General features: G+C 58.5%; 1 protein-coding gene across 3 annotated transcripts; it reads right to left on the reverse strand.

Annotated features, from left to right (window-relative positions):
• Positions 1 to 5,008: 5,008 nt before the first annotated feature.
• Positions 5,009 to 49,720, reverse strand: TMEM237 (transmembrane protein 237). 3 transcript variants are annotated; one of them, XM_078608316.1, is made up of 13 exons: positions 49,640 to 49,720; positions 48,503 to 48,534; positions 47,103 to 47,116; positions 46,505 to 46,567; positions 46,310 to 46,408; positions 45,498 to 45,591; positions 30,147 to 30,313; positions 9,790 to 9,922; positions 8,656 to 8,832; positions 8,193 to 8,266; positions 6,415 to 6,487; positions 5,586 to 5,695; positions 5,009 to 5,353 (listed from the first exon to the last, which is right to left on the reverse strand). In XM_078608316.1, the coding sequence occupies exons 1-13, from the start codon at positions 49,700 to 49,702 to the stop codon at positions 5,286 to 5,288; spliced, it is 1,167 nt and encodes a 388-aa protein (XP_078464442.1). In that variant the 5' UTR covers positions 49,703 to 49,720; the 3' UTR covers positions 5,009 to 5,285. The 3 variants fall into 3 exon arrangements, with proteins under 3 accessions (XP_078464442.1, XP_078464443.1, XP_078464444.1); XM_078608317.1 differs by having other exon boundaries at positions 47,017 to 47,116; positions 49,640 to 49,700; XM_078608318.1 differs by lacking the exon at positions 48,503 to 48,534 and having other exon boundaries at positions 47,017 to 47,116; positions 49,640 to 49,690.
• Positions 49,721 to 70,661: the final 20,941 nt, after the last annotated feature.

The following is a 70,661-nucleotide window of genomic DNA, read 5'->3' on the forward strand; positions in this document are numbered from 1 at the left end:
TGATGAGAGGAGTGTTATGGCTTTGCTGTTTTCCTCAATGGATGGTAGAACCGCCAGGGACTGGTTTATTTCAACTTGAGGCAGTCTCGCAATTGCCTCCTCATTTATGCCTCCTCATTTATGCATGCCGGTTGAGGACCACGCTGTAGTGTTCGACCCACCTTGCAAGTATTTTGTCCTTCTCCGTGAGGAGTGTTGTTCCATCTGAATTCAGGAGAGGTGAAGTTCATGAGTGTTGCGGACCATAGACCTGCTTGAGTGCATAATAGAGGCACTTGGTGTTGTTACTGTCAGCGTAGGATTGAATCTCCTCAGCTTTTGCGCACAGCCAGGCGTCTTGCATGACTCTGAGTCTCTGCTGGACAATCCTGCGAATGTTGAGGAAGGCAGTTTTCTTTAAACTTGAGCTGCTGTCATTCAGATATGCTTTATGCAGGCGGTGTTTTTCGTCAAGGAGTGCTCGGATTTCTGCATCGTTCTCATCAAACCAATCTTGATGTGTACGTAATGGAACACCAAGGGATTCAAGGGCTGTAGAATGCACCACGGTCTTGAGAGCAGTCCAGTCCGCCTCAGCGTCTGTACTGTAAGTAGCTCAGCTTATTGGAGAGTATATTTAGTATACTGATGATACTATGTAGTTTATACTTTAGTTTTTTACGTGGTGGTTTAGTTACTGCAGCTACAAACTATTAACATTCTTTCCCTTTATTAATGCTACCCCTATCCCCTCTCTTTGATGCTGCTAATCCTGCATAATGCACGGGCATAATATGACTTTGAAACCCCCCGCTCACCTCTTACGCATTTCACAAGTAGTACTAATCCCATATCTGCATTTCCCATAAATATGCTAAATTCCCCTTCATATGCAAATTATTTTGTCAAGGCGCTCTTCCCCCTCCAACCCAGCTTAAATATACGCTCCAAGCCTGGGGTGTTTCATTCAGACGCTGTCTTCCCGACAGACCTGTTCTTCACCTGAGGACGGCTGCTTGCGTTGTGGCCGAAACGTCGTGAGAATGATTTTATTATGTTTTATTTCTATTATTTTATTATTTCCCTTCTACGTGACTTTACCGAAAGAACCAAGAAGATGAATCCCTGCAGTCACGAAAGCTTTAAATCGAAATATAGTGACATCCAGCGATGTCACTACACAATCATTCAGGACCTACATGATGGGCAGGCCTGGGTAAAGCTGCGTGGCCGTTAGTCAGAGCCATTTCCCGTTCACTTTGGGATGCGACATGGATGTCCTCTGGCTCCTACGTAATTCAAGACGCTTTCCATGACTGTACTGGAGAAATCTCCATCTGGTACCAATACAATGTGAGGCTGATCAATGTCTGGGTGTGGTCAAGAGATGGCTCCCTATTCAACCACTAGCTTATTTGCCCATCCAAGGACGGGTGTATATTGCAGTAAATCTGAAATATTCAATAGAAAAATTGTCCAGCTCATGATTATTAATCGGGGGGGGGGGGGGGGTGTTTGCCCCATGTGGAGTGACGTCACCCGCTAATGGTTATTGGGGAGGGGTGCGGCATGTGGAGTGCACGACCTTCTTGTGTGTTAGTGTAAATTTCCACGCGAGCAGATTAATGAAGGGGGGGGCTCTTTTGCACGCATGGATGTAGCACTGTGCTGCGCAGATTTATTTTTTACCTTCACTTTCTGTAAAGAAACGTTATATTTGAAGCGACTTTGCATGATAAATGATTTAATTCAGCTCGACCTTCCTCTGCGTTCGTGTAAAAATCCACCCACTCATGAATATTAATGAGGGGGGTGGGCCTCATGTGGAGTGACGTCACGCGGGGGGTGGGCCTTATTTGGAATGATGTCACGCGCGGGACGGACAGACATTTCTAGGTGATTATAGTAGGTAATGTTATGTATGCTGATGATCTGGTAATTGCTGTTCAGAAGATGGAGACTACTGCTGAACCTGGAATGGTGCTATTCAGATATGGGGGCTTACTATCAGCCTTACAAAACCAAAGCATTTGCCTGGGAATTTTATTCCATAAAACACTCCACCCCCTCAACTCCCCATGAGTGATGGAGCATTTGCGGAGAGAGTGGAGAAGTTTCCATACATGGGCAGTGTGCTTATGACCAGCTCTGGGGTTTGGCAGTGGAGATCTCACGCCTTATCAGTCAAGTGGTATTATCTTTTCATCAGCTGCGCAACGCCGTGTGAAAACTACCTGGCCTGTTGCTCCACGCGAAGCTCCAGGTCTTCTTAGCCAGAGTTGTGTCCATTTCTTTGCTTGTGAAATGTCGAGCCCTTTAAACGAACGTCTGTGCCAATTTGAAACATTCTGACTGGCCTGCCTATGACCCATCCTGCATTTAACCAGACTGGTTTATGAGCTCACCGATCCTTTAAAGATCTGGATACTGTCCCATCAGTGAGCTCCTCTGTCAGGCGAGGCTTCGCTGGCTGGGTTGTTGCCCGCATGCATGACCGATGCGGTACAGAACGCTGTGGAGCTGATTGGATTTGCTGATGACTGGTACCAACGATGTCAATATCGGCATCTGTGGAGGAGGCTCTTGAAGGAAGCGACCGGGCAGTGGGAGGCAGGCACCCTCCAACGACAACAAAGGATGGAGTGGGGATGCTTGCAATGAGCAGAGAGCACGGGCAGCTAAAACGAAGTAAGTTGTTAAAGTAGGCAGCACGAATGGTGGTGAATCTGCTCGTCATCCCAGTCAGTCAACTTATAACACCTGGGTCTGTCCCATGACTGCAAGCGAGGCTTTCTAATTTCACGTGGCCGCAAGGTGCACCTAACCTGGCACAAGCAGTGTTGGCGACATCATCGCCGCATAATGGCGAACGGGGGTCATTGTGTGGTGGGTGCAATGTGCGGTGTGGTGTGGGTGTAGTTGGTGGGGCATCTTGGGGTATGTGTAAATACACGCATGTTACATGTGTAGTGGTCATGTTGACACACGCGCGCCACAACCAGGGGGCTTACTGGTGTAATAAAAGACTCCGTCAGGCACTGCTGGTCTCCGCTTGTCTTTTATTCAAGTTCTTCTCCGCACCCCACTGGTCTCCTCCACGGACCAGCGTCGTCTCGCGCGCGCCCCGCACACGCGCTTCCTCCTCAGCTTCTCCACTCGTCCTCACACCCCACTGGTCCTGACAAGGGACCAGCGTCTCCTCTCGCGTGCTACGCACCCTCCTCTCGCGTGCCCCGCACGTTCCTCTCGCGTGCCCCGCACGCTCCTCTCGCGTGCCACGCACGCTCCTCTCGCGTGCCCCGCACGCTCCTCTCGCGTGCCACGCACGCTCCTCTCGCGTGCCCCGCACGCTCCTCTCGCGTGCCACGCACGCTCCTCTCGCGTGCCCCGCACGCTCCTCTGTCAGCTCCTTCTCCCGCTCCGCACACCGCTGGCCGACGGTGTGCCGAAGCCCCATCAGCCATGTGGCTGATGGCGCGGCGGCCACCCAACGTGGTCCCGCTTTTTCACTCCATCAACTGGCCTCGATCTCTTCCGGGCTCCCCTCTATATCATCTCTCCCACGTGACCCTGACTCCTCCCTTCCGGATCGTCAGATCCGGCTTCCCATACTGCCCTGCTGGCTCCACCTCCATTCACCTCGTTTTCCATTGGAGCCGAGGTGAACGGCGGCCCCGCTCACATGCCCCCCATACCGGGCTCCGCCCCCAATACCCCGGGTCGTGTGATTGGGCCAGAGTCCAGCAGCAACCCCATTTACGCTCGCATTACACCGGTATATGATGGTTGTGTACTCCTGGCCGGGACCCGCCGGGGGGAGGAGGCTGTGGCCAGTGTCTACGATCCCACAGAATCCCCCGCCCCTCGGTGGGGAGCGGTACAAACCGGTCCGGACTGGTCTCTGAGGGGAGGGGGCTGGGGGAAACTACGATCCCCCAGAACCCTGCCCCTCAGGGAGAAAGAGTATATAAAGCGGGTCCCTGAGAGCACGAGGCAGTTCGCCTCAAGCCGAAGCCAGAAGACGCCTGGAGAAGAAGACCCTGGACCCCAAGCCACCGCAGTCCTTCTAAGGGCCGGGGCTCAGTACGGTGCCAGTGGTCGAGAGGTTAGGACCCTGAGGTTCCCTCGGCCTGATGTCCTTCGAAGGGCCAGGTCCGGACGAGCCAGTGGTCAGGGATCCACCGGGCTAGCGGTGGGTCAGCCTCCCCTAGGTCTAGCCAGCCGGAGGGCTAGAGGAGTCAGAGTGCTAGGTATGATTGCCCGGAGGCTGTACCTCCCCAGGTTGTGGGTGGAAGGGGCCATTACCCCTTTGTGTTAAGGCTTAAGTGTAATCTGTTTATAGTATAATAAACCGTGTTGCCTCTACGACGACTCCGTCTCCCTACAAGAACATTACACATGTAGTATGTTTCAGGTGAGGTGGCTCAGCAGTAGAAAGCGAGCAGTTTGCAATCGGCAGGTTGCCAGTTCACATTCTGGTGGCGGTTGGTTTGGCCCATCTGAGTACCGCTTGGTGGGGAAGTCAACAGTGGCTGTCCTATATTTGGGTTTTTCGGTAAGACCCAAGAATAGTGGCTGTCCTGTGGCAGCTGTGAACAAGAGATGAGCATTGCCTCAATGCCCACTTGAGCAGATAACCACTTTAAACTATTTGCATTTTTTCGTGCGGAATGTGTGCGTGTGTGAGCTTCATGTGTGTTTCTTGTGTGTTTACAAATGATGCACATCGTGCACTATCATCGGAATATAGTTTGGGAAAAATTGGGACAGGGTTGGGAGAATTTTGTTTTTACATTATTCGGATTTTAAGAAACTATGTCAGAGGCACTCCACAACTGGTGCCCACAAGCTGGTCACACTGCAGTATGCACAACCTCCTGTTGCTTTAAAATACAAGGGGGAAGTGTACAAAACTTCATGAAATACGGTAAAAGATGAAGTGATGTATCATTGCATGCTGAATGCTGTATTTTTCAATAGGCTTTTACAAATCTCAACTATGACCATAAGGAATGAGGCACCACATATGTTTGGAGAATATAAAAGCAACAACAAAGTTTACTGGATCACATGGATGGTTGCGATTGCTTTCATCACACAATGAAAAAGAAACAAGGATATTTTAAAATCGTTAAAATATTACACAGACTCTTTATAAATGTACTGTATTGGCACAAGGCAGGAGAAGATTTACTGCCTTACAAGAAAAACATTTATCAACCAATGTTATATCTTAAACGTTTCACTTAATGTGATTTTTCAATTACGCAAATTCCTTAAAATCTGCCGCGCTCCTCCAGGTCTGCTCACGCCTCCCCTGTGGGATGCCGATGGGTAAAGTCTTCCAAACCCAGTTCCATTCCAAACATGTTCTCTGTGAGCACGCAGATCGTATGCAGGTGCATGACATAGATAAAGTATGTATATATAAAGTTCAACATTCAGTATGTAGCACTAAAGAATGCAAATATCTGTAAGGTAAAAGTGTGGTTGAGGGGTGGGAAGCCCGTATATGCAATTGTGTGGTGAGGAATAAGTAGGTTACATGGTTGAAGTAAAAATGTATAAGCTTATTAAAAATGGAAAGTGTCACGCTAATTGTATACCTGTGCTGTGATCGCTTGTTGGAGAGAGGGATAGGATTAGCCATCCAAAGACAACCATTACGCTAACGATCATGTTCAAAATGATCCACGGAGACTCATCCTGAAAGCTCCTGTGGAAAAAATCATCAACAATCACAACAATCACACACTTTATTTCCTCCATGTTCTCTCGTTTCCTAAAAAACCCACTCATTACTGGAACTTGCCAAACATCTAAATGCAGGACCCTCTTAAAACAAAGTGTCATGACACCCAGAGCCTTTCCTCGACAATCAAAAAGCACTCTTAGTACACTAAGGCCTCCTTCCCATACCTGTCGCTTACAAAATAAGAATTATTTTTACACGACCCATCAGCCACACTGCCTTCTGGGACTGCATGTTATAAGCAACATTGGTACAATCCAAGAAAACTCTGGAGCGGTCATGACTTTCCTTGCCTCTAAACATCTGGCAGTTCACCAGCATTGGTTCAAGTAAGCCTGACTCTCCTGATGAAACAATGGATGTCGAAACTGGTCCACCATGAAGTTGTGAAATTAGCTCATGTGCAGGAGTGATGGATTGTGGAACTGTGAGACAATGGGATAACGATGATGTGGGAAGGCCGCAGGCAAGCAGAGGATTATTAATTGCCCGTGTTAATTACATTTACCTCGTCCCGTAACACAAATATCACGTTAAACATGCACAAACTCCAATATCCACAGATATTTAAATAACAATGTCAGCTGTTCAGAATTACGGGCAGTGACATCAACATGGATAAAGGAACCTCAGCAAGTGAAGCTACATGTGGATGCTGGTGTGGGCAGTGGGTTTGTTTTTACCAATCGGATTGAGACGCAAGCTTGTGACTGGACTTAGTCATGCTCAGAGACAACACCAGCGCACTGAAATACACTGTGAACACGTATATCGTTTACTGTGATGCACGTAACAAAACACCCATACAATTTTCACTGGCATGAAATATGGTAGCCTAAATTGTAGGAGATTAAATAGAGAGCATTGCCATTTATACATATTAGAAGTTTGTTTTGAAGACAGTAGCTTTAGTGGCTTCATCAAACTTGGCAATGTGCCGATTCACAGTCTCTATGAGGGTCATGCCAAAAGTGCTGTCCCAACCTTCCTGTGTAACAAACTTGATTGCACATTATAATCATCATCATGATCGCCGCAAAAAAACACTGAAGGACGTATCTTAATTTTAGAACTTTCGTGACTGCAGGAATTATTATTTGGTTCTTTCGGTTAAGTCACGTCTAAAGATAAAATAATAAATTAAATTAAATAATAGAATACGACGTTTCGATTGCAACACAAGCAATCATCATCAGGTATAATGAAATAGCGACATAATATCTAACCAGAAAACTATAGACAGACATATTAGCAGACAGATATCACCAAGATAAATACATAGCGAGAGCAACACAGGTAACAGAGAGGGGTGATCGTCTCTGTGCGGTGGCCTTAAATAGACAGAGGGGGGGGGGCGGAGGCAGAGAGAGGGAGGGGGGTTAGAGAAAAAATTAGCATATCAATGAGTGGTCCACAAAACGTGGTGCTGCAAGTACGATGGCACGGTAAGCAAGCCTGAAAATCAGGAGAAAGACACACTAAAATTAAATAACCTAGTAAAATATCGAAATGTAATGTAATACAACACAGAGGGTCGGTCAACACACAATTAACGCATAGCCTGGTTGATTACGTATTTCAAAGATTGCTAAGTTAGAATTTAAGTGGGAACATTCTAAAGAGGACACAGGCAGAGAAAACAAGTCGCCAGAGAGAGAGAAAAAAGATAAGCTTAAAACTTCCCGTAGAAGTGGTTCAATCTTAATTTTAGAACTTTCGTGACTGCAGGAATTATTATTTGGTTCTTTCGGTTAAGTCACGTCTATTTTATCTTTAGACGTGACTTAACCGAAAGAACCAAATAATAATTCCTGCAGTCACGAAAGTTCTAAAATTAAGATTGAACCACTTCTACGGGGAAGTTTTAAGCTTATCTTTTTTCTCTCTCTCTGGCGACTTGTTTTCTCTGCCTGTGTCCTCTTTAGAATGTTCACACTTAAATTCTAACTTAGCAATCTTTGAAATACGTAATCAACCAGGCTATGCGTTAATTGTGTGTTGACCGACCCTCTGTGTTGTATTACATTACATTTCGATATTTTACTAGGTTATTTAATTTTAGTGTGTCTTTCTCCTGATTTTCAGGCTTGCTTACCGTGCCATCGTACTTGCAGCACCACGTTTTGTGGACCACTCATTGATATGCTATTTTTTTCTCTAACCCCCCTCCCTCTCTCTGCCTCCGCCCCCCCCTCTGTCTATTTAAGGCCACCCCACAGAGACGATCACCCCTCTCTGTTACCTGTGTTGCTCTCGCTATGTATTTATCTTGGTGATATCTGTCTGCTAATATGTCTGTCTATAGTTTTCTGGTTAGATATTATGTCGCTATTTCATTATACCTGATGATGATTGCTTGTGTTGCAATAGAAACGTCGTATTCTATTATTTAATTTCATTTATTATTTTATCTTTAGACGTGACTTAACCGAAAGAACCAAATAATAACTGAAGGACGTACCAACAGAAGCCCATGCCGCTGAGTCCAGCGTTATCAAGCCTCGAAGAAAAACTTGGGGTCTTGCAAGGTCAACTCTGTCAAAGATAAAACAATAAGCGTGTTATAGCACAACCTGCATTCGCGTATCATCAACAGTGCTGGATATGCTGGAACATAAGGTAGATAATGTAATGAAAGAGGGTGAGTGAGTGCTAGAGAATATGAGGGCAGTGGGGGTCTTGGTTAAGAACAAAAGGGGTTAGGGGCAGTGTGGGCACAATTGCAAGTGTAGAGTCTGAGGAAGGAGAGTCATGTCTGATCAGGAGGAACCCAGAAATTTCACAAAGTCCCTGAATTGAGCAAGATTATAGTAAGAGCTTGGGATAAGAGATGAGAGGGAATCCCAAGTGTTTCGACATTAAAATACGTGAGCAAGAAAATGATTTTGCCTGCTTGTTCGTCCACAGATTGACTCAATACAGACCTATCAAATGCGGAGATGGTGCTTAGAACGAGTAGGAGATACGCGAGCTCCTGGGCAGGAATGGCCAGTGGCTCATACTGCCCTGGCAGTGAGTTTTTCTGCCACAGGACATAGACCAGCACCGTGTTCCACAGAGCAAACCCCGCCAGCACTCCGTGGGCAAACAATGACACCACCCTTGACAAAAACAGTCAGACAGACATTGAAACATTAAAAACAGTATTCCATTATTTTGTTTCGAATTTCTATGAACAATAACTAAACACGATGGCTTAATTTATTAGAGGCATTTCATAAAAAGGCATGGTAATCTTTAGGCTGTCTACAATGATACAAGCCATATTTTTTTAAATTGTATTTGACCAGGCAAGGCCCACTGAGCTATATAACTCATTTTCAGAAGCTCAACGAAGCAGCTTATTACGTGAACATTTATAGCAGCCAGTTACTCTAAGCGAATGTTTCTAAATGTGGAGGGAAAAACCGGAGTACCTAGATAAAAATCCACACGACCACGGGGAGAAAATGCAAACTCCAAATATATACAGGTGTCAGGGTCGGGATTGAACCCACGACCTCCTATATATCAGACGAGATAGTTAACATCTCGCCACCGTGGCGTAATTGAAAAAGCCTAGATAGCAGTTTGAACTGCGACTGAAATGTTGCTGACATGCTGCGTACAGACTCAGGCCGGTTTTCTTTGTTGTGGTTTCGCTCTGGATCAAGTGAGCCCAAATCCTGCGCATGGTCTCAGCCTTGCTCAGGAATTCCCATGAGCCGAGCCTGAACCGAACCATGACTGAGCTGCTCATACATCTTTGGAAGCGACTGAACGGCTCAAGTCTGAGCTGAGCCACCTCAGAGGCCGAGCCAGAACACAGCTCCAACGTTGTATTTAAGCCAAAACGCTTGAGTGACATTCTGCAGTGTTCAACAGACATTCAAAACACATCCAACCCAAGATGCTGCAAACACCTGAGCCTCACTCTCAAATCTGGAATGATTTGGAACCCCTCTAAAAGTGTACACAAACTCCCATAGACCTAGGTCTGAAAGCTCTAATTGAAGTGAGTTGTTGGCTCGCTTGTTCGCGACTGGCTGTGCAATGGACGTTGCAGCTCCGTCACACACCTGAATCCCTTCTGCACCCGCAGAGCGACGTCCCGGGGGGAAGGTAGAGGCTTCGGAGCGAGGAATTCATTCGTGGGACTCAATGCAGCCTGCCGGACTCCCAGCTGCTGTCGTTCCGCAGCCTGAAACCCGCCTGTACTCAGAGCCACAATAAACGCCATGCATCCCTTTACTCCGCTCATCAAAGACGTAATTAAAACTATAATACATGTGAAATTATTGAAATCAAAGTGATTTCCTGCTCAAATTAGCATAAAGTTGGGGCTCATCTCCAGCTTTAAGGTGTAGGTGAGTCTATCCATAGGACAACCACTGTTGATGCGCCCGCATAGGTGTGTGTAACAAATAAAAAATATACCCTGTATAGCCTTAACATACCGTAGGGACAAATGTTGTTAGAGAGCACCTATGAAGGCCAGCATGGTACACGAGTGGGTCGGTGGCTAAGCACGTCGCCCGGCCACCTTTGTCTCCCAAGTGCCAATGTTTACACACCCCACCAGGTACTAATTTTAGGCTGAGTCGACCTAGAGGAGACCCAGGACCAGTTCAGATAATTTTCACTGGTGGTGGCCATGAGCGGGAATTCAACTCGGGTCGCCGGGTTTGTAGTGCAGTGTGCTAACCACTGTACTACTGCTCGCGGTTACACACCCCCACACCGACGTGTGTAGTGTAGTAGCGCCAGCTGGCGACCAGAAACAGCAACTACGATGTACAAACAGTACACACGCCAGTGAGCAACAGTATACACGGCTGTGTCGGCAGAATAGAGGAACTGGGGCAAGGGTCATGGAGGGGTCCATCGGGAAGCCCCTGAAATCTGCTAGTGGGTTCGAGAAGGGGGGCGTGGCCAGGGCGGAGCAAGGCCACGCAGTGTAGATAAAAAGAGCTGAGAACTGTAGCTCTCCTCTGTTCGTAGGAATCGGATCATCTCATCATCGTCGCTGCCATCGCTGTCATCGGTCTCGTCGCCGTCGTCGCTGCCGTCGCTGCCATCTTTGTCATCGCTCGACATCATGCAGCTATCTAAGAGTTAGCGCCGTCAATGCTAGACGGCTAGTGTTGTGTAAAGGCTAGTGAGTGACGAGTGTGTATAGTCGAGATCATGTGTGTTAATAAAAGGTGCCTCCACAATTATCGTCTCCGAAGTCACTGCACTACAACTGGTGTTAGAAGTGTTAAAACGTCATGTCGGAGTCGACAAAGAAAAGGAACCCACCCGTAGTGTCGTCGGAAGATGACGAGAAGATCGTTCCCCCAACAGCCCCGGGACCCCGGCTCAAAGTCCCACAGGTGCGGGAGCAATGACGGCGGAGCTTTGGGAGAGGGGCCACATGCCGAGGATGCGTGGCAGAAGGTGGCCAGCTGCCTCGACCTGCTCCTCCTGACCATCGTTCAGCTGGTCGCACAGCTCTCCGTGGCCATGCCTGCCGAAGGAGAGCCGGCACGGGAGCCGCGGGGTCCACTGGAGCAGCCGCCTGTGGCAGCGGTTCCTATCACAGGGACCGGGCGGTCGTCGGCCGCCATTTCATCTGTTGAGGCTGTGGCGCGGCCGACGGCCACCATTTTGTGTGCGCTGCGGGACGACGAAAAAGGTGTGCCGCCTCCGACAGTGTACGAAGGAGCTGCGTGCTGACCCCGGCGACTGCCTCCCGTCCGTGAATTTGTAGCAGCGGGGGGTGAATAGACCACGTTTCGACGCCGCTTCGAGGCAGCCTATTTGTCCGTCGGTTGAACAAAAGAGGAGGCTCTGTGGGCCCAACCAATGGCCCTCGACGATGATGCATTGGCGGCATTCTGGGCCATCCCGAGATTGATCGGGCTACCCTCTCTCGGGCATATGCCCAGATGGCTGCTGTCTTGGAACCACCGTCCATCGCCAGCAAGAAGTTCTTGCAGTGGAGGCGAGGGGAGGCCGAGACGCCTCTCACTTTCCGCAGCGCACTGCTGGCGTTGGGGCAAACGGCGAATACTCATATGGACCAGGCGGCACTCGACTCCTTGGCGGTGGAGAGACTGATGGCGTTGGTGCAGGAGTTGGGTGTCGTGCTGACCATCGTGGAGGAAGAGGCACTGACGTCGTTGAGGGTGGCTCGGTGCATTCAAGCGCACAAGAAATTGCTGCAGTGGCCCAGGGTAGCGGCTTTGTCGGGGGACACCGACGGGGCGGAGGGGCCCACGGTGCGGGAGATGGAGCTGGCCTTGGCGATGTGTGACGGGGGCCCGCATGGGAAGGACGCGAGGGGGCAGCCTCTGGGTTGGAGTCAGGGAGTGGAGAAGTCCCCTCCGTCGTGGAGACCGACCGGGACCTGCTTCAGATGCGGCCGGGCTGGCCACATCGCACGAGAATGCCAGAGTGCCATCAGGATGTCGGCGACACCTCCGACGCCCTCCATCCCGCCGACGACCGCTCCTCAAACCCCACAGGCAAATGGTGACACCTTCTTGGTTCTTTCGGTAAAATCATGTAAAAGGGAAATAATAAAATAATAAAAATAAAACATAATAAAATACAATTCGGCGACAACGCAAGCAGCCGTCCTCAGGTGAAGAACAGGTCTGTCAGAAAGACAGCGTCTGAATGAACACCACCAAGCTTGACAGCGTATATTTAAGCTGGGTTAGAGGAGGAAGGGTGCCTTGACAAAGGCATTTGCATATCAACAGATGAATTTAGCATATTTATGGAAAATGCAGATATGGGATTAGTCACTACTTGTGGAATGCGTAGGATGTGGAGGGGGGGGGGTCTCAAAGTCATATTATGCCCGTGCATTATGTAGGATTAGCAGCAACAAAGGGAGGAAGTAGGGTTAGCCGTAATAAAGGGAAGGAATTTTAATAGTAAAGAGCTGCAGCAGCCAAACCACCACGTAAAAAACAAAAATATAAACTACATCAATATCATCAATATACTAAATATACTCTCCAATAAGCTGAGCTACTAACAGTAAGTCATACATTACAATTCTATATCGCAAAAAATATAATATACCTCTAGCTAAATTTTTTCCTTACATCACACGGATCTACCTTGTACTATATACTGCCATAGACAAACCCAACATTAAATTATATACTGCATTACTATACACCACCCTATACCTTAGACTATACATTGTAATATTACACTATGTATTATTATTAATGTATTATTCTACCCACCCTACTTTTCCATAAACATGCTAAATTAATCTGTTGATATGCAAATTCCTTTGTAAAGGCGCCCTTCTTCCTCCTCTAACCCAACTTAAATATACGCTGCCAAGCTTGGTGGTGTTCATTCAGATGCTGTCTTTCTGACAGACCTGTTCTTCACCTGAGGACGGCTGCTTGCGTTGTAGCCGAAACGTCGTGAGAATTGTATTTTATTATGTTTTATTTTTATTATTTTATTATTTCTCTTCTACGTGACTTGCCGAAAGAACCAAGAAGATGAATCCCTGCAGTCACGAAAGCTTTAAATCGAAAGTCGTGACACATCCAATACCCGGCCCCAACCGCCATTTCATGCATCTACGTTGTCGCGTGCGTCTGGTTCTATCAACACTCGTCATCTTGTTGTGGCGCGCAAACGATGGACTCGGGCGGAGGACGGGTGGCTGAATTCCAGTACGCAGTGGAGGAAATTTGCGCACCGGGTGATAGCGGCTGCGGTGGGCCCATCTGTAGTGGCAGGTTTTGTTCAGGGAGTAGAGATACGGGTCCTGGTCGATACAGGGGCTTCGGCTACCATCATTTCTGATTTTGTTTACCATTTTTTGCGGTCATGGACCCGTTGTCTTACCCCGGTTGCGAGGGCTTGTATCACTGCCAATGGCAGGAGCATGGGGATCATTGGGAAAATTGAGGCATGTGTTAGGATCCAAGACATTGGCTGTACCTTGCCTCCTGGGCACCGACTTTTAGGGCAGGATACTTTGGAAAATTTGAATTGATCAGGGTTGTGTTGGAATGCCATCGGGACAACGATTGCCCCTTTTTGCACTCCCCGATTAGGCTGACTGCTGCTAACGCCACGATCCGTTCCTTGGCAATGGATTCGGTTGCGATTCCGCCAGGCGCACAAATGTTAGTTCCGCTGCGCTACCGAAAATGGCTGCAGTTAGAAAATTCTGAAGCGGGGCTCCTCTTAACCCCATCCAATACGGTGACTCAGGGCGTCATGCTGGTGGGTGCTCAGATGATCGTTAGGACCGATCAGGAGCCATTTTTGCAGGTGTTGAATATCGGGTTGGCAACGGCCATTTTCCAGGCTGGTAAGGTCTTGGCTCATGCGAAGGCTGCGTGTTGCGAGGATGTCGACATGGCTGCAGCAGAGGTCATAGGCGGAGTGGAACAGCGAGGCGAGTCAGACAGGACAAGGGTTGATGAGCTGTGCGCCGAGAATCCAGACTTGTCTCGAGAACAACGGGACAAGTTGCGTGCTCGGTTGCGGGAATTTGCTGATGTTTTCAGCCAGGGTAAATTTTATATTGGCCACACCTCATTGCTGCAACACCGCATTATTACGGGTGATGCAGCCCCCATTAGACAAAACTCATACAGGCTGAGCCTGAGAATAGGCCTCGGCAAGGTAAAGTAATTTACCCTTTTTACCGGGTAAAAGGGTAAAGGTGTCGACCATGCCAAGGGGTAAGGTAAAGGGTTGGGTAAAGGTAGCTCGAAGTATTACCCGGTAAATACCTTGTTTACCGCTAAAATATCCGTGGCGCAGTCCGTGGCCTCCATTTTTTATTGCGATCATTGATGTCAGACCAGATGGAGATGGACCACATTCTTGAGGTAGAGGATGAGGTTGAGGATGCCAGCAACGGCATTTTTGGGGTCACTGCGAACAGCAATTGAAAGAGGCAGCAGCATGCGTTCCCGTGGGAGCACACGCATGATTGGATGGAGGGTGATCTCCATGTGCAGCAAGGAAAGCGGCAGTGTGTGCACTGCTGCAAGTGGTTTTCCTCCCACAGATCGGGACGTCGGCGTCGGCGAGCCACCTCATGCAGCAAACGCTGAACCGGCCAGCAATCCCTGATCGTCTCCTGGTAAAGTTTGAAAACGCAGTGGTTGATTTTGTTATCCAAGGTGCAATCTCTTTGCGAGCTGCCGGCAGCGACAAGTTCAAGACCTTGGTCCACACATTGACGCAGGGATACGAGGGCCCGTCGACCCACACCATCATTCGCAGGATTGTCGAGCATCACGCCATCATGCTGCCCATCGTCGGGGCATTCTTCTCCAACCTGGACGTCACCATCTCGCTCACCATCGATGGTTGGTCGAACCGCAACCTGAAGGGATTTTGGATGGTCACGGTGCACTGGATCGACACCAAATCTGGTGCGTCGAAATCCATGCTGCTGACGATCCTCGATGTGCAGTCCGGAAGGGGTGTCGGCAAGCGCATTGGCACCACTCCGATTGAGCACCTCCAAACCCTCGGGCACAATGTCTCGACCAAGCTGCTCGCTGTCACCAGCGACAATGGCTACGATGTGATCAGTGCTGTCAAGACGTTGTTCGCCCTGGTCAATGCGGACGCCGGATATGTTGCAGGCTTGCCACCATATTCGCTGCGCAGATCATTCGGTCCAGATCGGCTTCGTCCAAGTTCTCAAACTGATCAAGTCGACTAACGGCGAACTGCACAAGGCGCTCATCAATATCAGGTGCAGCAAGGTCGTCCGGCAGTCGTACCGCCGCGAGGCTGAGATCGCCAAGCTCGCCAGCAAGGAGCCGACGCACCAGGACTAGCCGACCAGGTGGAATTCGACGTTTGACATGGGCGACAACGCCATCAAAAAGCGTGTCCCATTGGACATTATCATGGCACGCTTCCAGGATGTGATCGGCGTCGGTGCTTTCTCTGAACTGCAGTGGACAAACATCGAGGGCGTGACAGCATTCCTGCGAATTCCGCGCCAAGTCATGACCTCGTTGACGGCGGACCACAAGTCGACATTGGACCTCGTGCCGGTGACGATGGAGCACCTGATCCGTCATTGCGATCGCGGTGAAGCTGCTCTTAGAGCGATCGATGAGTCCTTGACCGCAATGGGGATGAAGGCTGAGCTGGTGCGGTACCGCGACTTCCTGGTTCAGGAACCCGCAACTGTGGCATCCTACATGAATCCACAGCTGCCGAAAACGTCAGACCAAGATGAGCTGGCTACACTGAAGGCCATGATCTGCTCTGTCCTGCAGCATCGCTACTCGGACGTGCTCGCAGTCGCTGCCCATATGGAGGAGGGACCGCTGTTCAGCAACGTCGGCAGCTCCATTGACGACGGTGATGAAGTTGATCGTTTTCTGAGCATGGGCATCACGACCGCCAGCGCCTTCATTGACGTAATGCAGTGGTGGTCTCTCCGCAAAGAGCTGCTCCCTGCCCACTACAAGATGGCCTGCGACTACTTGGGACCGCCGGCGAAGTCAACTCCCTGCGAACACGCAAATAGCGGAGCTGGGCGGGAGTTCACATGCGTTCGCCAGTCGCTATCGTCGACGCTCTTCATCCAGTCCATTTTTGTATTGTTCTAAGGTAAAAGGTAGGGTAAAGGTACGCTCGTTATTTTTACCTTTTACCTTGCCGAGGCTTACCCGAGAGAGAAGGAACATGTACAGCAGGTGGTTGAGGAAATATTCGCCGCGGACATGATTTGCCCCTCTACCACCCCGTGGGGCGCCCCCAGTGTGCTAGTTAAAAAACAGGATGGGAGCCTGCGATTTTGCTTTGATTTTCAAAAGTTGAATAAGGTGTTAGTGGGAGACGCATACCCGCTCCCTCGGCTGGATGATTTTCTGGACAAGTTGTCGGGTGCTCGGTTCTTTTCCACTCTTAATTTACTCTCGGGGTTTTGGCAGCTGCCCCTTGACGAGGACTCCAAACCCAAGACCGCGTTCTGAACTCCCCAAGGATTGTTCCAATTGAACTGTCTGCCTATGGGAGTGCATTCGGCACCGGCCAAATTCCAGCGGCTGATGGAATTGGTCTTGGCGGGCCTGCAATGGGACTCATGTCTTATTTACCTCGACGGCATCATTGTGTTTGGCCACACGTTCGAGGAGCATTTTCAGCAATTGCATTCAGTGTTCGTCAGGGTGCGGGCGGCCAATCTCAAATTGAAACCAGAGAAATGCCATCTATTACAAACCTCTGTGTGGTATCTGGGCCATATTGTCCGCACTTCCAGAATAGCCACGGACCCGGATAAGACGGCGTGCGTGCATGATTGGCCAAACCCACATCGGTGGGTGAAGTACGCAGCTTCGTGTCTTATTGCCGATGATTCGTTCCGCATTTCACGATGATTGCCAAGCCGCTCCACGCTTTGACCGCTAAACACCAGAAGTTTCAGTGGGGGGAGGAGGTGGCCGCATTTATAGTGCTGCGCGATCATCTTGCTAATGCGCCTCCCCTCGGCTATCCAGATTTCTCCCTGCCATTCGTATTAGATACGGATGCCAGCAATATGGGCATAGGAGCTGTTTTGTCTCAGGTTAAAAATGGTGTGGAGAGAGTGCCTGTCACGGAAAAACGTTACTGTTTGACACACAGGGAACTTTTGGCCATGGTATTTTTCATGCAGTATTGGCCGTATCTCTATGGCAGGGACTTCGTTGTGTGCACGTACCATGCGGCTCTTCAATACTCCTTGCGAGTTGACCAGTTGTCTGGCTGGAAATACTGCAGGAATACTTGTTTAGGGTAATCTACCGAAAGGGACTGAGGCACTGCAACGCAGATGCGGTGTACCGCCTGCCGCTGAATGTGCGATGTGCGTGTTCAAAGGGCGCTGCCAGGTGAAAACCACCTGCGGCTGGGTCGCCTCAAGTTGTGGCGACGTCCAGGGAAACAGTGCCAGCCGAGGTGATCACACCTAGGGACAGCACATTGGGTCTCACACACGCCGAGTGGGGATGGCTGCAGGTAGAGGACATGTCACTGTTAAAATTGTGGCACCGTGCTGAGGTGAAAAGCGGAAATACACGGTGGGGGTGTCCCACATAGTCCTTCGTGAAGGACTTTTGATGAGGTGGGATGAGGAACTGCAGCGGTATTGTATGGTTTTTCCCACTGCCCCGCGGGGTTGGGTGACGTGGGTGGTGCACGAAAATAAGTGAATGCACCTCAGAGCCCGGAAAACGCTCTTGACGCTGCAGAGAGATTTTTTTATTGGCCGGGTATGTCGGACGATGTGTACCACCTGGTTAAGGGCTGCACTGATTGCTCGGGCCGCAAACCACCGTTGACAAGGTCTCAGCCTCTATTGCAGTCCATCACAGTGTCCCAAGTTAATGAGCTGGTTGTACTTAACATTATGGGGCCGTTTTCGGCTAACCAAAAGAGAAATAAATTCCTCTTAGTCGGTGTGGAACATTTTTCCCGGTGGCCAACGGCTTGGCCACTAACAGACCAATCAGCCACATCCATTGCGGATGCATTTTTGCATGGCTACGTGATGGAAAGGGGAGCGCCTGAGCAGCTTCTCATGGATCAGGGGCAGAATCTCTTGTCAAAACTGCTAGGGGTGGTATGCGTTGATTTGGGCACCAAAAAGATCAGAACGTCGCCATACCATCCCCAAACGGATGGCTTGGTAGAACGCCTGCACAGGACCTTAACATCGATGCTCTGTCAGGTGGTTAATGAGATGCAAACGGACTGGGATTTGCACGTCCCAGGGGTCCTAGATGCATACAGGATGACCCCACACGCCTCAACGGAATTTTGCCCGTTCTATTTCATGTACGGGCGAGAGAACGAACCCCCAATGGAAGCACAATTGGGCATGGCTTCGGGGAAAAAGAAGGCCGCCATGCTGGCGCCCATGCAGGTGACGCTTTCACGATTGTCCAAAGTGTGTGAAGCAGCGAGGATAAATTCTGATAAAAAGCAGGCTGCGAAAGAGAAGAGTGTGGGGCAGCGTGAGTACGTGCTTCCATGGAAAATCGGGGACAGAGCTTGGTTGCACTGCCCACAGGTATCACTGGGTATATCTCCCAAATGACATCAGCCATGGCGAGGTCCCGTTGAAGTGGTGGAAATCCAAAGGCCACAGTGTGTGCGGATACAGGCGGGATGTTGCCGTTGATTTGTACACCCGTCGCATCTGAAACCCTATGTTCATCCTCAGATAGACAGCTCATCTTCAAGTCCCGTACGGCCGGTGTCTGATGTGTCTGATGAGCCGGGGCAGCCAGTCCCGGAAGCTGTGCTTCAGAAAAATTGCGTCGTGCCGCCCACAGGATCCGAGCCTCTAAAGCCCGGACAGTCTCCCGAAGCCGCCTCGTGTGCAGGACCGAAGGCTGGAGCCGGGTCGAACTCTTCCGTTGAGTCAAGGAAGGGGCCGTGCCCTTTAGGCCATTTGTGCAAGTCTCCGGAGCCCCAAGAAATACAAGACCCTGTCAAAGGCAGGGGACCGGCGTCGAGGACCCGGTTCAAGTGTGCTACGTTCCGGTGACCGGGCTTTCCCCGGTGCTGTGCATTTTAAGTCAAAATTGATTGTGGGGATAATATGCGCCGAGACAGGTTTGCCGCACCGTGCGCCGAGTTGTGCTCGGTGGGACTTGCTGCTGCCCGTCTGTTCATGGGGGCGTCGCTACTGTGCTCGTCAGTCGATGGGATTTTATTTTTTGCGGTTTATTTTGGATTCCCTCACCCTCGCGGAGTGTTGGTTATCACATCGTCCATTCTGCTGTGGTTGCTCTGCCCTAGGCACTTTGTTAGATTGCTGTAAATCAGCCGGGACGGCTGGTTTTTTTTTGAAGAGGGGGGGAGTGATGTAGTGTAGTAGCGCCGGCTGGTGACCAAAAATAGCAACTGCTGTGTATAAACAGTACACACGCCAGTGAGCAACAGTATACACGGGTGTGTCGGCAGAATGGAAGAACTGGGGCAAGGGTCATGGAGGCGTCCATCGGGAAGCCCCTGGAAATTGCTAGTGGGTTCAAGAATGGGGGCGTGGCCAGGGTGGAGCGAGACCATGCTCTGTGGATAAAAGTTCATGCCGTCTCTGTCATCGCTGGACGTCACACTGCTAGATAGCCTGTCAGCTATCTTAGAGTTAGTGCTGTCGATGCTAGCGAGTGACGAGTGTGTGTAGTCGAGATCGTGTGAGATTAATAAGGTGCCTCCACAATTATCGTCTCCGAAGTCACTGCACTACACATGTGTAATGCGAGCAAGGACAGGGTGGGCACTGCCTCCGCACCACTCACATGGGCCGGTGTATTGGAGAGGCGGAGCCTGGTCGTTGGGGTGAGTGGGGGCGGAGACAGGGGCAGGATGAGAAGGTGGAGTTTGGGTCACGTGAGAGAGGGGATATAAGGGAGAGACGGAGGAGGAGCTGGGAGGAGAAGAGAGTGAATGACAGAGGGGAGCTACGCTGGCGGTGAGGGGAGAAGTGGCGCCATTGCCACGTGGTTGGGCCCGATAGACGGACTGGGGTGAAGTGTGCACGGGCAGCGGAGCGAGCGGATGCGCACGGGAGAGAGAGAGCCAGAGCGGGTGTGGGGGACCCGAAGGGCGGTGTGGCCCGAGCGGGTGAGGAAGAGCACACGGAGGGGCCGGAGGTGACGGCGTGGCGAGAGCTACACGGAGCGTGCGCGGGCCGTACGGCGACGGAGAGAGAGAGCCACACGGAGCGTGCGCGGGGCGCACGGCGAGGGTCGGTAGAGGAAGAGCGGGTGAAAGGAAAAGAACCCAATAAAGGACCAACGGAGAGTGACAACGTGTGAAGGAGTCCTTTATTACACTGGTGTCAGAAGTGAACCAAGATGTCTAAGCATCTTAAGAAGAAGAACGTACCTGCACCATCCTCGGACGACGAAGACGAGCTTCCAATTGAAGCGGCGTTCCCGACGGTGGAAGGAGTGGGCGGAGTGCGGACGGGCGACACGCCGGGGGTGCAAGAAATCGTCGGTGCGGCGGGGCCGTCTGCTTCGACGGGCGCCGAGGAAGGCTGGCGGCACGTGACGGCTCAACTTGAGTTGCTGCGGGCCACGCTGACACAACTGTGCGCCCTGGTGACGATGGCGGAGAGGCCGGATCGCCTGAGTGGAGAGACGTCCGCCATTGGGGCCCACGCGATACTTCCCGCCCTCTCCGCCACGCGGCAAGACGCCGCCATCTTTGGCGGGGCCGCGGGCGAAGCGCGGGAAGCCGCCATCTTGTCACCGCGGGAAGCCGCCATCTTGTCACCGCGGGAGGCCGCCATCTTGGCTATGTGGGAGGACGCTGTCGTGTCGCCACCGCGTCAAACACCGTCGGCGGAGTACGGCGACTCAGGGTCCCGCAGCCATCGGCTGACAACGCTCAAGGAATTCTCCATTGGCGGCGACTGGAGTGCGTTTGACTGCCGCTTTGAGGCGGCAGTCCGCTCGGCGAAATGGACGGATGCGGAGGCTCTAGAAGTCCTGCCGACGCTTCTGGATGACGAATCGGTCAGGTTTTTACGTTCTATTAAAGCTGCGAGAAAGACTACGCTGAAGGCTGTATTTGAAGAGATGGCAGAAGCTTATGAGCCCCCCGACGATGCCCATCGCAGGTTTATTCAACGGCAACGGGCTCCGGAGGAATCTCCCGTCGCTTACCGGGGTGCCGTCTTGGAATTGGCTATGGCCGCATACCCGGACACGGAGCCTGACTTGCTAGAGCCTTTGATTTTAGGAAAAATGTTGGAGCTGTCCAGGGATTTGTGCATACCCATGCCTGTGTGCGGCCACGAACAACTGACCTCCCGGATAGCGGCTAAGTGCCTGGACGAGCAATTCAACCTGCGCCGTTAGAAGCAGGTAACAGCCTGGACGGGGAGCCCAAAGATCGAGGGAGGTGCCGCGGGATGGGACCCGTCCAAGGCTGTGTACGTGCCAGACGAGAGGGGGCCTGCGGAGTTGACGGCAGCCGCGACCCAGCCGCGTACTCGCGGGGGTGCGGAGTTGGGGCCGGGGCCACCGTTACGAGATCGCCAGGACAGGGGGGGCGCCGGACGGCGGCCCGACCTGTTGTGCTTCCGCTGTGGCCGTCGGGGCCATTTCGCCAGGGAATGTTGGGCTCGTCCTCGCCCGCCGCTCCAGCAGGAGGCTCCTGCCAAGGAGGCGACGCGTCAAGAACAACCACGACAGGCCAGTCGGTACGCATCAGACACCCGGCAAGGCCTGTCACCTCATGCATCACTTTCGCCGCGGGGTCCGGATAATGTTACTGGCGGGGAAACGCTGGAAGGGCCGCGTCGCTCGCTGACGCAGTGGCGTAAATTGGCACAGAGGGTGGTTGCGGCCGCTACCGGGTCGTCCACTGTGCCGGGTTCCATCCAAGGGGTGGACATGCGTATTTTGGTGGACTCGGGTGTGTCCGCGACCATTATCTCGGATGTTATATTTCACCTCCTGTCCATTCCTCCAGAGCGAGTGCGACCGGTTTACGACTCGTGCATAGCGGCGAATAGGGGAAGTATGGGCATTGTGGGTCAGGTGGACACCAGCATTGCGGTTGGGGGGGTTTCAGTTTCTGGGACGGTGTTGATCTCTAGGTCCCTCGCTGTGCCCTGCTTGTTGGGAACGGATTTCTCGGCGAAAATGCCCATTCAGATTAGGGTGGATCAGAATTGTATCCAATTACCGGGGGGCCGCCAAATTGCCTTCTTGCCATCACCCTGGTGCCAGTCCGTTCCTGACCGCCAGGTGCAGGCGCTCTCCGACGTATCGGTTGATGTTCCACCTGGGTCGCAAATGTTTATTCCGCTGCATTATCGGAAACCGGTGCCGGGAATCGAGGGGGCGGAAGGTGTGCTGTTGTCGCCGTCCAAAGCTATAGCGGGGGGTTTAACGCTGGTCGGGGCGCAGACGATTGTTCGGCCGGGTCAACCCCCGTTTTTACAAGTGTTGAATGGGACTGCGGATAATGTTAGTGTGACGGCCGGAACGGTTTTAGCTCATGCTACGACTGTTTTCATGGCCCATGGCGATGGGGGCCCCCGGGGCCTCGTAGGGGGGGTCTCGACGTCCACGGCACAGGACGATCACTGGATTGCAGAATTGTGCCGGGAGAATGTGTCCTTAACTGGCAACCAACGGTCCGCGCTTCGCACGCTGTTGGGAAAGTATTCCGACGTTTTTAGTTCGGACCATTTCGATTTGGGACACACTTCTCTGCTCTCCCACCATATTGATATGGGAGATGCCGCTCCGATTCGGATGAACCCGCATTGGTTGAGTCCGTCGGAGCGGGATCATATACGGGGCGCGGTGGAGGATATGCTGGCCGCCGACATTATTTCCCCGTCCAACAGTCCATGGGGTGCGCCAGTGGTACTTGTGAAGAAAAAGGATGGGAAATTGCAGTTTTGTGTCGATTTTCGCAGGTTAAATAAAGTGTCGGTTGCAGACGCGTACCCCCTGCCGCGTATGGATGACTCCCTCGATGCCTTGTCTGGGGCAAAAAAATTTTCTACTCTCGATCTTTCATCGGGATTTTGGCAACTTCCACTGGACGAGTCCTCGAGGGAAAAGACGGCTTTCCGTACGCCGCAGGGCTTGTTTCAATTTAATTGTCTCCCCATGGGCTTGAACGCCACCCCGGCGACGTTCCAGCGATTGATGGAACTTGTGTTGACCGGTCTGCAGTGGGACACGTGTCTGATATATTTGGACGATGTTATCGTCTTCAGCCGCACGTTTGAGGAACATCTGCGGAGATTGGACACGGTGTTTGCGAGGATGCGCTCCGCTAAATTGAAGTTTAAGCCTAAAAAGTGTTACCTGTTGCAGCGATCCGTGCGCTATTTGGGCCACATAGTCAGCTCGGACGGGGTGGCCACTTACCCAGAGAAGACGGCGTGCGTCCGGAACTGGCCGACTCCGGCCTAGGTGGGGGACGTGCGTCGGTTCGTCGGGTTCGCTTCTTATTACCGCAGGTTCGTGCCTGACTTTGCCACGATCGCGAGGCCTTTACACCTCCTTACGGCGAAGGGCCGGAGGTTCAGTTGGGGACCGGCGGAGGAGGCGGCATTTCAGAGCCTACGCAATCGGTTGGCATCGGCACCGACGCTGGACTATCTGGATTTTACTCGGCCATTTATCCTGGATACCGACGCGAGTGACACGGGGATTGGGGCCGTCCTGTCCTAATTTAGGGACGGCGTCGAACGCGTAGTAGCTTATGGAAGTCGCGTGCTGTCTCCGGCGGAGACCCGCTACTGCATTACTCGTCGGGAACTCTTGGCCATAGTACATTTTCTTCGCCAATACCGGCCGTATCTATACGGCCGTACGTTTATTGTGCGCACGGATCATGCTGCTCTGCAATATGCCCTGAGGGTTGATCAACCGCCAATTGGCACGATGGTTGGAAACCCTGCAGGAGTTTTCATTTGAAATTCAGTACCGGAAGGGATCGCATCACGCGAACGCGGACGCACTTTCTAGATTGCGCTTGTACTTCGGGCACAAATAGGTGCACGCGAGTTCCGCTGCCACCTCGGAGGGTTATGTCCGCTGTGGAGGTGCCTGAGGCTCCCACGTGTCCAGAGCCGGCTGATGGGGTTTTGAATTTGCCACGTTCGGTATGGGTTCGCGAACAATTGCTTGATGACTCGCTGGGGGCCTTGCGGGGTCGGGCTGCGAAGGTAAGGGGTGGCCCGCTGTCTGATGGGACGCCGGGAGCTGCTCTCCGGGATGGCTTGCTGATGTGGAGGGAAGGCTTGCATGATCGCTGGCGGCTTGTTGTGCCGGTGTCGCTGCGATATGAATTGATTCGGATTCTGCATTCCGAGAAGTTGTTACATCTCGGAGTGCAGAAAACCTTGTTGACGTTACAGCGGAATTATTTTTGGCACGGCATAACGACTGATGTTGTCGGGCACATTTGGGCGTGCTCCGACTGTGCCCGACGGAAACCACCTAAACACCCATATGTTCCGCCAGTGCAGTCCATACAGGTGTCACGGATTAATGAATTAGTGGCGTTGGATATTTTGGGGCCCTTTCCGCCATCCGCTCGGGGTAACAAATTTTTGTTGGTTGGAGTGGAATATCTTTCCCGCTGGCCGATGGCCTGGCCCTTAGCCGATCAGTCAGCGGCGTCTATCACAGAGGCATTCCTGTTCGGGTATGTAATGGACAAAGGGGCACCGGAAAGGTTGCTTACGGACCAGGGGCGAAATTTTTCTTCTAAATTATTGGCTGAGGTGTGCGCTGCACTGGGGACCAAGAAGGTACGGACGTCTCCCTACCATCCGCAGACGGATGGGATGGTTGAACGTCTTAATAGGACCCTATCGGCGATGCTCTGTCATACGGTTAGCGAAAAGCAGGCTGATTGGGATTTGCATATCCCTGGAGTATTCTCCGCGTACCGGATGACGCCACATGCGTCGACGGGGTACTCGCCTTTCTTTTTGATGTACGGCCGCGAGAACGTGCTGCCGGTGGACGTGCAGCTGGGCTCAGGGGTGAAGGGCCCTGTTAGGCCTCTCCCCGATTATATTCGGGACACCGTTCCTCGCGTGGCAGAGGCGCGGGAGGGGGCCCGATTGGCTACTGCCAAAACCCAGGCCCGGAACGAACGTTGTGCACGACGCTCGCATGGTGAGTCCCCCTGGCGGGTGGGGGACATGGCCTGGCTGCACTGCCCGCAGGTACCGGTGGGGACCTCCCCTAAGTTGCATAGGCCGTGGCAGGGGCCGGTGGTGCTTATTGAGGTTCCTAGTTCGCAGTCCACGCGTGTTCGGTTCGGATCGCGGCATTGGTACGTGCATACGTCCCGATTGAAATCCTATGTGGCCCGGCGGACGGATGCGTCATCTCCTAATGTTGCCTTGCCGGTGTCTGTCGCGACCAACGCGCCACTGACCTTGCCTGTTCAACCTGCAAGCGCGCCTGTCGTGCCTCCTGTAGACGGACTGGCGGTGAGCCTGCCAGACATGCTGATTCCTGCTCCGGGTGGGCCTACCACGGCGACGGGGACACTTGACCCCACTGCCCCTACAACCCCACCTCGGGCGCAGTTGCGGGAGGGCTCGATGATGGGCCTCTTTAGGGAACGGGACGCTGGGAGTGACGGGCCTCCAACAGCGGCGGGCGGTTACAGTCCCGCCGCTCCTAAAACCCCGTCACGGCCACGGTCCGCACGGGGGGGCACCCCCGTGCAGGACGGCCCGGCGACTCGCATGCGTTCGAAATCCCTTCCCTTTCGTTAATTGTTATTGTTCTTCTCTCCGTTGTCTTCTTATGCCGGTGTGTCATGTGTTGCTCGCATTATTGTTGTTCTGTTGCAGCCGAGGTCGGCTGGCTTTTTCATCAGGGGGGAAGGTAGTGTAATGCGAGCAAGGACAGGGTGGGCGCTGCCTCCGCACCACTCACACGGGCCGGTGTATTGGAGAGGCGGAGCCTGGTCGTCGGGGTGAGTGGGGCAAAGACAGGGGCAGGATGAGAAGGTGGAGTTTGGGTCACGTGAGAGAGGGGATATAAGGGAGAGACGGAGGAGGAGCTGGGAGGAGAAGAGAGTGAATGACAGAGGGGAGCCACGCTGGCGGTGAGGGGAGAAGTGGCGCCATTGCCACGTGGTTGGGCCCGATAGGCGGACTGGGGTGAAGTGTGCGCGGGCAGCGGAGTGAGCGGGTGCGCACGGGAGAGAGAGAGCCAGAGCGGGTGTGGGGGACCCGAAGAGCGGTGTGGCCCGAGCGGGTGAGGAAGAGCACACGGAGGGGCCGGAGGTGACGGCGTGGCGAGAGCTACACGGAGCGTGCGTGGGGCGTACGGCGACGGAGAGAGAGCCACACGGAGCGTGCGCGGGGCGCACGGCGAGGGTCGGTGGAGGAAGAGCAGGTGAAAGGAAAAGAACCCAATAAAGGACCAACGGAGAGCGACAACGTGTGAAGGAGTCCTTTATTACACATGTGTAGAGGAGTAAAGGAGAGTGGTGGCATCGTGTGCGCTGTCCGGTGCGATGACATCACGGGACGTGGGGTCGCACGTGCTGGGCAGTGCACGTGACGTCACGCCTCCTAGGGTATTTAAGGGATACCCCGTGACGTAAGCGGGGTCACTATAGGAACGGGGATAGTAAACAGGGTGAAGAGGGAACCAGGGATAGTGAGAGGGATCGAATAGGGAGTCTGGAGAGAAGCCGGTGGTAGCCGTAGAGGTGCTTCTCTCTCCGGTCGGTGGAGTCGGTAGACTCCACGATCCGACACGAGAGAGAGAGACCGGAGCTAGCCGGCAGGGACCCGGACTCAGAGTAGGACCCCTAGCCCCTGGGAGTTGTGTACCCTGTGTAGTATTGATAAGTGTTAATAAACCCTGGCGGAAGCCCCTAACTTACCTCCGTCTCCGAGTACGTCCGTCGGAACTTCTCTACACATGTATGTGTGTGAGGTCCTGTCTGTTACAGGGGAGCGATAGTGTAGCGGTTAGCGCGCTGTGCTATGAACCCGACGACCCGGGTTCGATTCCCGCTCACGGCCAACACCAGTGACGATTATCTGAACTGGTCCTGGGCCTCCCCTAGGTCGACTCAGCCTCAAATGAGGACCTGGTGCGATGTGTAAACATTGCCACTGGGGAGACAAAGGTGGTCAGGCGTGGTGCTCGCCACCCCACCCCCTTCATGTACCGTTCCGGCCTTCATAGGTGCTCGCTAACGGCACTTGCTCCTAGTCTATTAAGGCTATACGGGGGATCTTTGTCTGTTACACACACATGGGAAGCAGTAGCACAGCAGTTAGCGTGCTGCGATATAAAATGGGGGACCTAAATCCGATTCCCACTCAGAGCCATTACCAGTGTAGTGTGGTGAAATACATGGCGCACAGTGTTGGCCAAGGGCAACCGAGGACAAACACGTGTGCGTGTACAACATGAGGTTGCACGGGCAAACCGCCACCTAATTTGGGAGAGAAGCTGTTGCCAGAGAGACGTGCGATAAGGGGTGATTGATGGCCTGACAGGCCAGCCTGTCTGGCCCTAAAGAGACACAAGGGAGGAGCTGGACAATTGGGAGGGAAATATAAGGACGCGCGTGAGTGCGGAGCTGGAGTTCATGTTGCTGGGGACTCGAGAGAAGACGTCTTACCGCTGCCGCTCAAGCCGGGAACGCACCTCAACCCTCACGAGTCGCCGGGCGGGTGATAGTTAATACCCCCGCCCGGGGCGGATGAGTGAGTGGGTCTGAGGGAGCGTAGGCGAGGGCAGAGGTGGGAGAAGCTGTGTGAGAGCTGCTGAGTGCAAGCCTCTGTGTGAGAAGCTGTGTGAGAGCTGCTGAATGCAAGCCTGTGTGAGAAGATGTGTGAGCGCTGCTGTGTGCAAGCCTCTGTGTGAGCGCTGCTCTGTGCAAGCCTCTGTGTGAGCGCTGCTGTGTGCAAGCCTCTGGGTGAGAGCTGCAGTGTGCGGAGCCTTGAGTGCAGAGCTGCTGAAAACGAGAGCTGCTGTGAGCAGGTTAGCGAGGTGGAACGTAGATAAGTGAGAATTGGTTAACAGAAGTGACTGTAGAGACAGTGATAGGAGTGCCTACAACTGGTGCAAGAATAGGCTAATAAAGTGTAAGCAATCTAGATTTGAAGCTTTCGTGACTGCAGGAATCCATACTCTTTGGTTCTTTCGGTAAAGTCACGTAGGTATAAAATAAATCACGACATTTCGATTGCAACACAAGCAATCATCATCAGGTGGGAAAACCACAGCAAGAAGTGAGAGGCCGAGAGAGCTGGAGATGCGGAGGGGAGCGCTGCGTGGACGCTAGGAGAGGGACGTGAAGCTGAACGGGGGGAAGGGCTGGAAGTGGGAGGCCAAGAGATCTGGGGATGCGGGGGGAAGTTAACTCGGAAAAATAGACTAGTGCCCGGCAGATATGATAGACAACTACCATAAAGCAGTTAGGGTTTTACCTGATTAATAACATCCTTCCAATGATTGCTCAATTTGTATCCATCTTCTCAGCTGAAGTTATAAACCCTTACTGCTTTATGGTTGTTGTCTATCATATCTGCCGGGTACTAGTCTATTTTTCCGAATTAACTTCCCCCCCCCCGCATCCCCAGCTCTCTCAGCCTCCCACTTCCAGCCCCGCCCACTTCCCCCCGTCCAGCTTCACGTCCCTCTCCTAGCGTCTATGCAGCGCTCCCCTCCCCCTACCCCACAACCCGCCCCCCTCTCTCCCCCTCCTCTTGCCCCTTTTCTTACCTATATAACATCTTACCACGGCATTTCTCTCCCACTTCAGCAAAAAAAATATATTGCTGTGGTTTTCCCACCTGATGATGATTGCTTGTGTTGCAATCGAAACGTCGTGATTTATTTTATTTTATACCTACGTGACTTTACCAAAAGAACCAAAGAGTAAAGTGTAAGCAGGTGACCTGTTACAACGTGTCAGTCTAAGTGATTTTACAAGACCCTACACCAGTATCGATAATTTGAATTAGTACTCTTTGTTTTTTTCAGTAAAGTCACGTAGGTAAAAAATGAAAATAAATGTAATTTATAAAAAAAAAAATTACCTACGTGACTTGACCGAAAAAACCGAAGAGTATGAATCCTTGCAGTCACGAATACTTCAAATCTAGAATCTGAATTAGTCCTGGGCCTCCCCTAGGCCGACTGAGCCTTAAATGAGTGCCGCATATGGTGTGTAAACATCAGCACTCTGGAGATAAAAGTGTTGGCCACCACCCCCACACATGCTGTGCCGGCCTTCATAGGTTTTCGCTAACAACCTGTTAAAAGGATATATGGGGGATCTTTGTCTTTGTAACAATCACAATTCCACACATGCATGCAGCTGTGTGTGTATAAGAGACAGGATCTCTCACATAAGAGGTGATTTTTGAGATGTGGATTCATTAAAACGCATTATACAGTACACTCAACAGACATAAATGCTTACACATGACACACACACATACAGTGAGACGTACACGCTTACAAACAGTGTCATTGTGTTTGTTAAGTGGGCAACAATTGACAACCTTGGACACACTTGCGAATGAAGTTGTTCCATCTCAAGGGATGTTCTAGGTGATATATTTCAATAAACCCAAATTATATTGTATAAGGCACCAATAAATAACCCAGGCATGCGAAGAGATATTACAAAACAAATACATTTGATATAATCTATTTGCATTACTTCCATCTCCTGGTCAGCTCAGTCCAACAATTTGGAGTTTCCTGCATGTGATGATATTTATGCATTTCACCAAGCGCTGGATTACTATGTGGCACTGCTCTTCGCATCAGTTAGTTTAAACTTAAAAATGCTTTATTTTCGATCGTTCTTAAATACAAAATGTTCACGACTCTCGTAGAGGTTGATGTAGCAGTTAGTTTGTATCCGCGTCGACGTGAAAGGTCACACTCACTTTTCCTCTCAACAAAGACCTTGCTGAATGGCTGGCTGGTGCTCGTGGGCAACACGAAGAGGGGAGCCTCGCTTGGTCCCAACACCACGGCATCACGAGTCACCACATCCTCCTCTTCCACTGGCAGATCACTTTCGTAATGCACCTGATCTCTCTGCTGATTTTTCCTGCAATCAAATTACCCGAGAAGAGTAAAACACTCATTTAGAGTTTGACTTGTCGCCCGAGGTCTGCTGCACACGGCAACCTGGCGCCCCATTGCCACCGCCAGTTCATGCGCCTGGACCAGGCGGCTGCTGCTGCTTGGGGCACCTCAGTGGCGAGATGTTAACTACCTCGCCTGGTATACAGGAGGTTGTGGGTTCGATACCAACCCTGATGCCTGCTGTATATTTGGAGTTTGCATGTCGCTCTCCTCATGGTTGCGTGAATTTTTCTCCAGGTCCTCCAGTTTTTTCATCCACATTTAGAATGAACATGCATTTAGAGTATTTGGCTGTAATAGATTTCCACGTTATAAGCCACTTCTTTGAGCTATCATTTGTGGCCAGGTGGTTTCTGAAAAAAGCTATATAGCTCAATAGGCCTTACCTGGTAAAATAAAAAGTAAATTTTAGCTTGCTGCTGCTGCTGCTTGCTGCACATCCGAGCTGATGAGTCGCCGTCTCACTCAACACTCCGCCCTGCTTCAGTAGCCACGCGTGACACTATGTCCGTTTCTCAATGTGAGTAACTGTAATGATTCAAGATCTATGCATGTAATTTTTTCAGTGCTCTTGTCAATGGCTTACCATTTCTTTTTCTGAATAGTAGTTTCCCAGTTATGTGTGATGCACAAAATCCAAAACTCAATTTGCAACCAAAACATTTAATTGGCTTAATATTCTGCCATTATATAGTCTCTCCTTGAAATACCGGTGCTAATTCAGGGGTGAGGTGTCTTCCCGTTTTCTGAATAAAATCTATTTGTCTACATTCAGAGCAAATTTAGCTCATTTACAGCCTATGGTGTTTTTATTAATATTGCTATTTATCTTACCTATAAATGTACATTTTTGTCTGTGTTTCTGTCTGTCTGCGCGGGTACCTTGTGACGCTTTTAACTGACAAACTGTGGGGGTTACGTATCAAAAAAGTACCCAGATACCATGCAATAAGTCCTGGGACGAAAACGCGCTATTCGTTTTTACCATCTGTCAAATTTAAAGTACTTAAATTAACAATTCATTCATTTTAAACGCTGTGGGCGGCGCCAAAGTACGCATCTGCGCATGCACAAGAACGCTCGGTGGGGACGGGGGAAATTATCATTCATGTTAAAAACACAAAAAAAACACAAAAAAACGACGCTGAGGTAAGGCGGGAAATACGGTTTCAGCTGCGATGGGTGTACATGCCAACGCCTACGACCAAACTGGATCCGAAAACTCTGGGGTCTCCTAACCTCAATCACTTCAACCGGGCCCTGCCATGGTATATACAATTTTGGGGACGTGCCCACTGGCACTTGAGGGCAGTGCAGCCAAGCCTTATCCCCCGGTTTCCATTTGGTTCTAGATTCCCGGAGCTCCACCAACTTTTCATTAGCTGCTTGCAGCATGGCCGAATTCCCTTGGGATGCCTCCCGCGCTTCCGACAACTGTCGTGAGACAGCCAAAAGGTGCACTTTTGGCATCATCTGGTCCAACACCATGTGAGACTAGGCTCTAAGAAAAGCTGTCTCGGGTGTGGACCAATCAATTTCAAGGACAGTGCATACATTATCAGAGTTGTGTTTTTTGTTTGCATTCCGACTGCAAGTATTGTGGTCAATGTTGCCAGATAAAAGGGTAAAAAACCAATTATCATTCCGACAACTGCTTAAGGGTAAGATGCATAAAGCCCGGTATAGCAACCTTCTTCTTATCCGGCTCCATATTCAATTGTACTTCTATGGGGGGGTCCCGTTCTCTCACGTACATAAGGGAAAAAGGTGAGAACCCAGTAGAAGCGTGAGGAGCCATTCTATAGGCCATGAGAACCCCCTGAACGTGCAAATCCCAGTAGGACTGCGCCTCGTTAACTTGCTGACACAACTTAGATGTCAGGGTCCTATGCAGGCGTAGAGGTGCTAGACACTCTATTCGGAAACCTGCGGGGCCACTATGTATCAGAGGGGCAATGCAGCGTTACCGCTCTGGGACCAACGGCCGGGGCCAGGGAGAGGTGAGAGCGGATCGTAAACACAGATTCTCGCCAGACCAACGGCCAGGGGTCAGATGAGGTAAAAGAGGATCGAAACCACGGACTGTAATGAACCAATCAGAGGGTTCCACGAGGGAGCGTGGGATTGGATAAAGACAGTTACAAACGGGTATAAAAGGGCGAGCGCAGGGAGCGCGCGCCAGTTCTCCTCACACGAAGACCGAAGCCCAGGCTGAAGAAGCTAGGACCCTGGACCAAGCCCTCCAGCTCTTCTAAGAGCTAAGGCTCAGTGTTCCAGTGGTCAAGGGGACAATAGGTCCTGGCAGGCAGGACCCTGGCTCCCCAGCCTTCCAGCTCTTCTAAGAGCTAAGGCTCTGCACGACCAGTGATCAGGGGACCCACCGAGCCAGTGGTGGGTCAAGCTAGCCTCCCCTAGGTCCCAGCCGGAGGACGCTAGGTTAGCGGGTAGACTGAGAATAGCTCCCGCCAGTTCGGAGGCTGTACCTCCCTAGGCTAGCAGCCAGACCCGTGTATAGGTCCCGCCAGGTACGGAGGCTGTACCTCCTTAAGCTATGGGTGAGGGAACCGTATATCCCTCCATGTGTGTAGGGACTGTATCGAAAGAAAGACAATAAACCAGTGTGTGCCTTTAAGGAGTTTATTCATCTGTTATTTACAACACTACAACTGGAGTCAGAAGTGGTTGAAAACGAACATGGAAACAAGACGCACAGTCCATGTGCAAGGCCCGGATGAAGAAAACTCCGACTCACCTGCAGGAGCGGAGAGCGCCGCTGAAGATGCGAGAAATGCAGCCGGCCGCCCAACTGGCAGCCCGACCGCCGATTGCCGCGGGCGACGAGATCCGGGCTGCGCACGGCCATCTCGCCCAACTGCTGCATGCTGCAGCTTCCATCCTTGAAGAAATCAACTTGGGGGCTGCGGGCGGGGCGGACCAACCGCCGGCGGACGTTTCTGCCATTGAGAACCCGGAATGATTCAAATTTCCCACAGGAGGATCACGTGCTTCCGCCGGAAGCGCAAATCAAGTGCACGCTGGGAACGTTGAGAGCCAATCATGGCACGCGCGTCATCGGCATGCGACGCTGCCTCCGCAAGTTGCTCGGACAACGCCACGTCATCACAGCAGCGACGCTGTACAATGGACGTTGTAGGCCAGGCGATCGCTGCGTTCGGGATTGAGTCTGAGCAAGCGGAGGAAGAAAAGACGGCTGCTCTCCAACAACGTCTGCCCATCTTCCGCGAGTTCACGTCCACAGGGGGCGACTGGACGGTGTTCCAGCGTCGCTTCCTCAGCCACCAAGAGATGGTGGGCTGGTCGGACGCACAGGCGCTACGGGCACTGCCGGCCACCTTGGACGACGCTCTCGCCACGCTCATCACCATTCCCAACCAACAAAGAACTCTACAATCGGCACGTCGGAGAATGTCCGATGTCTACGGACCTCCTTCCGCCGCCCGCCACCGGTTCTATGAGAGACAATGCAAACCTAAAAAAATCGCCATTGGCGTACCATACCACACTACTCGCCATGGCAAGAGCGGCTTACCCCCGCATGAACGATGAGGCCATAGACGCTCTCGTCCTCCAGAAGCTGCTGGCGCATGGAAGCTGCTGGCACGTGCTTCCACTCTGGTCGCCGAGGCCACATTTCCACCTACTGCCGTGCACCTCGTCAACGCTCCTCCGGATCCCGTGGCCAGGACCGCAGGGCACCCAACGCACCGCGGCATAAACAGGCGAGTCGCGGCACCCCTCACGCTCGGCCCTCACTCACACCTTATACACTGCAACGCACCATTGACAACACTCGTGATTCGGCGTATGATGTGTGGTGGTCTGGTGATTCTTCATGGCCGCTCCGACCTGGGCAGTGGTCGGAGCTAGCCCATAGAGTGGTCGCAGCGACGACAGGCTCCTCGGTGGTTGTGGGTTCAATTGAAGGTGTCGAGGTTCGCGTTCTAGTCGACACCGGTGCATCGGCCACTATCATCTCGGACTTAATTTATAACATATTGCCGGTGCAATGTCGACCCTTGCAGAAGGTCTATGTTCCGTGTTTTGCAGCTAATGGAAGTTCGCTGGGTATTATTGGACAAATTCGGTCGCAAATTACGATTTGTGATATCAAATTGGTTTGCCCTGTTTTAGTCTCTTTCTCCCTCCCTCGCAGTGCCGTGCCTCCTGGAAACCGATTTTCTCGCCAAAATGCCCATTCAAATCCTTGTGGATCAGGGGTGTATTGAACTTCCGTCGGGCCATCGAATGGCGGTTTTACCCGCGACCACGCATCCACGCACGGCCAATGCCTCTGTGCAGGCATTCGCGGCTTGCACAGTACGCATTCCGCCTGGAGCACAAATGCTCGTACCCCTGTGATTAAAGACACCGCTCGCTCCTAATGCCTCGGTACATGGTGTTCTTTTAGGGCCCTCAAACATGGCGGTTAAGGGCCTAGCATTGGTGGCTGCACAGACCCTTGTAGCGGCCGACAGGGAGCCATTTTTGCAAGTTTTGAATGTTGGCCTGTCCGAACCCGTCGTTCCACAGGGGACTGTGCTCGCTCACATGACAGTGGCGCCCCTGGGGACCGAGGTCGTGGGATATGTATTTGATGACCCGCAGCCTCAACCTCCTCCCAAATCAGACAAGGGATGGTTAGATGCACTTTGCGCGGATGCTGGCGATTTATCCAGGTCACAGCAGATGAAATTGCGGGCTCTTTTGCGAGAATTCTCGGATGTGTTCAGTAAATAAAAATTCGATATTGGCTGCACCAAGCTGCTGCGTCACCACATTGATACTGGTGATGCTGCCCCTATCCGTCAAAACCTATTTCAGCTCAGCCCGGCGGAGAAACAGCATGTTAAATTGGCAGTTGATGACATGCTGGCGGCTGATATAATTTCTCCTTCAACCAGTCCCTGGGGTGTTCCGATAGTGCTGGTAAAAAAGCACAATAGCAGTCTTCGTTTTTGTGTTGATTTTCGGCGCCTAAATAAAATTTCGGTGGCTGACGCCTATCCTCTCCCACGTATAGATGAGTCATTGGATGCTCTGGCAGGGGAGTGTTATTTTTCCACTCTAGACCTGCTGTCGGGGTTTTGCCAACTTCCCCTCGACGAGGCGTCTAAACCGAAGACTGCTTTTCGGACACCACAGGGCCTTTTCGAGTTTAATAGGTTTCCCATGGGTCTCCACTCGGCCCCAGCGACTTTTCAGAGGCTCATGGAGCTCGTCCTCGCTGAGCTCCAGTGGGACTCATGTCTCATTTACCTTGACGACGCCATCGTCTTTGGCCGCACGTTCAATAAACACATTGAACGGTTCCGCGCTGTTTTCTTGAAGATGCGTGCTGCTAACTTGACATTCAAGCCGCAGAAATGTCATCTTCTGCGTGAGTCTGTGCGCTATTTGGGCCACATAGTCAGCCGCTCGGGAATTTCCACTGACCCCAAAAAGACCAAATGCGTTAGCCAATGGCTTACCCCCACCTCTGCTGGGGATGTTCGCAGTTTAATTGGTTTTGCGTCGTATTACCGACGTTTTGTTGCTGGCTTCGCGATGATTGCCAAGCCACTGCATGCCCTTACGTCAAAAGGGGTGAAATTTCATTGGGGGGACACTGAACAGGCCGCGTTTGACTCGTGGCGGCACCGCCCTTGGCTTACCCCGATTTTGCAAAACCGTTTATTCTGGACACCGATGCCAGCAACACTGGGATCGGTGGGGTGCTGTCCCAGAATATCAATGGCATTGAGAAGATCGTGGCCTACGGGAGCAGGGTTCTGTCTCCTGCTGAACAACGCTATTGCGTAACCCGACGTGAGCTGCTGGCCATTGTTTATTTCATTCAGCAATATAGGCCATACCTGTACGGTCAGCGTTTTTACCGAACGCTCCAAATCATTCGGCGTTGCAATACGCTCTGCGTGTTGATCAACCATCCGGCCAGCTCTCTCGGTGGCTCGAAGTCCACCAAGACTACGATTTCATTGTAAATATAAATATAAAATACATCAATATAATAAATGTGTTGAGAAGTTCCCGGGACGCACTCGGAGACGGAGGTAAGTTTAAGGGCTTCCGCCAAGGGTTTATTAAAGTTATGGGAATACACCAGTGTGTAACAACTTCCCAGGGGTTAGGGGTCCCGAGCTCGGTTCCACTGGGTCCCAACACAGCCAGCTGCCCTGTGCTGTCTCCTCTGCACCGGCCGTGAGATCAGCCAACACGGCCGACCGAGGAGCACAGCCACGTCCAGCCCTGGCGCTGTGCTATATCCCTTATCCCTACCCTCTTGCCCCTGGCTGCCCGTTTCACCCTCTCTCGACCCTTGACTCCAGCTACAACCCCGCTTACGTCACAGGGTCCCCCCTTTATACTCGAGGAGCTGTGTCATCATTGCGCCGTCCAGAGCGCATGACCCCACGTCCCGTGACGCCATCACACCGGACAGCGCACATGACGCCACTACCCTCTTCTACTCCTCTACATCTGTACTCAATATACTCTCCAATAAGCTGAGCTATTAACATTAAGTAACTGGGTATACACTACACTATATAATGACTACCATATAGTGAACCGATAAAAAACTAAAATATAAACCACATCAATATCATCAATACTCAATATACTCTCCAATAAGCTAAATTTACATATCAACAGAGGAATTTAGCATATTGACGCTAAATAACTGCAACTACCCAACTACCATACAATAAACCGATGTGAAAAGAATATATATAAACTACATCAATTTAATCAATGTGCTCAATATACTCTCCAATAAGCTGAGCTATTAACATTAAGTAACTGGGTATACACTACACTATATAATGACTACCATATATTAAACATTACACTGTTATACTATTTATTATTATACAATCCGCTATACACCATACCATTGACCGTCACGTGAAAGGTACTAAGAGGAAGCAACAAAATATGTAATGGGAGAGTGGTAGCAGGAGACTTGCAGCGGAGCAAAGATCCGTGAGGAGAATACACAAGATATATAGTCAATGCCAGCGAATGGACTGCGGTCTGAAAGTCACCGTAAACGTGAACACAATCAGACCCCAAATGGTTTATCACGTCCTTCCAATGATTGCTGAGCAAGAATCCATCTTCTCGGTTGAAATTGTCTCTGTGTTTGTATATGTGGATAGCCTCATGAAGTGCCTTCACTTAGCGATTCGAGGCGGCTTTCCATTGAGTACATTGGATGGAGGAGGAGGCGCTGATCGCTCTGCTGACTGTTTTGGATGACGACGCTCTTGCGGTCTTCAGAGCTATTCCTGCCGAGAAAAAGTCCACACTTCAAGGTGCTTATGCCGAGATGGCGGGCGTGTATGAGCCGCCTTCCGACACGCGACGCAAATTTCTTCAACGTAGGCGAGGGGAAGCCAAGACGCCTCTCGCAGCGCGCTGTTGGCGTTAGCGGGTGCTGTTTACCCTGGCGTAAATCCGGAGGCCCTCGACTCACTCGTCATGGAACGGATGTTGGGATTGTCTAGAGACATGGGGGTGGTCTTACCTGTGTGTGACAAAGACATCCAAACGTCCCGGTGGGACGCCAGGTGTCTTCAGGCCCAGAAAAATCTACAGTGTTAGTCTCAGATGGTGGAGTGGACGGGGGACCCCAGCCGTGACGGGGAACCGAAAGGATGGTTGCTGAACAAAGTGGTTGGGGTTCCGAACGGCGATGTGTCTTCGGAGGGGGACGTCGCTGCTGTGGTTCCGCCATGGAATCGTAGACAGGGGGACGCTGCGCGCCATCGATGGCGCTGGAGACAACGTCAACGTGAGGACTGGGTGGCGCAGGGGCCGCCTTTTGCCTGTTTCCACTGCGGCCAGCCGGGAAACTTCGCAAGGGGATGCCAGAATCGCCTTCCGACACCGACTGCTGCTCCGGCGCCCGCTGCCCCTCCGACGGCTCAACCTCAATCCCAACAGGCGAGTCGGTACACATCAGACACCCGGCCCATTTTGCAATCTCAGATATCTGATAATTCAGGGTTCACTCGCTCTCAGCATATTTTTTTCTACCTACGTGACTTTACCGAGTCAGTAGATAATACTAGAGTCAGTAGGGACCACTATAGTTAGTATATGCTGCTGTAGAATCGGTAGATACGACTATAGAGTTAGTAGATACTGCTATAGAGTCAGCATATACTGCTATAGAGTCTACAGATACTACTGTAGTGACATCGCGGATGTCCCTGAGTGGTGCCGGCTCGAGCGAGGCATGGCGTGAGATGCATTGCCATCGGGGACACCCCGTACATGTGGGTGTAGTACCAGCCCTAGAGGGGCTCGGTGAGCGCTGATAGAGAGCGCCGAGTGGCACCACGCTCGGCGTGCAGTGCTGTCCCCTATAGGAGGGGGTGTGAGAGTGCCGGCCATGAATGGAGTTAATGTAGGCCATGGCACTTTGGTTGACCCGGAAGGCACGTGATGGGTAAGATCTACACAGGGCCCCCAAGTGGGGGGCTAGGGGTGTCGGGCCAGATCCTGCTAGAGGATTCGAGAAGGTGGTCATGGCCAAGGGCGGGGCCAGCCACGACCAGTGAGAATATAAACCGAGTCCCCAGAGGGACCGGGGGGGAGCGTTGCTGTTGTTATCCTGAAGATCTACGTTCGACGTTCTACGTCCGAGAAGAGTCATCAACACGTGGACCTGGACCCAAGCCGGGGTCCTGTCCATTGTAGCTACTTCCAGTGTTATTAGTGTAGTTAGTCTGGTGGTCCACCACCAACTCGACTGGGATTTACATATTCCCAGAGTCCGATCTGCATATAGGATGGCCCCTCGCGCATCCACTGGCTACTCACCATTTTTTTTTTTATGTATGGAAGAGAACATGACCCCCTGGTTGATGTTCAGTTACAAGCCAACCCAACAAGGCTAAATCTAAAGTTTCTGACTCCGTGCGCTTGACCCTTCAAAAGCTTTCCGAAGCGCGGGAAGCTTCCAGGGTAAATTCCGATTCGCACCAATTGGCCCATGAGCGGCTGAGGGGTTTCCGTACTTCTGCACATGAGTGGGTGCCTGGGGACAGAGCCTGGTTGCACTGTCCACAGGTACCGGTGGGTAACGTCGCACAAATTGTTAAAACCCTGGAGAGGGCCAGTTGATGTGATTCGGGTCGTTTGACCACAGTGTGTCCAGATCCGCTTGGGGCGGCGGAGTTGGTTTGTACATCCCTCAAGCCTCAAACCTTTCACTGCGAGTTCATTCCATCTCCACACCACAGGGACCGAGTGTCAGATGTGTTTGGCGAGCTGAGCTGTGTGCCCGCTGAGGTTGCTCCTCAGCGGAGTCGTGTGATCCCGTCCTCAGGTGCCGCGCGTCTGACGTTCCCCGAGCCGCCTGCGCCGTCTCTACTGGATTCGGGAGAGGAGAACCCATCGACCCGGCCTACTGCTCTTCGTGAGGAGCCTGTTTCGACGGTACATATGCATATTCCCCCCGGGACCCCCAGGGAGAGCGAGCCCACCTCCCTTGGAGGCGCGGCCACAAGGACTCGATCAAAAACTCTTCGGTTTTCGTGATCCCCAGACACACACACACTCCCACACTGTCAGTTGGTTGTCACACTTGGTAGGCCGTATCGGCTATTGGCTGAACCTAGCCTTTATTGCGGGTGTTGTTACACGGTGATGGTGGGAGATGTTGGCGATGGAGGGGATTCTGAGCATGCGCGGTTTACTGCATTTTTTTCTCGTGTTGTTGTTCTGTACTTACAGCCCTAGAGGGGCTCAGTGAGCGCTGATAGAGCGCTGAGTGGCACCACGCTCGGAATGCAGTGCTGTCCCCTATAGGAGGGGGTGTGAGGGTGCCGGCCATTAATGGGGTTAATGTAGGCCATGGCACTCTGGTTGACCCTGGAAGGCAAGTGACGGGTAAGATCTACACAGGGGCCCCAAGTGGGGGGCTAGGGGTGGTCACGTGTCGGGTGAGGATTCGAGAAGGTGGACCTGGACCCAGGCCGGGGTCCTGTCCTTTGTAGCTACTCCCAGTGTGATTAGTGTAGTTAGCCTGGTGTTCCACCACCATAGGTTTGTTATCTGGTAAAGGGGCAGTTACACCTTTGTGTTGGTGTTAATAAATGTGTCCAAAGAGTACGTCTGCAACTCAGTTGAATCCACTACACTACTATAGAGTTCGTAGTTGCTACTGTAGCCAGTATATACTACAATAGAGTTAATATATACGACTAAATATTCAATAGATACTGATGTAGTGACATAGAATTGGTTACTATGGTGCTTAGCACCAGTTACTGATAGAGGAGCTGGGATTGTAGTAGTCCTCTCCGCCAGTAGGGCATGCAATGTCATGCAACGGGTCCCTAGGGGGCGTAGTTCTGGTGGCTGGGGGGGCATCTGAGGACATAGCAGCCCGGTTGGCTGGCAAAGGTGACAGAAGGGACACGTGGGGTATGGCCCAGAACCTTCTGGTAGGTTCCAAAAGGGGGCGTGGCCGAGGGCGGAGCCAGGCCACGCTGGGGGGCATAAAAGGGAGGTCCCGAGGCTGGGTCGGTGCTGTCTGCTGGAATGGAGTCCTCCGTGCTACATCTTCCCCTGGGTCTCGTTCTTCATGCTCAGCACAGTGGGTCAGGCAGTGTGCCGACTGTCCTGACCCGGTTTATGTAGTTATCCCGTTGTGGTCCATAAAATAAACATGTTGCCTCCCGAGTTAGTGTTTCTCAGTGAACCCACCACATCTGGTGTCAGAAGTGCTTAAAATAATTAGCGGAAACTTCTAGTGGTGTACGATGCTCACGAGAAAGAAACTTCTTGCCATGGTGTCTTCGGACGAGGAAGACAGCAGGGAAGTGATTCCCCAGACAGCCCCGGGGACTGCGACCCCGGAGAATTTCCTGAGGTGGCTCTCCTGGCGGAACAGCAGGAGGAAACTGACGTCTCCGCGCTACCGTCGTCGGGACAAGCACGCTGGATGCGCAGCGCCCGCCTCGCGGACTTGTTGTCCGCAGCAGCAGCGTTGGTGGTGTAGTTAGACATAGAGGAGCCGGAGGAAGACGCTGGAGTGCAAGAGCCGCGTCTGGACAGCCCCGCTGCTGTTGGCGGGAAATGGGGGAGCTCCAGCCCGTGCGGGCAGCTGCCATTTTGCTGGCTGGGCGTAGGAACGACTCAAGCCAAATTGGATTGGACTCTTTGGTGCTGGAGCTCATTTTGATGCTGGCCCAAGAATTGGATATTTTCCTGCCCGCCATGGAAGAGGACGACTTATCTTCACTCAAGGTTGCGCGATGCAATCAAGCACACTTTAACTTGCGGCGGCGAGTTGGGGTGGCTGCTTGCGCAGGACTTTCAGGGAATACGGAGGCGCCTGAAGGCACAGAGTCCCCCCAAGTCTGTGCATCGGTCAACGTTGATTCTCGCGGGAAAGGCGATGCAGATCGTTGAGGGGAGCGAGACCAATGGGGTGGGACTCTTCTTCGTCCAAGGAGTGCTCTCATCGTCTGTTTTAAGTGCGGTCTGCCGGGTCATATCTCAGGGGATGCCGCACCGACCAGGGGAAATTATCCACGACGGCGTCATCTTCCACTCTACCGACCTCTGCACCTCCGAGTCCATGGGCGAGTCACGATGCATCACACACCCGGCCGTCACAGTCACCTCATGCATCTTGTTCGCGTGCCGGGTCGGATTCATGTATTGTTACTCCTCGCCGTGTTACTGAGCGTGAGAATCGGGTTGTGGCGGGTGGCGGATGGCCGCGGCGTCCGGGTCAGTGGTCGGCGTTGGGGCATCGTATCATCGATGCGGCGGCAGGATCATCGGCAGTCATTAGGATCGTGCAGGGTGTTGAGGTGTGGGTGCTCATTGATACAAGAACATCTGCTACCATCATTTCGGAAATTATTTACATAACCTTGCCACAGAATTCGTGTGATCTGAGTGATGGGCAGCGACCGCGATTGGCAGTGGGTTTCCACCAATTAAAGGGCTGCCAGGTAAAAATTAGCATGTTAATGTAAGATCGGTGAGCGGCCTCCACGGCAAGCGCGCTGAGGTGGCTATGTTAATGTGAGAGATTAGCATGTTAATGGAAGATTGCAGAGCCACCGCCATGTCAAGGTACGGCGCGCGAAGGTGGCTGTGTTGGTGTGAGAAATTGAACCTGTTAATGTAAAATCGGAGAGCTGAAAATAACAACTAACATCGGAAGGTAGCAGGATGGGAACATCACAGCCAGTTATGACTGTAACTGGTTAATAACATCCTTACAATGATTGCTAAGTTTGTGCCCATCTTCTGGATTGAAATTGTGTCTGTGTCTGTATATATGGATGGCTTCATGAATGAATCTTTGTTGATAGCCAGTGGGTTTGCAAAGTACCTTCGTTTTAGAGAAATCAATATCGTGTGAGCCCACCACATTAAAACAATGATCAGCCACAGCTGAGGTATTGGTCCTACCGTGTTTCAAATCTGCCTTGTGTTCACGAACACGGTCCGAGACATGTCGCTTAGTTTCCCCAATGTAACTACTGCCGCAGACACAGCTTAGTTTGTAGACGCCGGGGTATTGAATGTCAGGGATGACATCCTTTACAGATGGGATCAGATCACATGTCCTATTATCGCCGTTTTGTCGCCGGGTTCGCCACCATCGTGAAACCCCTCCACGCCTTGACGGCTAAAGGTCAGAAGTTTCATTGGGGGGAGGATGAGGCCGCATTTGTTGCGCTCCACGAGGCCCTGGTGAACGCCCCTCCCCTCCGCTACCCCGACTTTGCTGCGCCGTTCATCTTTGACACAGACACGAGCAACACCGGCATCGGCGCAGTTCTGTCCCAGGTTGTCAACGGGGTGGAGTGCGTCATTGCATACGGCAGCAGGGTGTTGTCGCTAGCCGAACAGCACTACTGTGTCACGCGCCGGGAATTACTGGCGATCGTTTTTATTGCGCAACAATACCGCCCCTACCTGTACGGCAGACGATTTACAGTGCGCTCGGACCATGCTGCGCTACAATATGCTTTGCATATTGGCCGCCTATAGGATGGCTCCACACATGTCCACCGGCTACTCGCCGTTCTTTCTCATGTACGGCAGAGACCATGACCCCTCAATTGATGTCCAATTACGTGTTGCGCCTGACAAAAATAAGTCCACCATCTCGGATGCCATTCGCCTTACCCTTCAGCTTTCCGAAACATGCGAGGCTTCCAGGGAAACTCTGCATCACGCTAATTGGCTAACCGAGCGGCTGAGGGGTTTCCATACTTCCGCCCATGCCTGGGCTGCTGGCGAGAGAGCTTGGCTGCACTGTCCTCAGGTGCCGATGGGGACGTCGTCCAAACTGCTTAAACCCTGGAGGGGACCAGTCGATGTGCTTCGGGTGGTCCGACCACAGTGTGTTCAGATTCGGTTCAGTCGGCAGACATGGTTTGTTCATCCGTCGCTTCTAAAACCCTTCATCGCTCCTCGTGTATTCATCCCATCTCCAAAACGCGGGGGCTGAGTATCTGATGTGTCAGACGAGCTGGGGGATGTGCCCGCTGTGATCGACCCTCGCGGCATTGTGACTCCTTACTCAGGTGCCGCGCGACTGACGAGGCCCATTCTCCATCTGCACCGGCTCCATTGGCTTCAGAGGACGGGAGCATGTCGGCCCGGCCAACCGTTCTCCGTGAGGAGCCGGGTGGAGGGCGCGCCCAACTACCCTGGGGGCCCTGCCACACGGACTCGCTCGAAAACTCGGTCTTCGTGATCCCCATGCTCACACGCTCCCACACTATCGGTTGGTTGTCGCGCTCGTTGTGTCATGCCAGCTATTGGCTGAACCTAGCCTGTGTTGTGCTCGTGGGCGTTGTTGCACGGTGAGGGTGGGAGATGTGGGCGATGGAGGGGATTCCGGCGTCGCGTGTCAAATTTTTTTTTTTAGTTGTGTTGTTGTCGGGGCTTACCTTTTTCCCCATTGGGTTGTACATTTGTTGATAGTGTAAATATTGTATAGGTGGGTTTGGGTATTTAATTGTTAATTGTTGTTATTGTTCTTGGTTTGTTGAGGCGCACTTTGTTCTTGTTAAATAGTTAGGTCGATTGATAGTTAGTTGCTAAGGGGGAGTTGTCAGCCGGGACGGCTGAATGTTACGAAGGGGGGGGGGGGGCGGTGATGGTTGTTACTGTGTGGGGCACGCCATGCAATGTATTGATATCACCGACACAAATGAATGGGGATGCAGTACCGGGCCTCGTGGCGCTGAGGGAGCATGGACTGCCAGCCCTAATGGATAGAGCGCACAGGGGGGTGCCGTCTTCGGGAACGGGGTTCCACGGCACTCTGGTTGACCCCGGAGGACACGTGACCAGAGATGTCTACCCGGGGGCCCCCAAAAGGGGGGCTGGGGTAACCTCCTCTAGAGTTCGAGAAGGGGGTCGTGGCTAGGGGCTGAGCGAGCCCCGCCACACGGGATAAAAAGCCAGGTCCCCAGTGGGACGGGGCTGTTATCATCCTGAAGACTCTACGTGCTGCCTCCGCCTGAAGACAAAGACCCACCCGGGACGAGGACCCAAGCTGGGGTCCTGTCCGTAGTAGCTACTCCCCGTGTAGCTAGTGTAGTTAGCCCGGTAGACCACCACCTTAGGTTAGCATCTGGTAAAGGGGCAGTTACCCCTTTGTGTTAGCGCGGTCGACTAATAAATGTGTTGCCTCCAGCCTGCGCGTCTGAGTATCCGTTTGTGCCCACTACATATGTATATGTTATGTTTTTAAGAGAAGACAAGTTTTGAAATATATTTTCCCCCCGGGCAACGCCGGGTTCTTCCCGCTAGTATTAAATAAATATACAAAAAAATATTTAAAATAAAAAAATACCACAGAAGTCATCAAAAATCACAATGTGACAATTGCCAAGTGTTTTCTACTTAAGGAAATTGAGAGTCATTTTAATTTGGACCGTGATGTCGGCGTGTCTTTTATGGTTATCGACCCGCAGTCTTTACCAGAGTGGCTTGCTGGGTTCAAACCGCAAGCCTCTGCAATAAGCGGTGAATGTGGTACCACTGGGCCACGTTACCACCCCTGTTGGATGTACATGTGCATACTACATATCCATATTCTGATCATAAGCAAAAGACTGATGGAATTGTCTTACTTGGTTCTCTTTTTGGGTTTTCGAGTAACCTTCTCATCTTCGGGCAGACCTGGGGTATTTTGTTCCATAGAATAAGAGAATGTCTCACCATTGCCTAGAGAAGACATCAGAAATAGAAATATCACACTGAAATTCATAACTGACTTTCTTGCACAACATGTGTTTGCAGCTTTGTGTTATCATATTAAGATACTTTTGTGCCTTTGAATGCTGCTTATACAAAAATACCTCTCACACCACCACTGTGCAACTGTGGCATTCCACAAGGAAGTCTCTGTTCATGTCTGGCTTGTAATGACCTCAGCTTGGAAAGAGGAAAAGCCTCTGTCCCAAGGTATCAACAGCCATGATCAATCCAAAAAAGTTGCATTGCAACAATCAATCCAGCACCGAGCACACGGTTTAATCACTTATTCTCCTCCTCGGTGTTCTTTCTCTCGGACATGTTCCATTCCTTAGTTATTATTCTCAACCACGGTCCATCGTACCTTCTGATCATGAAGCTTCCAAGCCAAGCAGACTTTGCTTAACAGTTCGGATGATGTCATTAACCTGCATGCACTTTCTAATGCACGTGTTTATTTTCCTGTCTCTCACAGTAATTGCAAGTATGCTTCTCTCCATGCTTCTTTGCACACTTTTAATTTTTTGTTCGTTGATTTTGATTCATGGCTGTTTCCGACCTTAAAAAATGTGTATTCCATTACACATGAAAAGTTTTGCAAGTGATGACTGTGGACTATCTTTGAATGGGTGTGTAAAGACCGACAATAATGTGCAGTGCATTATTGCACATGACCCAGCAGCATTACCTGTGACATGTGCTTGCTTTTTCTTTTTCTTCTGGACCACTGAAGCTGGGATTTCCGATTCCTTTTCACTGTTGGATCCTGTCTTTTCAGTAAATATTTCTGTGAACAGTGAAAATGTTTCTTGATAAGGCACTGTTCAGAGAACATAACACAGCCAATTATATAAAAAGTAGTGGACATGAAGCATTTACAGACCTGACTTTGTGTTGACATTTTTCTTTTTCTTCTTTCTTACAGATGTCAGTGGAATATCATCACCTAATCAGGAAAAACACAACACCATCACTAGGATGGGGTCCCATCCAGAGAAACCACGTGTGTATGGTTCTATATGACACCGGTAGATATGCGAGATGAATCAGTACTCTGCAGCGAAATACAATCCAGCATTTTAATTATCCTGTAACAATAAACACATTCATTTTTAAAATATGAATAACTCTATATATAATTGTAACTTTTAAAAATGTATTATGAAGCAATAACTCTTATCCAATAGTGCTCATGGGCCTTACATGCAAACGAGTGCACCAGGGGTTGTTGCTATCTTTGAAGGTGCTATTTCACAGATGGACCTAGTCTGCCGATGTTGCAATGTGGTTCTACCAAGTTGTCATTGGTGGGTTATTTTCCCCAAATGTTGAAGTTTGGAGTGTGATTCCAGCACACATGTCCGACTCTTTTTTAAAATAACGTTAGATTCTTACCATTACTGGACCAGTACCCTGCCACAGGCATTAATGCATTAAGCCAAAACAACCACCTCATAAAGTTTTAGAGAACATTCACTTACCTTCACCCTCTTTTCTGTAAAGAAAAATACAAACACATAAAATACATTGAGTGATGCAACGCCTTTATTTTTTTTGGCATAAATACAAGTGTTAAGACGTTCAAACACCAAACACCAATTACAAGGCATAGCCCATACCTGTAATATAAAAAAAACGCTAATATGCTTTGATAAAGTATGCACTAAATTTAGATTAAAAGCTTTCGTGACTGCGGGGATTCATATTATTGGTTCTTTCGGTAAAGTCACGTAGAAGGGAAATAATAAAATAATAAAAATATTAAACAATAAAATTCTTACGACATTTCGACTGCAACACAAAGCAATCATCATCAGGTGTGAAAAACATGGCAAAAAAATTTGAAAAAAGTGGCGTTTTTTTCTTAACGTTAGCACCACGGACAGCGATTTATAATTCAGTGGGCTCACTTGACATTGACTTCTCCAAGACAGAGGTTCTCTGCAAGCCATCTGGCTACCATGAGAGATTCGTTCATGAGGCTATCCACATATACAAACACAGAAACAATTTCAACCGAGAAGATGGATTCTGGCTTAGCAGTCATTGGAAGAATTTGATCAACCATTTTGGGTCTTAATTGATTGTGTTCACGTTTATGGTGACTTTCAGACCGCATTCCATTCTCTTCCTATCCCCCCTCCTCTTTTCCGAACATAGATGGACTCGTCCATCTGAACTGCCAAAATCGCTGTCCGTGGTGCTGACGTTAAGAAAAAAACGCCACTTTTTTCTAAATTTCTTGCTGTTTTTCACACCTGATGATGATTGCTTGTGTTGAAGTCAAAGCGTCGTGAGAATTGTATTGTTTTATATTTTTCTTATGTTGTTGTTTCCCTTCTACGTGACTTTACCGAAAGAACCAAGAATATAAAGTATGCACTGTTCGTGAAACTGAATGGCCTGCACGAGACAGCCTCATTTATGGAGATATCTCACCATTGCGAGATCAAAGGCCGCAAAAAGGCGAGTAGTAAAGGACAATGCAAACGATCATTAATAACACGGTGCTCTTTTAAGGATAGTAAAATGTCCCAAAAATGTGGCTTTCTGTAAGTGATAATGCCGTTGTGTTTTACCTGGTTAAAGTCTAATTTAACCAACTGACTTATACGCATTCCCAGTGTCTCCCAGGATCATTTGTGTGTGTGTGTTGGCTTGTCTCACGGTTATTTTCAATGAGGCCTTGCCTCGCTCCAAGGTTCATGTTTTTGCTGATCAATTTTTACAAGCGGATTTTTGATGTAACAACACAAAAGCAGCATCGGCTTCTTATGGTTAAAATTACACGTTTGAGTTATAAGTTGCATGTTGCTAGTTGTAGGTGACGTGGCTTAGCACTGCAGCTATTTAACTAAATTGAAGTAACAATTCATCTTACATGGGGAGAGGTGGCAAAGCCCGAGGAATATTCTGCAAAAGAAAATAGCAAAATCATACATACGCATGGATTTTGTAATGCTTACCAACAAACGGTTGTCTGTGGAAGTATTAACTCTTTTAATGAATGAGCATGAACTGCTCTGACATGGCTCAGAAATGTGGTCGCTAACGCAGAAAATGTAAAGTGTGCAAACAAGCATGGAGAGATGCATGGATTCCACTGAGAGGGGGGCACACGGGTGAGAGAGAACGCACGCGGGATACTGCGGGCATCATCTTTGACTGCCACGGAGAGTGAGGGGGCTTGGGCAGGAGGCGTCACGGCTACACGGGAATGATGGCACTCAGTGAAGAGTAATCACGGAACAGCAGCCAAGAAACGGAACCGAAGGGACGGAACGATTAATTCAGCAATTTTGCAGTTGTGTTAGTATTAAACAATGTTTTATTTTACCAGGTAAGGCCCACTGAGCTATGTATCACGTTTTTCAGAAGCGACCTGGTCACAATTGAAATCTCAATGAAGTTTATTATCGTGTGGAAATGTATAGCAGCAAAAAATACTGTAAACGCGTCTTTAAAATACACGTGTATTGTTGTCGATCGTGGTGAGTTGCGTTTTTGGGAGGTAAATTATGAGATGTGTTGTTATCGTGCTGTCGAGTGCTGCGTGTAGGGTTATTTGTGAGTAGTGTGGTGTGTGAGTAGTCACAGTGAATGCGTCTCTACTGCAGTAAGTTTCTGTAATCGTGTCTGTGGCAGTGAGTAGTAGTGTTAGTAGTAGTAGTAGTGTGAGTAATATTGTTTGTAGTGTCTCTAGTAGTAGCAGTGTTAGTAGTAGTAGTGACTAGTAAGAGTATTATTGTTTGTAGTGTCTCTGTGGTAGTAGTAGTCGTATTGAGTAGTATTTGTAGTGTGTAGTAGTAGTAGTGTTAGTGAGTATTTGTGTTTGTCGTGTTAGTAATAATAGTGACTAGTAGTGACGAGTGTTGTTGTTTGTGAGGTCTGTGTTAGTAGTAGTGGTGACTAGTAGTCACTAGTGTTGTTGTTTGTGGTGTCTGTGTTAGTAGTATTGACTACTAGTAGTAGTATTTGTAGTATTAGTAGTATTTGTAGTGTTATTGTGTATCCTTACGCCGTTGCTCATCACCGCGCGTCTTGGGCGGCTGGTCGCTCGGGGTAACTCGGGTGACGTCATCAAAGGGCGCGGCAGCGGCGCTTGCGTCACGTGACGAGAAGCGACGGGACGCCTCATTCCCACTCCCCCCCGCCTCGCTCCCCCTCCCACCCACCCACCTCGCTCCCACTCCCACCCACCCACCTCGCTCCCCCTCCCACCCGCCTCGCTCCCGCTCCCACCCGCCTCGCTCCCCCTCCCACCCACCCACCTCGCTCCCACTCCCACCCACCCACCTCGCTCCCCCTCCCACCCGCCTCGCTCCCGCTCCCACCCGCCTCGCTCCCCCTCCCACCCACCCACCTTGCTCCCACATCCACCCACCCACCCACCTCGCTCCCGCTCCCACCCGCCTCGCTCCCACCCGCCTCGCTCCCACCCGCCTCGCTCCCACCCGCCTCGCTCCCACCCGCCTCGCTCCCACCCGCCGCGCTCCCACCCGCCGCGCTCCCCCTCCCACCCGCCTCGCTCCCGCTCCCAACCGCCTCGCTCCCCCTCCCACCCGCCTCGCTCCCGCTCCCAGCCGCCTCGCTCCCGCTCCCTCCCGCCTCGCTCCCCCTCACACCCGCCTCGCTCCCCCTCCCACCCGCCTCGCCCCCCCTCCCACCCTCCTCGCCCCCCCCTCCCACCCGCCTCGCCCGCCCTCCCACCCGCCTCGCCCCCGCTCCCAACCGCCTCGCCCCCCCTCCCACCCGCCTCGCCCCCCCTCCCACCCGCCTCGCCCCCCCCTCCCACCCGCCTCGCCCCCCTCCCACCCGCCTCGCCCCTTCTCCCACCCGCCTCGCCCCCCCTTCCACCCGCCTCGCCCCCCCCCTCCCACCCGCCTCGCCTCCCCCCTCCCACCCGCCTCGCCCCCCCTCCCACCCGCCTCGCCCCCCCTCCCACCCGCCTCGCCCCCCCTCCCACCCGCCTCGCCCCCCCTCCCACCCGCCTCGCCCCCCCTCCCACCCGCCTCGCCCTCCCTCCCACCCGCCTCGCCCCCGCTCCCAACCGCCTCGCTCCCCCTCCCACCCGCCTCGCTCCCCCTCCCACCCGCCTCGCTCCCCCTCCCACCCGCCTCTCGCTCCCCCTACCACCCGCCTCGCTCCCCCTCACACCCGCCTCGCTCCCCCTCCCACCCGCCTCGCTCCCGCTCCCAACCGCCTCGCTCCCCCTCCCACCCGCCTCGCCCCCCCTCCCACCCGCCTCGCCCCCCCTCCCACCCGCCTCGCCCCCCCTCCCACCCGCCTCGCCCCCCCTCCCACCCGCCTCGCCCCCCCTCCCACCCGCCTCGCCCTCCCTCCCACCCGCCTCGCCCCCGCTCCCAACCGCCTCGCTCCCCCTCCCACCCGCCTCGCTCCCCCTCCCACCCGCCTCGCTCCCCCCTCCCACCCGCCTCTCGCTCCCCCTACCACCCGCCTCGCTCCCCCTCACACCCGCCTCGCTCCCCCTCCCACCCGCCTCGCTCCCGCTCCCAACCGCCTCGCTCCCCCTCCCACCCGCCTCGCTCCCCCTCCCACCCGCCTCGCTCCCCCTCCCTCCCTCCCACCCCGCCTCGCCCGCCATCCCACCCGCCTCGCCCGCCATCCCACCCGCCTCGCCCGCCATCCCACCCGCCTCGCCCGCCATCCCACCCGCCTCGCCCCCCCTCCCACCCGCCTCGACCCCCCTCCGACCCGCCTCGCCCCCCCTCCCACCCGCCTCGCCCCCCCTCCCACCCGCCTCGCCCCCCCTCCCACCCGCCTCGCTCCCCCTCCCACCCGCCTCGCTCCCCCTCCCACCCGCCTCGCTCCGCCTCCCACCCGCCTCGCTTCCCCTCCCACCCGCCTCGCTCCTCCGCCCACCCGCCTCGCTCCCGCTCCCACCCGCCTCGCTCACCGCTCCCACCCGCCTCGCTCCCCCTCCCACCCGCCTCGCTCCCCCTCCCACCCGCCTCGCTCCCCCTCCCACCCACCTCATTCCCCCTCCCACCCGCCTCGCTCCCACTCCCACCCGCCTCGCTCCCCCTCCCACCCGCCTCGCTCCCGCTCCCAACCGCCTCGCTCCCCCTCCCTCCCTCCCACCCGCCTCGCTCCCCCTCCCACCCGCCTCGCTCCCCCTCCCTCCCTCCCACCCGCCTCGCCCCCCCTCCCACCCGCCTCGCCCCCCCCTCCCACCCGCCTCGCCCCCCCTCCCACCCGCCTCGCCCCCGCTCCCAACCGCCTCGCCCCCCCTCCCACCCGCCTCGACCCCCCTCCGACCCGCCTCGCCCCCCCTCCCACCCGCCTCGCCCCCCCCTCCCACCCGCCTCGCCCCCCCTCCCACCCGCCTCGCCCCCGCTCCCAACCGCCTCGCTCCCCCTCCCACCCGCCTCGCCCCCCCTCCCACCCGCCTCGCCCCCCCCTCCCACCCGCCTCGCCCCCGCTCCCAAACGCCTCGCTCCCCCTCCCACCCGCCTCGCTCCCCCCTCCCACCCGCCTCGCTCCCCCTCACACCCGCCTCGCTCCCCCTCCCACCCGCCTCGCTCCCGCTCCCAACCGCCTCGCTCCCCCTCCCTCCCACCCGCCTCGCTCCCCCTCCCACCCGCCTCGCTCCCCCTCCCTCCCTCCCTCCCTCCCACCCGCCTCGCCCGCCATCCCACCCGCCTCGCCCGCCATCCCACCCGCCTCGCCCGCCATCCCACCCGCCTCGCCCCCTCTCCCACCCGCCTCGACCCCCCTCCGACCCGCCTCGCCCCCCCTCCCACCCGCCTCGCCCCCCCTCCCACCCGCCTCGCCCCCCCTCCCACCCCGGCCTCGCCCCCCTCCCACCCGCCTCGCCCCCACTCCCACCCGCCTCGACCCCCCTCCCACCCGCCTCGCCCCCGCTCCCAACCGCCTCGCTCCCCCTCCCACCCGCCTCGCTCCCCCTCCCACCCGCCTCGCTCCCCCTCCCACCACCCGCCTCGCTCCCCCTCCCCACCCCACCGCTCCCTCGCCTCCCCTCCTCCCCACCCCGCCTCGCTCCCCCTCCCACCCACCCGCCTCGCTCCCCCTCCCACCCACCCGCCTCGCTCCCCCTCCCACCCACCCGCCTCGCTCCCCCACCCACCCGCCTCGCTCCCCCCACCCACCCGCCTCGCTCCCCCTCCCACCCACCCGCTCGCTCCCCCTCCCACCCACCCGCCTCGCTCCCCCTCCCACCCACCCGCCTCGCTCCCCCTCCCACCCACCCGCCTCGCTCCCCCTCCCACCCACCCGTCTCGCTCCCCTCCCACCCGCTTCGCTCCCACCCGCCTCGCTCCCCCTCCCACCCGCCTCGCTCCCCCACCCACCCGCCCTCGCGCCCCCTCCCACCCGCCTCGCTCCCCCTCCCACCCGCCTCGCTCCCCCTCCCACCCCGCCTCGCTCCCGCTCCCCCACCCTCCTCGCTCCCGCTCCCACCCGCCTCGCTCCCCCCTCCCACCCGCCTCGCTCCCCCACCCACCCGCCTCGTTCCCCCTCCCACCCGCCTCGCTCCCACTCCCACCCGCCTCATTCCCCCTCCCACCCGCCTCGCTCCCGCTCCCACCCACCTCGCTCCCGTTCCCACCCGCCTCGCTCCCCCTCCCACCCGCCTCATTCCCCCTCCCACCCGCCTCGCTCCCGTTCCCACCCAACCTCGCTCCCGCTCCCACCCACCTCGCTCCCCCTTCCACCCGCCTCATTCCCCCTCCCACCCGCCTCGCTCCTGTTCCCACCCACCTCGCTCCCGCTCCCACCCGCCTCGCTCCCCCTCCCACCCGCCTCATTCCCCCTCCCACCCGCCTCGCTCCCGTTCCCACCCACCTCGCTCCCGCTCCCACCCACCTCGCTCCCCCTTCCACCCGCCCCATTCCCCCTCACCCCCGCCTCGCTCCCGTTCCCACCCGCCTCGCTCCCCCTCCCACCCCGCCTCATTCCCCCTTTCACCCGCCTCATTCCCACCCGCCTCGCTCCCCACCCGCCTCGCTCCCCCTCCCACCCACCCGCCTCGCTCCCCCTCCCACCCACCCGCCTCGCTCCCCCTCCCACCCACCCGCCTCGCTCCCCCTCCCACCCACCCGCCTCGCTCCCCCTCCCACCACCCGCCTCGCTCCCCCTCCCACCCACCCGCCTCGCTCCCCCTCCCACCCACCCGCCTCGCTCCCCTCCCACCCACCCGCCTCGCTCCCCCTCCCACCCACCCGCCTCGCTCCCCCTCCCACCCACCCGCCTCGCTCCCCCTCCCACCCACCCGCCTCGCGCCCCCCTCCCACCCGCCTCGCTCCCCCTCCCACCCGCCTCGCTCCCCCTCCCACCCGCCTCGCTCCCGCTCCCACCCTCCTCGCTCCCGCTCCCACCCGCCTCGCTCTCCCTCCCACCCGCCTCGCTCCCCCCTCCCACCCGCCTCATTCCCCCTCCCACCCGCCTCGCTCCCGTTCCCACCCACCTCGCTCCCCGCTCCCACCCACCTCGCTCCCCCTTCCACCCGCCCCATTCCCCCTCCCACCCGCCTCGCTCCCCGTTCCCACCCGCCTCGCTCCCCCTCCCACCCGCCTCATTCCCCCTCCCACCCGCCTCATTCCCCCTCCCACCCGCCTCATTCCCACCGGCCTCGCTCCCACCCGCCTCGCTCCCCCTCCCACCCACCCGCCTCGCTCCCCCTCCCACCCACCCGCCTCGCTCCCCCTCCCACCCACCCGCCTCGCTCCCCCTCCCACCCACCCGCCTCGCTCCCCTCCCACCCACCCGCCTCGCTCCCCCTCCCACCCACCCCGCCTCGCTCCCCCTCCCACCCACCCGCCTCGCTCCCCCTCCCACCCACCCGCCTCGCTCCCCCTCCCACCCACCCGCCTCGCTCCCCCTCCCACCCACCCGTCTCGCTCCCCCTCCCACCCGCTTCGCTCCCCCTCCCACCCGCCTCGCTCCCCCTCCCACCCGCCTCGCTCCCCCACCCACCCGCCTCGCGCCCCCTCCCACCCGCCTCGCTCCCCCTCCCACCCGCCTCGCTCCCCCTCCCACCCGCCTCGCTCCCGCTCCCACCCTCCTCGCTCCCGCTCCCACCCGCCTCGCTCCCCCTCCCACCCGCCTCGCTCCCCACCCACCCGCCTCGTTCCCCCTCCCACCCGCCTCGCTCCCACTCCCACCCGCCTCATTCCCCCTCCCACCCGCCTCGCTCCCGCTCCCCACCCACCTCGCTCCCGTTCCCACCCGCCTCGCTCCCCCTCCCACCCGCCTCGCTCCCGCTCCCACCCACCTCGCTCCCGTTCCCACCCGCCTCGCTCCCCCTCCCACCCGCCTCATTCCCCCTCCCACCCGCCTCGCTCCCGTTCCCACCCACCTCGCTCCCGCCTCCCACCCACCTCGCTCCCCCTTCCACCCGCCTCATTCCCCCTCCCACCCGCCTCGCTCCTGTTCCCACCCACCTCGCTCCCGCTCCCACCCGCCTCGCTCCCGTTCCCACCCGCCTCGCTCCCCCTCCCACCCGCCTCATTCCCCCTCCCACCCGCCTCGCTCCCATTCCCACCCACCTCGCTCCCACCCACCTCGCTCCCCCTTCCACCCGCCCCATTCCCCCTCCCACCCGCCTCGCTCCCGTTCCGACCCGCCTCGCTCCCCCTCCCACCCGCCTCATTCCCCCTCCCACCCGCCTCATTCCCACCCGCCTCGCTCCCACCCGCCTCGCTCCCCCTCCCACCCGCCTCGCTCCCCCTCCCTCTCACCCGCCTTGCTCTTCCTCGCACCCCGCCTCGCTCCCCCTCCCACCCGCCTCGCTCCCCCTCCCACCCGCCTCGCTCCCCCTCCCCCACCCGCCTCATTCCCCCTCCGACCCGCCTCGCCCCCCCTCCCACCCGCCTCGCCCCCCCTCCCACCCGCCTCGCCCCCCCTCCCACCCGCCTCGCTCCCCCTCCCACCCGCCTCGCTCCCCCTCCCACCCGCCTCGCTCCGCCTCCCACCCGCCTCGCTTCCCCTCCCACCCGCCTCGCTCCTCCGCCCACCCGCCTCGCTCCCGCTCCCACCCGCCTCGCCTCCCGCTCCCACCCGCCTCGCTCCCCCTCCCACCCGCCTCGCTCCCCCCTCCCACCCGCCTCGCTCCCCGCTCCCAACCGCCTCGCTCCCCCTCCCTCCCTCCCACCCGCCTCGCTCCCCCCTCCCACCCGCCTCGCTCCCCCTCCCTCCCTCCCTCCCACCCGCCTCCCTCCCACCCGCCTCGCCCCCCCTCCCACCCGACTCGCCCCCCCTCCCACCCGCCTCGCCCCCCCTCCCACCCGCCTCGCCCCCCCCTCCCACCCGCCTCGCCCCCCGCTCCCAACCGCCTCGCTCCCCCTCCCTCCCTCCCTCCCTCCCACCCGCCTCGCCCGCCATCCCACCCGCCTCGCCCGCCATCCCACCCGCCTCGCCCGCCATCCCACCCGCCTCGCCCCCTCTCCCACCCGCCTCGACCCCCCTCCGACCCGCCTCGCCCCCCTCCCACCCGCCTCGCTCCCCCTCCCTCTCACCCGCCTTGCTCTTCCTCGCACCCGCCTCGCTCCCCCTCGCACCCGCCTCGCTCCCCCCTCCCACCCGCCTCGCTCCCCCCTCCCACCCGCCTCGCTCCCCCTCCCACCCGCCTCATTCCCCCTCCGACCCGCCTCGCCCCCCCCTCCCACCCGCCTCGCCCCCCCCTCCCACCCGCCTCGCCCCCCCTCCCACCCGCCTCGCCCCCCCTCCCACCCGCCTCGCTCCCCCTCCCACCCCGCCTCGCTCCCCCTCCCACCCGCCTCGCTCCGCCTCCCACCCGCCTCGCTTCCCCTCCCACCCGCCTCGCTCCTCCGCCCACCCGCCTCGCTCCCGCTCCCACCCGCCTCGCTCCCGCTCCCACCCGCCTCGCTCCCCCTCCCACCCGCCTCGCTCCCCCTCCCACCCGCCTCGCTCCCGCTCCCAACCGCCTCGCTCCCCCTCCCTCCCTCCCTCCCACCCGCCTCGCTCCCCCTCCCACCCGCCTCGCTCCCCCTCCCTCCCTCCCTCCCACCCGCCTCCCCTCCCACCCGCCTCGCCCCCCCTCCCACCCGCCTCGCCCCCCCTCCCACCCGACTCGCCCCCCCTCCCACCCGCCTCGCCCCCGCTCCCAACCGCCTCGCTCCCCCTCCCTCCCTCCCTCCCACCCGCCTCGCCCGCCATCCCACCCGCCTCGCCCGCCATCCCACCCGCCTCGCCCGCCATCCCACCCGCCTCGCCCCCCCTCCCCACCCGCCTCGACCCCCCTCCGACCCGCCTCGCCCCCCCTCCCACCCGCCTCGCCCCCCCTCCCACCCGCCTCGCCCCCCCTCCCACCCGCCTCGCCCCCCCTCCCACCCGCCTCGCCCCCACTCCCACCCGCCTCGCCCCCCCTCCCACCCGCCTCGCCCCCCCTCCCACCCGCCTCGCCCCCGCTCCCAACCGCCTCGCCCCCCCTCCCACCCGCCTCGCCCCCCCTCCCACCCGCCTCGCCCCCCCCTCCCACCCGCCTCGCCCCCCCCTCCCCACCCGCCTCGCCCCCGCTCCCAAACGCCTCGCTCCCCCTCCCACCCGCCTCGCTCCCCCCTCCCACCCGCCTCGCTCCCCCTCCCACCCGCCTCGCTCCCCCTCACACCCGCCTCGCTCCCCCTCCCACCCGCCTCGCTCCCGCTCCCAACCGCCTCGCTCCCCCTCCCACCCGCCTCGCTCCCCCCTCCCACCCGCCTCGCTCCCCCTCCCTCCCTCCCTCCCTCCCACCCGCCTCGCCCGCCATCCACCCGCCTCGCCCGCCATCCCACCCGCCTCGCCCGCCATCCCACCCGCCTCGCCCCCTCTCCCACCCGCCTCGACCCCCCTCCGACCCGCCTCGCCCCCCCCTCCCACCCGCCTCGCCCCCCCTCCCACCCGCCTCGCCCCCCCTCCCACCCGCCTCGCCCCCCCTCCCACCCGCCTCGCCCCCACTCCCACCCGCCTCGCCCCCCCTCCCACCCGCCTCGCCCCCGCTCCCAACCGCCTCGCTCCCCCTCCCACCCGCCTCGCTCCCCCTCCCACCCGCCTCGCTCCCCCTCCACCCGCCTCGCTCCCCCTCCCACCCGCCTCGCTCCCCCTCCCACCCGCCTCGCTCCCCCTCCCACCCACCCGCCTCGCTCCCCCTCCCACCCACCCGCCTCGCTCCCCCTCCCACCCACCCGCCTCGCTCCCCCTCCCACCCACCCGCCTCGCTCCCCCTCCCACCCACCCGCCTCGCTCCCCCTCCCACCCACCCGCCTCGCTCCCCCCTCCCACCCACCCGCCCTCGCTCCCCCTCCCACCCACCCGCCTCGCTCCCCCTCCCACCCACCCGCCTCGCTCCCCCTCCCACCCACCCGCCTCGCTCCCCCTCCCACCCACCCGCCTCGCTCCCCCTCCCACCCACCCGTCTCGCTCCCCCTCCCAACCGCTTCGCTCCCCCTCCCACCCGCCTCGCTCCCCCTCCCACCCGCCTCGCTCCCCCACCCACCCGCCTCGCGCCCCCTCCCACCCGCCTCGCTCCCCCTCCCACCCGCCTCGCTCCCCCTCCCACCCGCCTCGCTCCCGCTCCCACCCTCCTCGCTCCCGCTCCCACCCGCCTCGCTCCCCCTCCCACCCGCCTCGCTCCCCCACCCACCCGCCTCGTTCCCCCTCCCACCCGCCTCGCTCCCACTCCCACCCGCCTCATTCCCCCTCCCACCCGCCTCGCTCCCGCTCCCACCCACCTCGCTCCCGTTCCCACCCGCCTCGCTCCCCCTCCCACCCGCCTCATTCCCCCTCCCACCCGCCTCGCTCCCGTTCCCACCCACCACGCTCCCGCTCCCACCCACCTCGCTCCCCCTTCCACCCGCCTCATTCCCCCTCCCACCCGCCTCGCTCCTGTTCCCACCCACCTCGCTCCCGCTCCCACCCGCCTCGCTCCCGTTCCCACCCGCCTCGCTCCCCCTCCCTCCCTCCCACCCGCCTCGCTCCCCCTCCCACCCGCCTCGCTCCCCCTCCCTCCCTCCCACCCGCCTCGCTCCCCCTCCCACCCGCCTCGCCCCCCCTCCCACCCGCCTCGCCCCCCCTCCCACCCGACTCGCCCCCCCTCCCACCCGCCTCGCCCCCCCTCCCACCCGCCTCGCCCCCCCTCCCACCCGCCTCGCCCCCGCTCCCAACCGCCTCGCTCCCCCTCCCACCCGCCTCGCTCCCCCTCCCACCCGCCTCGCTCCCCCTCACACCTGCCTCGCTCCCCCTCCCACCCGCCTCGCTCCCGCTCCCAACCGCCTCGCTCCCCCTCCCTCCCTCCCACCCGCCTCGCCCGCCATCCCACCCGCCTCGCCCGCCATCCCACCCGCCTCGCCCGCCATCCCTCCCGCCTCGCCCCCCCTCCCACCCGCCTCGACCCCCCTCCGACCCGCCTCGCCCCCCCTCCCACCCGCCTCGCCCCCCCTCCCACCCGCCTCGCCCCCCCCTCCCACCCGCCTCGCCCCCACTCCCAACCGCCTCGCTCCCTCTCCCACCCGCCTCGCTCCCCCTCCCACCCGCCTCGCTCCCCCTCACACCCGCCTCGCTCCCCCTCCCACCCGCCTCGCTCCCGCTCCCAACCGCCTCGCTCCCCCTCCCTCCCACCCGCCTCGCTCCCCCTCCCACCCGCCTCGCCTCCCCTCCCACCCGCCTCGCTCCCCCTCCCACCCGCCTCGCTCCCCCTCACACCTGCCTCGCTCCTCCTCCCACCCGCCTCGCTCCCCCTCCCACCCGCCTCGCTCCCCCTCACACCTGCCTCGCTCCCCCTCCCACCCGCCTCGCTCCCGCTCCCAACCGCCTCGCTCCCCCTCCCTCCCACCCGCCTCGCTCCCCCTCCCACCCGCCTCGCTCCCCCCTCCCTCCCACCCGCCTCGCCCGCCATCCCACCCGCCTCGCCCGCCATCCCACCCGCCTCGCCCCCCCTCCCACCCGCCTCGACCCCCCTCCGACCCGCCTCGCCCCCCCTCCCACCCGCCTCGCCCCCCCTCCCACCCGCCTCGTCCCCCCTCCCACCCGCCTCGCCCCCCCTCCCACCCGCCTCGCCCCCCCTCCCACCCGCCTCGCCCCCCCTCCCACCCGCCTCGCTCCCCCCTCCCACCCGCCTCGCTCCCCCTCCCACCCGCCTCGCTCCGCCTCCCACCCGCCTCGCTTCCCCTCCCACCCGCCTCGCTCCTCCGCCCACCCGCCTCGCTCCCGCTCCCACCCGCCTCGCTCCCGCTCCAACCCGCCTCGCTCCCCCTCCCACCCGCCTCGCTCCCCCCTCCCACCCGCCTCGCTCTCCCTCCCACCCGCCTCGCTCCTTCTCCCACCCGCCTCGCTCCGCCTCCCACCCGCCTCGCTTCCCCTCCCACCCGCCTCGCTCCTCCGCCCACCCGCCTCGCTCCCGCTCCCACCCGCCTCGCTCCCCGCTCCAACCCGCCTTGCTCCCGCTCCAACCCGCCTCGCTCCCCCTCCCACCCGCCTCGCTCCCGCTCCCAACCGCCTCGCTCCCCGCTCCCAACCGCCTCGCTCCCCCTCCCTCCCTCCCACCCGCCTCGCTCCCCCCTCCCACCCGCCTCGCTCCCCCTCCCTCCCTCCCACCCGCCTCGCTCCCCCTCCCACCCGCCTCGCCCCCCCTCCCACCCGCCTCGCCCCCCCTCCCACCCGACTCGCCCCCCCTCCCACCCGCCTCGCCCCCCCTCCCACCCGCCTCGCCCCCCCCTCCCACCCGCCTCGCCCCAGCTCCCAACCGCCTCGCTCCCCCTCCCACCCGCCTCGCTCCCCCTCCCACCCGCCTCGCTCCCCCTCACACCCGCCTCGCTCCCCCTCCCACCCGCCTCGCTCCCGCTCCCAACCGCCTCGCACCCCCTCCCTCCCACCCGCCTCGCTCCCCCTCCCTCCCTCTCTCCCACCCGCCTCGCCCGCCATCCCACCCGCCTCGCCCGCCATCCCACCCGCCTCGCCCGCCATCCCACCCGCCTCGCCCGCCATCCCACCCGCCTCGCCCCCCCTCCCACCCGCCTCGACCCCCCTCCGACCCGCCTCGCCCCCCCTCCCACCCGCCTCGCCCCCCCCCCAACCCGCCTCGCCCCCCCTCCCACCCGCCTCGCCCCCCCTCCCACCCGCCTCGCCCCCCCTCCCACCCGCCTCGCCCCCGCTCCCACCCGCCTCGCCCCCGCTCCCAACCGCCTCGCTCCCCCTCCCACCCGCCTCGCTCCCCCTCCCACCCGCCTCGCTCTCCCTCCCACCCGCCTCGCTCCCCCTCCCACCCGCCTCGCTCCCCCTCCCACCCACCCGCCTCGCTCCCCCTCCCACCCACCCGCCTCGCTCCCCCTCCCACCCACCCGCCTCGCTCCCCCTCCCACCCACCCGCCTCGCTCCCCCTCCCACCCACCCGCCTCGCTCCCCCTCCCACCCACCCGCCTCGCTCCCTTTCCCACCCACCCGCCTCGCTCCCCCTCCCACCCACCCGCCTCGCTCCCCCTCCCACCCACCCGCCTCGCTCCTTCTCCCACCCACCCGCCTCGCTCCCCCTCCCACCCACCCGTCTCGCTCCCCCTCCCACCCGCTTCGCTCCCCCTCCCACCCGCCTCGCTCCCCCTCCCACCCGCCTCGCTCCCCCACCCACCCGCCTCGCGCCCCCTCCCACCCGCCTCGCTCTCCCTCCCACCCGCCTCGCTCCCCCTCCCACCCGCCTCGCTCCCGCTCCCACCCTCCTCGCTCCCGCTCCCACCCGCCTCGCTCCCCCTCCCACCCGCCTCGCGCCCCCTCCCACCCGCCTCGCTCCCCCTCACACCCCGCCTCGCTCCCCCTCCCACCCGCCTCGCCCCCCTTCCCACCCGCCTCGCCCCCCCCTCCCACCCGCCTCGCCCCCGCTCCCAACCGCCTCGCTCCCCCTCCCACCCGCCTCGCTCCCCCTCCCACCCCGCCTCGCTCCCCCTCACACCCGCCTCGCTCCCCCTCCCACCCGCCTCGCTCCCGCTCCCAACCGCCTCGCTCCCCCTCCCTCCCACCCGCCTCGCTCCCCCTCCCACCCGCCTCGCCCCCCCTCCCACCCGCCTCGCCCCCACTCCCAACCGCCTCGCTCCCCCTCCCACCCGCCTCGCTCCCCCTCACACCTGCCTCGCTCCCCCTCCCACCCGCCTCGCTCCCGCTCCCAACCGCCTCGCTCCCCCTCCCTCCCACCCGCCTCGCTCCCCCTCCCACCCGCCTTGCTCCCCCTCCCTCCCTCCCTCCCTCCCACCCGCTTCGCCCGCCATCCCACCCGCCTCGCCCGCCATCCCACCCGCCTCGCCCGCCATCCCACCCGCCTCGCCCCCCCCTCCCACCCGCCTCGACCCCCCTCCGACCCGCCTCGCCCCCCCTCCCACCCGCCTCGCCCCCCCTCCCACCCGCCTCGCCCCCCGTCCCACCCGCCTCGCCCCCCCTCCCACCCGCCTCGCCCCCCCTCCCACCCGCCTCGCCCCCCCTCCCACCCGCCTCGCCCCCCCTCCCACCCGCCTCGCTCCCCCTCCCACCCGCCTCGCTCCGCCTCCCACCCGCCTCGCTTCCCCTCCCACCCGCCTCGCTCCTCCGCCCACCCGCCTCGCTCCCCGCTCCCACCCGCCTCGCTCCCGCTCCCACCCGCCTCGCTCCCCCTCCCACCCGCCTCGCTCCCCCTCCCACCCGCCTCGCTCCCGCTCCCAACCGCCTCGATCCCCCTCCCTCCCTCCCACCCGCCTCGCTCCCCCTCCCACCCGCCTCGCTCTTCCTCCCTCCCACCCGCCTCGCTCCCCCTCCCACCCGCCTCGCCCCCCCTCCCACCCGCCTCGCCCCCCCTCCCACCCGACTCGCCCCCCCTCCCACCCGCCTCGCCCCCCCTCCCACCCGCCTCGCCCCCCCTCCCACCCGCCTCGCCCCCGCTCCCAACCGCCTCGCTCCCCCTCCCACCCGCCTCGCTCCCCCTCCCACCCGCCTCGCTCCCCCTCCCACCCGCCTCGCTCCCCCTCACACCTGCCTCGCTCCCCCCTCCCACCCGCCTCGCTCCCGCTCCCAACCGCCTCGCTCCCCCTCCCTCCCACCCGCCTCGCTCCCCCTCCCACCCGCCTCGCTCCCCCTCCCACCCGCCTCGCTCCCCCTCCCTCCCTCCCTCCCACCCGCCTCGCCCGCCATCCCACCCGCCTCGCCCGCCATCCCACCCGCCTCGCCCGCCATCCCACCCGCCTCGCCCCCCCTCCCACCCGCCTCGACCCCCCTCCGACCCGCCTCGCCCCCCCTCCCACCCGCCTCGCCCCCCCTCCCACCCGCCTCGCCCCCCCTCCCACCCGCCTCGCCCCCCCTCCCACCCGCCTCGCCCCCACTCCCAACCGCCTCGCTCCCCCTCCCACCCGCCTCGCTCCCCCTCCCACCCGCCTCGCTCCCCCTCACACCCGCCTCGCTCCCCCTCCCACCCGCCTCGCTCCCGCTCCCGCTCCCAACCGCCTCGCTCCCCCTCCCTCCCACCCGCCTCGCTCCCCCTCCCACCCGCCTCGCCCCCCCTCCCACCCGCCTCGCCCCCGCTCCCAACCGCCTCGCTCCCCCTCCCACCCGTCTCGCTCCCCCTCCCACCCGCCTCGCTCCCCCTCCCACCCGCCTCGCTCCCCCTCACACCTGCCTCGCTCCCCCTCCCACCCGCCTCGCTCCCGCTCCCAACCGCCTCGCTCCCCCTCCCTCCCACCCGCCTCGCTCCCCCTCCCACCCGCCTCGCTCCCCCTCCCTCCCTCCCTCCCACCCGCCTCGCCCGCCATCCCACCCGCCTCGCCCGCCATCCCACCCGCCTCGCCCGCCATCCCACCCGCCTCGCCCCCCCTCCCACCCGCCTCGACCCCCCTCCGACCCGCCTCGCCCCCCCTCCCACCCGCCTCGCCCCCCCTCCCACCCGCGTCGCCCCCCCTCCCACCCGCCTCGCCCCCCCTCCCACCCGCCTCGCTCCCCCTCCCACCCGCCTCGCTCCCCCTCCCACCCGCCTCGCTCCCCCTCCCACCCGCCTCGCTCCGCCTCCCACCCGCCTCGCTTCCCCTCCCACCCGCCTCGCTCCTCCGCCCACCCGCCTCGCTCCCGCTCCCACCCGCCTCGCTCCCGCTCCAACCCGCCTCGCTCCCCCTCCCACCCGCCTCGCTCCCCCTCCCACCCGCCTCGCTCCCGCTCCCAACCGCCTCGCTCCCGCTCCCAACCGCCTCGCTCCCCCTCCCTCCCTCCCACCCGCCTCGCTCCCCCCTCCCACCCGCCTCGCTCCCCCTCCCTCCCTCCCACCCGCCTCGCTCCCCCTCCCACCCGCCTCGCCCCCCCTCCCACCCGCCTCGCCCCCCCTCCCACCCGCCTCGCCCCCCCTCCCACCCGACTCGCCCCCCCTCCCACCCGCCTCGCCTCCCCTCCCACCCGCCTCGCCCCCCCCTCCCACCCGCCTCGCCCCCCCTCCCACCCGCCTCGCCCCCGCTCCCAACCGCCTCGCTCCCCCTCCCACCCGCCTCGCTCCCCCTCCCACCTGCTTCGCTCCCCCTCCCACCCGCCTCGCTCCCGCTCCCAACCGCCTCGCACCCCCTCCCTCCCACCCGCCTCGCTCCCCCTCTCACCCGCCTCGCTCCCCCTCCCTCCCTCCCACCCGCCTCGCCCGCCATCCCACCCGCCTCGCCCGCCATCCCACCCGCCTCGCCCGCCATCCCACCCGCCTCGCCCCCCCTCCCACCCGCCTCGACCCCCCTCCGACCCGCCTCGCCCCCCCTCCCACCCGCCTCGCTCCCCCTCCCACCCGCCTCGCTCCCGCTCCCAACCGCCTCGCACCCCCTCCCTCCCACCCGCCTCGCTCCCCCTCCCACCCGCCTCGCTCCCCCTCCCTCCCTCCCACCCGCCTCGCCCGCCATCCCACCCGCCTCGCCCGCCATCCCACCCGCCTCGCCCGCCATCCCACCCGCCTCGCCCCCCCTCCCACCCGCCTCGACCCCCCTCCGACCCGCCTCGCCCCCCCTCCCACCCGCCTCGCCCCCCCCTCCCACCCGCCTCGCCCCCCCTCCCACCCGCCTCGCCCCCCCTCCCACCCGCCTCGCCCCCGCTCCCACCCGCCTCGCTCCCCCTCCCACCCGCCTCGCTCCCCCTCCCACCCGCCTCGCTCCCCCTCCCACCCGCCTCGCTCCCCCTCCCACCCACCCGCCTCGCTCCCCCTCCCACCCACCCGCCTCGCTCCCCCTCCCACCCACCCGCCTCGCTCCCCCTCCCACCCACCCGCCTCGCTCCCCCTCCCACCCACCCGCCTCGCTCCCCCTCCCACCCACCCGCCTCGCTCCCCCTCCCACCCACCCGCCTCGCTCCCCCTCCCACCCACCCGCCTCGCTCCCCCTCCCACCCACCCGCCTCGCTCCCCCTCCCACCCACCCGCCTCGCTCCCCCTCCCACCCACCCGCCTCGCTCCCCCTCCCACCCACCCGCCTCGCTCCCCCTCCCACCCACCCGCCTCGCTCCCCCTCCCACCCACCCGCCTCGCTCCCCCTCCCACCCACCCGCCTCGCTCCCCCTCCCACCCACCCGCCTCGCTCCCCCTCCCACCCACCCGTCTCGCTCCCCCTCCCACCCGCTTCGCTCCCCCTCCCACCCGCCTCGCTCCCCCTCCCACCCGCCTCGCTCCCCCACCCACCCGCCTCGCGCCCCCTCCCACCCGCCTCGCTCCCCCTCCCACCCGCCTCGCTCCCCCTCCCACCCGCCTCGCTCCCGCTCCCACCCTCCTCGCTCCCGCTCCCACCCGCCTCGCTCCCCCTCCCACCCGCCTCGCGCCCCCTCCCACACGCCTCGCGCCCCCTCCCACCCGCCTCGCTCCCCCTCCCCCCCGCCTCGCCCCCCCTCCCACCCGCCTCGCCCCCCCTCCCACCCGCCTCGCTCCCCCTCCCACCCGCCTCGCTCCCCCTCCCACCCGCCTCGCTCCCCCTCCCACCCGCCTCGCTCCCCCTCCCACCCGCCTCGCTCCGCCTCCCACCGGCCTCGCTTCCCCTCCCACCCGCCTCGCTCCTCCGCCCACCCGCCTCGCTCCCGCTCCCTCCCGCCTCGCTCCCGCTCCAACCCGCCTCGCTCCCCCTCCCACCCGCCTCGCTCCCCCTCCCACCCGCCTCGCTCCCGCTCCCAACCGCCTCGCTCCCGCTCCCAACCGCCTCGCTCCCCCTCCCTCCCTCCCACCCGCCTCGCTCCCCCTCCCACCCGCCTCGCTCCCCCTCCCTCCCTCCCACCCGCCTCGCTCCCCCTCCCACCCGCCTCGCCCCCCCTCCCACCCGCCTCGCCCCCCCTCCCACCCGACTCGCCCCCCTCCCACCCGCCTCGCCCCCCCTCCCACCCGCCTCGCCCCCCCTCCCACCCGCCTCGCCCCCCCTCCCACCCGCCTCGCCCCCGCTCCCAACCGCCTCGCTCCCCCTCCCACCCGCCTCGCTCCCCCCTCCCACCCGCCTCGCTCCCCCTCACACCTGCCTCGCTCCCCCTCCCACCCGCCTCGCTCCCGCTCCCAACCGCCTCGCACCCCCTCCCTCCCACCCGCCTCGCTCCCCCTCCCACCCGCCTCGCTCCCCCTCCCTCCCTCCCTCCCACCCGCCTCGCCCGCCATCCCACCCGCCTCGCCCGCCATCCCACCCGCCTCGCCCGCCATCCCACCCGCCTCGCCCCCCCTCCCACCCGCCTCGACCCCCTCCGACCCGCCTCGCCCCCCCTCCCACCCGCCTCGCCCCCTCTCCCACCCGCCTCGCCCCCCCTCCCACCCGCCTCGCCCCCCCTCCCACCCGCCTCGCCCCCGCTCCCACCCGCCTCGCCCCCGCTCCCAACCGCCTCGCTCCCCCTCCCACCCGCCTCGCTCCCCCTCCCACCCGCCTCGCTCCCCCTCCCACCCGCCTCGCTCCCCCTCCCACCCGCCTCGCTCCCCCTCCCACCCGCCTCGCTCCCCCTCCCACCCACCCGCCTCGCTCCCCCTCCCACCCACCCGCCTCGCTCCCCCTCCCACCCACCCGCCTCGCTCCCCCTCCCACCCACCCGCCTCGCTCCCCCTCCCACCCACCCGCCTCGCTCCCCCTCCCACCCACCCGCCTCGCTCCCCCTCCCACCCACCCGCCTCGCTCCCCCTCCCACCCACCCGCCTCGCTCCCCCTCCCACCCACCCGCCTCGCTCCCCCTCCCACCCACCCGCCTCGCTCCCCCTCCCACCCACCTTCCTCGCTCCCCCACCCACCCGCCTCGCTCCCCCTCCCACCCACCCGCCTCGCTCCCCCTCCCACCCACCCGCCTCGCTCCCCCTCCCACCCACCCGCCTCGCTCCCCCTCCCACCCACCCGCCTCGCTCCCCCTCCCACCCACTTCGCTCCCCCTCCCACCCGCCTTGCTCCCCCACCCACCCGCCTCGCGCCCCCTCCCACCCGCCTCGCTCCCCCTCCCACCCGCCTCGCTCCCCCTCCCACCCGCCTCGCTCCCGCTCCCACCCTCCTCGCTCCCGCTCCCACCCGCCTCGCTCCCCCTCCCACCCGCCTCGCTCCCCCACCCACCCGCCTCGTTCCCCCTCCCACCCGCCTCGCTCCCACTCCCACCCGCCTCATTCCCCCTCCCACCCGCCTCGCTCCCGCTCCCACCCACCTCGCTCCCGTTCCCTCGGCATCCCCCATAGGGGTTATTGGGCGGGAGCCCGTCATTCCTGGTGCACCTGGGGGCGGGACAGCCGGCAACACGTCAGGCGAGAGCAGCAGAGACGGACCCTTTGAGTCGGCCGACCCCCCACATGTTTGGCCACGCGTGTGTGGAGTGGGGCCTCGCACCGCAACGAAGGGTTTCAGCCTAGAGGGGTGCACAAACCACCGGCGCTTCCCCCATTTGATGCGAACGCACTGAGGCCGCAAAACCTCGACCACCTCGATGGGGCCCCGCCACGGCCGCACCAGTTTTGAGGAGGTCGCGAGTGGTACCTGGGGACAGTGCAGCCATGCCCTGTCCCCCGGCTTCCACTGTAGCACGTGCGCGCGACCCAGTCTGAGGCGCTCATTCGCTTTCTGACGCCTGTCGGAATTTAGCATGGCAGCATCCCGTGCCTCAGTCAATTTCGCAAGGTTAAATTTAACATGGTCGGCCAATTTAGTTTTTCCCAGTGGCGCGGGGATCTGCAGCTGTGCCCGAACAGGTGGGTCAGGTTCGCGGCCATACATGAGGAAGAAGGGTGAAAATCCCGTCGCAGCATGGGGGGCCAATCTGTATGCTGCCAGGACCCCTTGAATTTGCAAGTCCCAATCGGTCTGTGAGTCCGAAACCTGCTGCGACAACATAGACGTGATGGTTCGATGCAGACGCTCGACCATCCCGTCAGTTTGCGGGTGATAGGGAGAGGTACGAATTTTTTTCGTTCCCAGGAGCTCACAGACCTGTTGGAGGAGTTTGCCGGAAAAATGTTTTCCCTGGTCGGTCAGCAGCCGCTCCGGAGCACCTTTGTCCATGACGTAACCTTGGACAAAGGCCTCCACGATGGCTGCTGCCGACTGGTTGGCCAGGGGCCAGGCCATAGGCCAGCGCGTAAAGTATTCCACCCCGGTCAACAAATATCTATTGCCCCTAGGGGTGGCGGGAAATGGCCCCAGAATATCCAGCGCGACAAGTTCGTTCACTCTGGAGACTCTGATAGACTGCAAAGGCGGGTTTGACTCCCGTGCTGGTGGTTTTCGCTGCGCACACCAAGGGCATGATGCCAACAGATCTGCGACATCCCTCGTCATGCCTGGCCAAAAAAAATCAAGCTGGAGCAAGGCGAGGGTCTTTTGGGTACCCAGGTGGAGGAGGCGCTCATGAGCAGCCCACACCACCCTACCCCGTAACCCAGAAGGGACCACCAGCCGGTGTCAATGGGATTTCCCGTCCCAATGCATCAGCAACCCCGCGTGCATTTCCCATGCGTCGGCATCACCCGTCCCCCGCCCCGCCTCCCCGGCGCGACGACGCGACGCGAGGAGGGAGGTATCCTCCATCTGGAGGCGCCCCTATTCATTAACAGGCAAACCCAGCAGGGAATCTTTTCCCTGTTGTGCGATAGAATTTGGAAGCAATGTTTCGTCGTCGGCGGCGGCCACCAGGACCGGAACCGGCATGTCCCCTGCTGGCTTGCAACGTCCCGACCCCAGGAGGCATGCACATTCGGAGGTGGTTGGCATGCGCGACAGAGCGTCCGCGTTGGTGTGGCGAACGCCCTTACGGTAGGTGGTTTCGAAATCAAAATCTTGGAGGATCTCCAACCATCGGGACAATTGTCCCGATGGCTGTTGAACTCGCAGGGCGTACTGCAGTGCCGCATGATCTGTGTGAACGGTGAAATGCCGACCGTACAGATATGGGCGATACTGTTGGATGAAATAGACAATTGCCAACAGTTCCCTACGGGTGACACAATATCTTTGCTCCGCTGGAGACAACACCCGACCGCCGTACGCAACCACCCGTTCCACGCCGTCAACCACCTGGGAAAGCATGCCCCCAATACCCGTGTTGCTCGCATCGGTGTCGAGCAAAAATGGTTCCGAAAAATCGGGGTAAATCAAGGGAGGAGCTTTTACCAGGGCGTCCCGAAGGGTGCAGAAAGCAGCCTCCTCCTCCTGACCCCAGTGGAACCGAACCCCTTTTGATGTTAAAGCGTGTAGGGGTTTGGCAATCGTCGCAAAATCAGCGACGAACCGTCGGTAATACGACGCGAAGCCAATGAAACTCCTGACCTCTCCCACCGAGGTGGGAGTCGGCCAGGAGCTGACACACTGCGTTTTGGCGGGATCGGTAGCAATACTTGAGTGCCCCACGATGTGCCCCAAATAACGCACCGAATCGCGTAACAAATGACATTTTTGGGGTTTGAATTTCAAATTAGCAGCCCGCATCTTTAGGAAAACCGCCCGCAACCTCTGGAGATGTTCGTCAAAAGTTTTACTAAAGACGATAACGTCATCCAAATAAATCAGGCACAACTCCCATTGCAATCCAGCCAAAACCAATTCCATCAAACGCTGGAAAGTTGCCGGCGCTGAGTGTAAGCCCATCGGCAACCGGTTGAATTGGAACAGGCCGTGCGGTGTACGGAAAGCAGTTTTAGGCTTTGAATCATCGTCCAGAGGAAGCTGCCAGAATCCCGAAAGTAAATCCAGTGTGGAGAAGAATCGCGCTCCCGCCAAGGCGTCCAGCGATTCGTCCATCCGTGGGAGCGGGTATGCGTCGGCAACCGAAATTTTGTTAAGGCGCCGAAAATCAACGCAAAACCGCAACGAGCCGTCCTGCTTTTTAACCAGGACGATCGGCGCTCCCCAAGGGCTGGTGGAAGGAGAAATGATGTCGGCGGCTAACATGTCATCAATAGCCGATTTGACATGGTCCTTTTCGGCGGGACTTAACCGAAACGGATTCTGGCGTATTGGCGCGCTGTCACCCGTGTCAATATGGTGACGCAGCAGATGAGTGCAACCCAAATCGTATTTGTCCCGACTGAAAACGTCGGAAAATTCCCGCAGTAGCGTTCTAAGCTGTTGGCGCTCTGAATTTGACAGGTCCGTCGATCCCGCACAAAGCGCATCGAGCCACCCTCCATCGCTGTCCGAATGTGGGTGCGGCCGGGGAGCAGTGCCGACGTGATTCGCAACAGGTTCCTCGCAGGGCACCGGCGTCGCGTGAGCAAGCACCGTCCCTTGAGGAACTACCACTGTCTGCGACCCCACATTGAGGACCGCGATGAAAGGGTCCCCGTCCCCTCTTACGACGGTCTGGGCCGGAATCAAATGAGGTCCACTAACCCCGGCCCTAGATGGTCCCAGCAGAATTCCCTGGTCCCCAATGCCCTCAGCGAAGGGCCGACGAAGTTTTAGAGGCACCAACATTTGAGCTCCCGGCGGCACACAAACTGTTTTAACGACGAACGCTGGTACTGTTACGAACGGCGTCCGAGCCACAGTAGGGGAAGGCAGGAACGCCATGCATCGTCCCGACGGGAGCTCAATGCATCCCTGGTCTATTATAATACGAATCGGCATTTTGCCCAAGAAGTCCGTCCCCAGCAGGCACGGAACCGCCAGCGAGGAGGAAAC

This window comes from Lampetra planeri, chromosome 29, assembly GCF_965212315.1.
Source record: "Lampetra planeri chromosome 29, kcLamPlan1.2.h2, whole genome shotgun sequence".
Classification (NCBI taxonomy): domain Eukaryota; kingdom Metazoa; phylum Chordata; class Hyperoartia; order Petromyzontiformes; family Petromyzontidae; genus Lampetra; species Lampetra planeri.

Bases quoted from the DNA above. Each gene is read 5' to 3' on its own strand.
- TMEM237 (XM_078608316.1), bottom strand. From the start codon at position 49,702: ATGACGTCACCCGAGTTACCCCGAGCGACCAGCCGCCCAAGACGCGCG. The intron at 48,535-49,639 runs GTAAGGATACAC...TTTCTTTTGCAG, and splicing joins GCGCGGTGATGAGCAACGGC to AATATTCCTCGGGCTTTGCC. The intron at 9,923-30,146 runs GTGAGTGTGACC...CTCTGAGTACAG, and splicing joins GGTCTTTGTTGAGAGGAAAA to GCGGGTTTCAGGCTGCGGAA.